This window comes from Pinus tabuliformis, chromosome 2_2 (genome assembly GCF_031772625.1).
Source record: "Pinus tabuliformis cultivar Carrire ecotype Pingquan chromosome 2_2, CPIR1, whole genome shotgun sequence".
In the NCBI taxonomy this organism is placed as follows: Eukaryota; Viridiplantae; Streptophyta; class Pinopsida; order Pinales; family Pinaceae; genus Pinus; species Pinus tabuliformis.
Window position 1 is genome coordinate 656,121,490 of NC_142300.1, and position 72,089 is coordinate 656,193,578.

Consider the following 72,089-nt stretch of genomic DNA (forward strand, 5'->3'; position numbering starts at 1 on the left):
TATCCAAAACAATTTCATCAAGCAAAGAATCATTGCATTATAAAATACAATCTATAAACATTTTGGGAAAGTTTTGCTAAAACATGCTTAAAAGCAGCATATTTAATATTAATATTTAACAATAATATGGACAATAACACATTTTGATAAATTAAATAACATATTATCAAGCCTAAAAAATGTCACTAACTGAAAACTACAAAGCATGCAACTAATGGAAGTGACCACTCAAGGCCACCACATGACAATTAATCTATTAAGACCAAGATTAATGGGGACAAAGATCTATAAAGGACAAAGGGAAACCTATTTTAACTTTATTGTTTTATTAGCCTGGTTCAAGATGAACATTTCAAGATATCATGAAGAACATAATTAGTTTTATTGCATTAAGAAAACCCAAGCACATTCTATAACTTAGCAAGAAAGAGATGTATAACACCCATCTCAGCAACACGACACATGACATTAAGTTACTTTACTATATATAATTTAAACTCCTATCATAAAATCACAAATTTAGCATGAATGGATTGTTTAAAATCCATTTTTATAAAAACAAAATATAATTTTTCTTATAGAAAAATATACCAAAAACTAAATATATTTTTCTAGAAAAAAAAATACTAAAACTAAATATATATTTAAAAAAAAACTAAAACATAACCAAACTAGAATTTGAATTTGACATTCTTGGTCACTTTTGGAAACATATGGTGGAATGTAATCTCTTTATCCTCATCTTTAGCTTTTTCCTAAAAAATAAAAGCATACAAAAGTGGGAAAGAGCCATAAAGCATGGGGAAGCTTTTTCCTAAGCACAAAAGCATCTAAAAAGTGGAAAATTCCTTTTTTATATGAGGAAACATTATTCACCCAAAAGATTTTTCCCAAGTTGAACTAATGAGGAATTTTGGAAATCTTCATAGCCTCCACTTTCCTATATATTAGAGGCTTGGCCATTGAAAAAATGATGGGAATTTTGTATTGTCACGCTCTTGAGATCTGTCTTGAGAGGGAGAGTTTTGGAGCTATGAGTTGGGGGAGGTGATGTTGCAACTATATCTGATTGTTGTAACTTTCCTCCAACTCCTTTATTCATATAGATCAGTTGTTCTTCCTTCCATATGTTTCTATTCATTCTTTACTTCTTCTATTTAACTAATGTATGCATGGGTTTTTGGTTTATATTTATTTATTCAATAATATTTATATGTTTTTTATAGTTTTGATTATTAAGATATTATGTTGTGAAGGTTGCTTTATTCTCTCTCTTATGTGTAGGACCAAGCTTTGGAGCTAGCTAGGAGCGCTTCTTGGCTATACGAAAAACTTCAAGAATACCTGCATGCGAGGACTCACAAGAATTCATTCTCTTTTTCTTAATCTATACTCTACATCTTGATCTACTAAGAATCCTAAGCCTTAGAACAACCTTTCTCTTAATTGGTTTGTCCTAGGTTTCTGAGATAAACTGAGAGGGTTTTGTTTTCATCTAACCATGCATTAAATCCTACAGCAAAATGATATTTAGAAAATTTAATATATTTCACTATGTAAATGAACTTAGTAAAATGAACCCATAGAGGTGGTCATAAATGCAAAATAAAAGTAAAACTCTAAACAAGAAGCCAAAAGTGGATTTAACCATGGATGAAAAATTGGGAGTAGAATTGGATGTTAAACTAGCCATCAAAACAATATGCAAACAATGACACAAAAAGGTTTTTAAAGTAAAATTAAAAAAGGGTGCAACAATAGACACAAAGAAGGGAACAAAATAGGGCATATGAAAGGATACCGAATTGGGTGCAAACAAGGATGCAAAAATGGACACCAAAATGAGGATGCAAAGAATGGTGTAAAATTAGGATGAAAAAAGGATGTAAGAAAAGACACAAAACAAGATGCAAAATGGGACTAAAAAATGGTGAAACCAAGGATGTCAAAGATGATGCATAACTAGATGAAAATTCCAACTAAAATCTAGGTGCAAAATGAGATGCAAATGTGGACACAAAATGTGGCACAAAAAAGGATGCAAATTTGGAAGCCAAAAAGGATGAAAAACTAGATACCAAAAAGGATGCAAATTTGGACATAAAAAATGGTGCAAAATTGGACACAAAAGAAGAAAAAATGGTGCAAAAATGGGCATAAAAATGGCTCAATTTTGGATGCAACATTGGATGTAAAATGATGCAACAAATCATTCAAAACTTGGTGCAAAAACAAATGCAAAAGTAGACGAAAAAATGGCTCAAAAGTGAACGTAACAATAGACACAAAATGCGATGCAAAGGTGGATGCAATATATGGTTCAACATAGGATGCAAATTTAGATGCTCAAAAGGATGAAAAATTGGATGCAAGAAATGGTGTTAAAAATGATGCTAAATTGGATGCAACAAATGATGCAAAATTAAATGCAAAATATGGTGCAAAATAGGATGCAAAAAAGGGAGATAAATAAAATGCAAAAGTGGATGCAAAAAATGGTGCAAAAATGCATGCAAAATTTGGCACTAAATCAGATTCAACATATGGTGCAAAATTGGATGGAAAAGATGGTGTAAAAAAAGGCAGAAAAATTGGCACAAAAATAGATGTAAAAATAAGTACAAAATTAGAAGCAAAAGATGGAATAAGACCAGATGCAAAAATTGGCACAAATTGGATGTAAAAAAAGGCGCTAAATAAGATGTCAAAGATGGTGTAAAAATCGATGCAAATTATGACACAAAAATAGAAGCAAAGAATTCCACAAAAGAGGAAGCAAAAAATGATGCAAAAATAGATGCAAAAAAAGGCACAAAACTAGAAGCAAAACCTGTTGTAAAACCAAATGAAAATCTTGGTGCAAAATATGATGCAGAAAATGATGGAAAATTTGGCGTAAAAAAGGTGCAAAATTTGGTGCAAAAAAGGACGCTTTAAAAATTGTACAATAGAGCCAGATTTAGCGCCAGGTTGCTCATCCCAATTGAGAAAAAAATGCACTAGAATCTGGTGCTAAATCTGGCGCAAATTGCCTGTTTTGTTGTAGTGAACCAGGGAAGCTCAGGGATCAACCTTAACATGGTGCCTCACCCACAACCACAATGGCATATGAAAACCCTTGTCCTTTGACATAGTTTGCATATGGATTTTTCTCATAAACCACTTTAGTAGAGGGGCTGACAGCTAGTTTGATAGCTTCAAGAATTGTAGTTCCTAAATAACAAAAAAAAGATTAAAAAGGTCAATTGAATAATTGACTGTTAATGTGATAGTGGATAATAAATGATGGTTGACCTAACATAAATGTAATGGAACTCACCTACGGTTATGTTTCCACTTAATCCTTGTCATTCCATTGTCCATCCACCACACTGATATCCCAGATTATTAGGATGGGTCCCTGCAACAAGAACCTTGGAAGCATTCTTCTCCAAAGGGAGCAAAGGCTTGTTGGCTGACTTCCCATTTTTCAACAATACCAAATATTTCCTAGCAGCTTCTCTTGCCAACCCCCTGTGCTCCTGTTATTTTAAAAATGAGTGTTTTGTGTCATAAAAACAAAGCACTGCAACACAAGCTCCAATCTCCCAATAACGTTGTCCATATGAAATATATTTAATTAAATTTCCATTCATTATTACATATCTAGATCATCCTCATAATAGCTTCTGTTAACGTTAGAATAACCAAAAAATATTGGAAAATAAAATTCCACAAAACATCAGAAGCAAAAAAACATGTGGTCTTTTGCATGGAAGATATGGGAAAATCCTGCAACCTATTTATGACAAACACCATGTATAACCCCATGGGTATTTAATAATTCACCAAAATAATATTTCAATGAACAAAAAAAATAGCATACGCTTAAGAGTTCACCTTTCTTCCAAATTGGCTGGCTAGGCTCAGATTGCCCAAAGGATGCTCAAATATCTCAATATTCTTCTAACTGCATCATTTATTCTAGTGATGGGGATCAAAGCACTCTGCACTTGCGAAGACAAATCATTAATAAATTCTTTGAAATTATAGGGAACCATCACCTATAAAACAAATTTCCTTTAGAAAAGGTCACATGGGCATGAACATTATTTAATCAAGGCTATTGAAAATTGGAACATTGTCTAGTGTTAGAGAGAAATGCATTACCATGTCAATCCCTGCACTCACACCACTGAAAATTGACAAAGATTAATTAGCACCATGTGGGCTAGTTATTCTGTTAATACCTTGCCAATTTGAAATAACAAAGCTTTGTGACCAATGCAAGAAGGCGTCATTTTAAACTAACCGGTTGTATGTTCTACATAATATAAATTTTTCAAAAAACTTGAATAAATTGTACCTAAGTATTTAGCAAACTTGTAGTGTGCCACGAAAACAAATTCAACCCCTTTTTATCTATGTTGTTGCGGTGAGGGAGAAAGGGATAGCAATGAAAATAATAAATGATATTAACATGTAAAAATTGTAGAGGAATTCATTGAAATTAATTTGAAAATTAATTCCTGTTCAGATCACTGAAACAAATGAAATCATCGTGAATCATGCAAATGTTGAAGATGAGGATTTGAAAGGAATGATAAGGATGAAAGAGCAGAGCAACAGAGAAGAAAAAATAGAAATGGTGACCCACTCTGATTGCGACTTTTAGTTCATTCTTTTCTAGATGTTGTTGGAAATACACAACAATACGGAGGGGGAAAGAAATCAGTGTCACTTAGTTTTAACCTTTTTTCACTTAATAAAATCTCATTATATAATTAGGTGTCAACATAATGCATGAAAATCAAAACTTGAAGAAAAAACACTTGAATGCTTTTCAAATGGTCTTTAATTTATCACAACCACTGTGAAAACACCAATCCTTTGTATGGACCAACTTACAAAAAAATGCAGGCTCCAACTTGTCATGAAAATGAGAATATCAATCCTCAATAAGCACCAATTTACATCTGTTAACTTTGTTTTTTATAGTTGAGAACATTTCTCTTTTGCAATTCAATTCAATCTAGCACTCTCATGTTCATTGTTCAATTGTCAAAATTTAGGCTTATAGTCTAGTTAAAATTAACGAAGTTCTTATCCTTCATGATGTGCTTTTTGGAGACCATTTTCAGGTGCTTCCTCATCTCTGCATCAAAATCATGTAATGTCAGAGTATTTGTGGACATTGCATGGCTTAAGAACACCACATCTCAAAAGAGGATCACAAAAAACATTGTTGAAAAGTTCACTGACCATTTGAAAGAGACCCAACATTTGGTGGAGGAGGAGAATGTTACCCAAGAAAAAACAAAAGTTCAGTAGCCACATGTTAAACAACAAAAACATAATAGTCTTACTGGTGCAGAACATGGAACATGGAACAGATGACTTTCAAACATGACGTGGAGATATGGGTTTGCACTATAGAATTTGCTTGCCTTTTGATTGGATCGGATTGGACATGGCACACAATTTCCACGGTTTAATCATATAACGGATTCTTTAAAAGTGTGGAGGAAAAAATCCATTTGGCCTAGTTGACGGTGGAAATGTAGAAATTCAGATTCAATTTATTCATTTGTTTTAACTTAATTGATCAACCTGCATATTGTGATGTGACAAGAAACCTATCAACACCAATATAACACTATGTTTTAGACTCCATTCATAATAATATTGCATTTTCAAGGAGGACGTTGAACATTCTATGGTAAACTACCAGGAAAAGCTCAATGCCCTTGATTTTAATAAACAATATTGCAACATTTTAAAAGCAAGATTAAATTGTAGAGGAAGTCATATCATGTGGAGCCAAACAAAGGGATAATGATTCAAAAGAAAATTCATGATAGCTACATTAACAAAATATAGCATTTCAGGACACCAGCTTTCATGCCCAAAATAGTATCTAACAACTTATTTGTATTTTGTAAGTGGTGTGCATCTTATGGTGGAGATAAGACACACCCAATTCAAGACTTTAATTTTTTCAAAATATAGTTTAAAACCAGGCCATGTCAAAGTTGCACTACTTAGAAAACCTGCAACTAGATAGTTGGTCTACAATCCATTTCTCAACCATCTTCTGAGAATTTTAAATTAATTGTTCAACCTACATATTCTGATGTGACGAGAAACCTATCAACACCAATATAACACTACGTTTTAGACTCCATTCATAATAATATTGCATGTTCAGGGAGGACATTGAACATTCTATGGTAAACTACCAGGAAAATCTCAATGCCCTCGATTTTAATAAACAATATTGCAGCATTTTAAAAGCAAGATTAAATTGTAGAGGAAGTCATATCATGTGGAGCCAAACAAAGGGATAATGATTCAAAATAAAATTCATGATAACTGCATTAACAAAATCTAGCATTTCAGGACACCAACTTTCATGCCCAAATTAGTATCTAACAACTTATTTATATTTTGTAAGTGTTGTGCATCTTAGGGTGGAGATAAGACACACCCAATTCATGACTTTATTTTTTTCAAAACACAATTTAAAACCATGTTGTGTCAAAGTTGCACTACTAAAAAAACCTGTAGCTAGATAGCTGGTTTGCAATCCATTTCTCAACCATCTTCTGAGAATGAATTCCTTGATCAACTAAAACCTCATGACCAACTCCTAGTAAAACAACATGTGTCAAGTTTTTATAAGACCTCCAATGCCCAACAACCTTATCGTTCACAACCCATATACTCCTTCCTGTGTTAAAAAACTCATTGGTTCCATACCAATTCATTGTTCTCATCCATTCTATATTGCTGACAACTCCATCTTGGATATCATAATGGCCCTGATATGGCCATGATATAGAAAAACAGGAACCTCTTCTAGTACCTTCTCCACCTTCCATTTCACACTCTTCATTATATCATTTGCCATAATTCTTCGGACCCTGGGATTACAGGGTACCCACTCCACACCCTTTTTGGCATTCAGTGCCCCCTTCACTGATCTCTGGTTCAAGAAAGGTGCAAGGAAGTCCTTTCCATCAAGAGAGAAGTGGTAAGGAACACACCTCCTCAGTTGCAATGCCACTCGCATTCTGAATCCAGTCCAACAAATCTTTCCTAGCCTTGTAGGCCTCAAACCACTCTTGTTTATGCATGAATTCCAAAATCCGTTTTTCCATTTCCTCCACATGGGTTTTCTGGTTTCTGTCAATCAGCCCAAAATGGTATGCAACACTGGCATAGGTTTGCACCTAAATTTATGGGTCTGTCATCCCATTACCAATTAGAAGCCCACCAAGATGGAATGGAAGTTTTGAGCCACCATAACCAAATGAACCCAATTCTGCATTCTCCATTGAATTATTTTTAGATTTCATTAAAATACAATGACCCAAAGCAAGAACATACTTACCTGCATAGCTCTCACCCACCACAAACAAAAGGCGGTTACTGAATTCTAGAACTAAGCTGTAAAACTCCTCCAAAGCAGTATAGAGATGCTCTGCAACCTGGTTATGGTCGGTAGGGATGTCCTCGTCCTTCTCTACTATGTTGTAGCCTGAACCCACTAGACTATCAATGATTAAAACACCAAATTTATGGTTCCATGGTGAGAACTAAGCTGTAAAACTCCTCCAAAGCGGTATAGAGATGCTCTGCAACCTGGTTATGGTCGGTAGGGATGTCCTCGTCCTTCTTTGCTATGTTGTAGCCTGAACCCACTGGACTATCAATGAATAAAACACTGAATTTACGGTTCCATGGTGAGTCATTTTGATAGAGTTTGAGGTCTGACGAGATTCTCCAGGGCCCCAATTCGTAGAAATTACCATTCATGCTTGAGCAGCTCGGGCCCCTTGCAGCCATAGAATTATGGGTGTCTCTGCAATGGGCATATTGGGCTCTATTGCCTCATAAAATGCGTAGAACAATCTTGCTTCGGAGGATGCCTTCACATTTAAATACCCAGATCTCCATGGCAATGCTTCCTCTAGCTTTTGTCATCTCTAGATATTCTTCCACGCAGCGAAAATTGCATATTTGTAAGTTCTTTGCATTTGGCAGTACAAGGAAACTGGTTCTGTGGCGCAATAAAGACTGCTGCTTGGGAGGAGGATATATGCATTTTGGTAGCAGTCACGAAAATGTTTTCCTAATTATAACTATAACTATTTATCCAAGTACACAAAAATTTTTAATTGTCTAACATCTTATCGAATGCTCCAAACAAAGACATCATGGAAATTTAGGGAATTGGTTTCAATGAAGAACGCCTTACGGCATAATTATCTAATTCACATAATTTCATCTATTAGTTAGAATATGGCCACAAACTAAAATTGATAACTATAATGTTCAACAACACTTCATCTCGAGTATAGTTGTCATATGTATATCACAAATGAATGGAAATGATTGGGAATTTGAATCTTTTTCAGATTATGTGTACTATCATATGTTTAAATTTATTTATTTTTTTATAGCAAAGTACTATAATTTTTGGTAGTATTATGGTTTTTATTTTATTGTCCTTGCCACAGGTAGGTGCATAAAGCATTCTATAATGTGTTGACCTTTATTAGTTTTAGCTCTCACTAAACATATAAATGCCCATTTGCAATGTTAACATTATAAAAAAATAATTTAATTTTATTATTTTAATTCTATTTTTTTTAGCTTACGCTTGGTTAACTCGCTTGAGGTGTTATTTTGTAATGATTATTCATTGGAATGAGGTTGTACTATTGAATCTAGCATTGTACCATTTGCAGGTTGTGGTCTTTAATTAAGCTATTGAGTTCTTATGCTTGGCTACGTTTATTGTACGACAACAACTTCTTGGGATACACCCTTTTGTACATTCATAAATATTAAAGGATTTTCATCTTTCGTAAAGATATTATAGTAGATGGACATAGTGATGTGGACAAAGGCAAGAATTTCATTGAACAAATCTAGTTAGTGCATCAAAGGGTACATGAACATCTAGAGAAAATCCAAGCCAAGTATAAATCAAGACATGATAAGCATCGAGTTGATCATGATTTCCAAGTGGGAGATCAAGTTTGGTTGTACATTAGCAAATGAAATATTGCAAGGTGAACGTAAAAATCTCAAACCAATCAGATATGGTCCTTTCAAAATCTTGGAGAAGTTGGTAGCAATGCTTTCCAATTAGATTTTCCACTTTACGTGGAAATTTATTTTGGTGTGAATGTGGAAAACTTGAGATTGTATGAGCCTCCTATGATCATTGATCAACAGGAGAATGTTCAGATTCCATCTATAGAATAATTTTCTCCTGAATATTTGAATGAGATGCAAGAAGACTCTATTCTTGATAGGAGAATAAGGACTTCACATAGGAGCAATGTGGAGTATCTTCTTATGGGGCTTAAAGTTACAATCCAAGTAAAGCAAAGTGGATATAGATTCGAAAAGTCACAGAGTTGTACTCTCACTTACTTTTTGAGTAAAAACAAAATTTTGGTAGTCAAAAAGCTTCCAGTGGGGAGGAGTGATCCAAGGGATCTAAAAAATGCTCAATAATAAAAATTGTTCAAATTCTCTTAAAACCAGCACCAAATTGTAGAGCTTGTCCTTCTAATTCAAACGACGCTTGAATCACCTCAATTCAACACCTTATGAGAAAGTTATCACATTTTGAAGTTTTAGGCAAACAGGAAAGTCAAAGTTGCAAGTAGACCATGCAGGTACGAATGTTGACATGGAAATTCAGGTGGAAATCCATAGGTTGATGCGGTGATGACATCCTCTATTTATTGGGGTCTATGGACGGCAGGTGGACCAATCATGTGAGGGCATGTGGAAGTTGAATTGGCAGTATGTATTGGTGAGGTGGTCCAATCATAGGCCAACATGTGGGCCAATTAGAGGGCACCACATGGCCCTATGAGAGGCGACCAAGTGGCCCTGGAGTTGGTTCCAAAAATTTGTTAAGTTAGGCTTTACACAAATCGAACACTCGACCTAATAATTGTGAATCAGGTGCCCTAACAATGCACAAAGGGTGGTTCTTATTAACAAAGGTATCGATGTATATTTATGGTTGAATGGTCTAGCGTTTGGGAGAAAGGGCATGCCAGCAGGTGCACCCGACTAGCCTATCCATGGTTTATGTTTGTTACGGGACTAACGAGGTATAGTGTGGGGGTTGGGTACGTAGCACACCACCCACGTCCATGGCCTATGGCCATGTGACATGAAATAAAACTACTAGGGGGATATAAGTGGGGGCTACAACCCATTTACAAATAAATTTGTTATATAATAAAAACACTACATCAATAGCATTGAAACCGCCAGTTGAAACCTACGACATGCGAGCCAAAATACAACATGCCATCGTTGGGCCAAGGGCCCATTTTGTTTAATCCTTTATAGGAATGAGGGATAATGAGGAGTAGTTTGCATATATATTTTTGTAAGGGGCATATTTTGCTTTATTTTTTACCTTTCTGAGCTCAAGAAGAGCCTAGATGGGGGTTTCGAAGCATTTTGAGCAGCATGGGAGTGTTATTTTTTTTTCAATTTGAATCTTAAAAATTGATGTAATGATCATTTGAGAATTTTAATGAAGCGGTCACCATTGGAAGTTGGACCTAGAGATGTAGCCCAAGATGGGTGAACTTCGTTATCAATTTTCTCTTATCTTATGCTATATTTTTGTCCTCTTATTATTGTAAAATTTCTGCAAATTAACTTATGTTTGTCTACTTTTGCAATTTTGATCCATTGCCTAAAAGGACATAAGCAAACTTCCACATTAACCAATGAAGCCTTCACTTTTAGTTTTGGATCCATCCTTAAGCAGAGGAGGCTAAAAATAAAGAATATTATCCACTGGATGATGAACTATTACAGATTCCTCAAGGATAGGCGGTTCAAAGATCTTGAGATTGTTAACATTAAGAACATCATGGATGTCGAGCTACGAAGAAAATTCCAAGCAATATGCATCTTCTCCAATGCACTCAAGAATAGTATAGGGGCCATATCAAGTTATGGTGTTGGCCCTTGAAGCATTGATTTTCTAACAAGAGCCTCACATGGTGTCCTAGCTAAAAATACATGGACGTTCGCTTCTTGTCATGCCTTTGTTTATCATATTCGTAGTGAGTGTAGCACTAAGAGATGGAGTGTATAAAATGTTGAGCTTATTTTCGTTCCTGTTGTTGATGGGAAGATCCATAAAGGGTGTTGAGTCAGTGGTATCTCAAAAGACACACTTGGCTAAAAACCCAAAACAGACCTCGAAAGGAAAGAAAATAGAGGAGTGCATGGCCTTATTGTAACTATGTTGAATAATGTGCAAATAGGAATCCCATTATTTGTTTCTAGCGAAGTTGTTATTATAAGAGTGACCCAAAGTGTGATTGACAACTTCAGTTTGTCTCTCCATTTGTGGGTGAAATGTGGTGGAGAAACAAAGTTGGCAACTAAGAAAATACTAGAGAGTATGCAAAAAAGTATTGAGAAAATGAGAGTCATGATCTGAAATAATACTAGTCAACAAACCAAAGTGTGGCCAAATATGCTGGAAGAAGAGATCTATAATCTGAGTAGTCAAGGTAGTCCTCTGATAAGGAAGAAAGATAACTATCTTGGAAAATCGACAAATCACTACCCAAATAACATCATTTTTGCGGAAAGTGGGAGGAAGAACACTCAAAAAGTCCATGGAAATGGATTCCCAAAGACAGGAGGGTATTGGTAAAGGTTGATATAGACCATTCTTACAATTTGATGGCTTGCTTCATGAACAAAGTGAACATGTTCAAATAAATTTTTTCACTTGCTTGGGTAAGGTAGACTAGTAGAAGTGGGGTTAGATATTGAGACATGTACTTCATAGAGGAGAAGGAGACAACCATCATATTATGGCACACGAAGTTGGTTAATATTATATAACTAACCATCATGAATGGTATAATCAAGAAAGGGAGTTTGGTTTATGACTGTAGGTTGTTGCATCATATGTAGCAAAACGCGCCCCTAGAATGTGTTAGACCTGAGTAGGTGGTCGGCTTAACAAATAAACCATTTAACAAAATGTTCCATCAGTTGAAATGATGTTTTTCTAGAATATGATGTCTTCTCTTTTACCTGAGTTTATGTGCTCATAGTTAGTCACATATGTTGCAGACATGTTAAATATGGTCTTCCCAATATTTACTGAATACCGAAATATCATAAACGTAAATGGCCACAAACTTACCAAATTGTGGTCTAAAAACATCATTAATGAATCTCATAAATGTATTCGATCATTAATGAATCTCGTAAATGTGTTTGATGCATTGGTCAACCCAAATGGCATGACCATCCTTTCAAATAGCCCATTTTTTTTTAAAGTTGTCTTCCATGTATCTGCTACATGCATGCATACTTGATGGTAGCATGTAGTCAAATCCATCTTTGTGAAGAAACAAGGCCCTTGTAAGTGGTCCAACAAATCCTCAATTCGAGGTAGTGGCTAGTGGTTTTTAATAGTGGCTTTATTAACGGCCCAGTAATCTATAACTAGGCACCATTAGGAATCATCCTTTTTGGGAATAATGAAAGCTAGAGATGCACATGGTGAGGATGAAGGTTGAATATGGCTGGATGTTAACAGTTGTTCAATTTGTCATTCTCACTTAGTTGCCACTCAAGGAGCTATGATACCAATTGATCTACATGCAAAGCTGAAAAATTGTATAGAAAATAATATAATTACAATGTAGCTTCGAGAAAAAGAATAACATAGAAGTTCTAGAAAATAATACCATAGTTTTATTATGAGAGAGAGATGAGCATTTTAGAAGTAATGCCAATATATCCTTATCAATTTAATTACAAAATATATGAGATAAAAATCAAATACATTATTAGATGAAGCAAATATATCGAGATGTTTCACTCTTTACTAGTTTTAGATGCTTCCTTCTTTTCAAGTTCCCCAAAGAGTGAGTTTTTTCTTGGTTACCCAATCAGTTAAATATGTCTGATCAATGTGTTTGTTTATAATTGATAAAATTAAACAGTTTTACCTCCCTTCAAAATAAATCCATTATTTGGCATTACAAAAATATTATTATTTGTAACATATATTGCATTTAAAAAAATAATTTTTTTTTATACAAAACTGTAAATTTTTATATTTGAATGGTTAAATTTAAAAAATTAAACAAAGTTAAAAAACATAGGATTCCAATACCAATATTTCAACTAGATTTTCAATTATTATCCTATTGAACATGAATTAATTAGTAAAATAAAATAATTCACTTGTTAATCTCTCATATCTATTTTATTAAATTTTTAGAATATTTCAAAATTTCCCATAAATATAAAGATGATCACATAACCTATAAATTAGGGATTAAAAAATCATCCTAACATGTTTCACGAATTGCTGGAATAGTTTTCAGGTTCTTAATTCTTTAACATCACCTACTTCCAATTTAATTTAAAACAAGAGTTCCCTTGCTTTAGTGTCCATAGGACATGTAAATTCAGGGGAATAAGGCAGAGGAAAAGAGAAGAATTCCATCGATAGAACGAGCAATGAGCAACCAGTGTTGTGGTCTTTTTTTTTTCCGAGACTTTCTTTCCGATCTTAAAAAAGAGTTGTTTTAATAAAAAATTATATAATATTATATTATATATATCTATATATATACCAAAATGAAAATCAGTTGTTGCAAATTTCCAAGTAAACACATACTTGGATCAAGCAGATATGGCCTCATTTGCACTTAACTTAAGCTACAAAGCTCTGTGCACTTGTGATGTTACATTGACATTGGCACAAGCTTTATTAAAAATTATCAACTTACAAATCTATGTGTACTTTTAATGTGTATGACATTGCACAAGCTTTATTAAACATTATTAAATAGTGAAAGGCAATAAAAATAAAAGCTTTTATATTATTTGCCCATTATCTATTTCAATTAAAAAAAATCAAAAGAAATATTTTTGTTATTCCACATGCTAAGGGATTAGGTTTAAACCTTTTTTCAGAAAGAAAAAGCTGTATATTGTTTATATTATAAATAGTGGAAAAAAAATATACATTATGGAGAAAATGACAATATTTCCGGCCAGAAGAGAAATAGATGGAGCTATACATCTAACGGAGTCATCTATTAGATTCATTGTCCGCATGTATGTTGATAGATCATAAATGAAGACTGTTAGAAACATATGATTCTAATGCAGAGAGGAAAAAAAGTCAAAAACATAATACCTGGTCATATGATAGAAATTAGTGAACGGGATCATGAAACATACCAGGATAGTTACGGATCTATATACCCTGCATAGAGAAAGGTTGAATAAAGTATGTGTTGGATTCTACAGTGATGTTCAGGTGCCACACACTGCATTGTGATTGCAAGCCTTTCTTTGAAAGCTCATCCGCCACCTCATTTTGAGAACGCTTGATATGAGAGATAGGAAAGAGTGAAGGCTTCCATAATGTTGAAATCCTGTGCAGCCATCCAGATAGATTGTCATTTTTTATAGACTGTTTTCCGGAAACATGCTCAATAATGATCTTGGAGTCCCCGAAGATTTGAATAGGGCCAGTATCCAAAAAAGAGCAGAAGATGAGAAGACCATGCAGAGCCATGGCCTCAGCTTTGTTGTTAGTCCCAAGGCCTCCATTCCAGTAGATAGAATAATGCTGGTCCTTTGCAATGCATAAGTAAAATCCACAGGCACATCGACCATCTTTTGCAGCTCCGTCAAAATGAGCCCGTGGGAAGATATGTTGAGGAAGGACGTCTGCATGAGCATGTGGCTTCAATTGCTGGGGGATATATGGGAGGATTGAGAGATAAAAGGGGATGATTTTGTCGAATAAGTGTTTGAAATCCTCCCTGCAATTTTGAAAGAATTTTTTGTTCCACTATTTCCAAACAAACCAGCAGACAATAAGTGGAATAGGCCGCTAGATGATTTTCTGGGCACCCCACCATTCGAAAGCATCCATAATGGAGGAATGAGGAATGACAGTAAATCCAAAGTGTGTAGCCAACTGCTTCCATAGGTTCAGTGTGAGAGGGCAGTTTAGAAACATATGCATATTGTCTTCTGTCTCAGATAGACAGATTGAGCAGATAGTTGGGCCGTGCTAGTTCCTTTTTTGTAGATTTGACCAAGTGAGATTTTTATTATGAAAAACTAACCAAGAAAAAAGTGTAATTTTTAAAGGACAATTGGATTTCCAGAAAGTATTTGGAAATATTTTCCGGGAAAACTCATGCTGATCTTCAATTAAGGAGAGATATATCTCTCTGACCAAAACATTGTCGAGAGTTGGCCATGATAACCCTTCCTATGATCATGAAACTACTTTTTTCATGCTCTATGAAAACTAATTTGGTTTGAGGTGGACCAAAACATTGTCGAGAGTTGGCCATGATAACCCTTCCTATGATCATGAAACTACTTTTTTCATGCTCTATGAAAACTAATTTGGTTTGAGGTGGAGAGCGAAGGTCTTAATGTTTGAATAATTGATTATGAAACTTACTTTGGTCGTGCTCCATGAAAATTACTTGGCTTAAGGTGGAGAGTTCATTTGTCTCGAGTGGTGTAAACTTTATTTTAATATATAAACTAAAATTATAATTATAATTTTTTATAATTAAGTTGATAATTGTGTTTATATTAAATTAGGTTCTAAGATTTTAATTTAATAATCAATAATAATTATTAGGTAGATGGTAGAGATTTAGCATCTTTGAAATATTATAAATAATAGTTGGGATAAAGGATTGAGATTTATTCAAAATTACTTATACTTTTTTATTCTTTTATTTAAAAACAAAAAACATGTCACAAGTGTCACATTTAATTAGATTAGATTTGTATTTATAGCATTGAACTTTATTTGCTTATTATTCTTTTACCATGTTTTCTTGTTTTATATATATATATATAGATATAGATATATATATATATAACTCATATATCAATTCTTAAAAATAATGAGAAAAAAAGAGAGGGAAATATTGACCTGAGTCTAATGGCCTTTTGCATTGCTATTCAGAAGAATAGCAGTGCAAATAAAATATCTAAAGAACTTGCTCTTCAGAGGAATGTTCGGGGAAAGGTACGCAATGACAATGAAATAAGGGAAGATAAAAAAATAATGGTCTTCCAACCATATCGTTTATCAAGCATAGTGGATGACCAATTCCTGATGTATAAAATCGTAAGTATTTCATTGAAGTTTAAAAAAAGAGCCGGAGAATGGATAGATGGATATTTTTATGATGGATCTATGCAACGCGGGAAAATTCTGGGGGATGAAAAAAAGATTTTTAGTTCCCTCAATTTAGAAGATATTTTGCTTCCAAAACATCGTAGAGAATTTCGAATCTTGAATCGGTTTGATCTGGAGAACGATCATGTAGGATTTTCCAATGGAAAAGACATACAAAATGATGAAGAACTCATGGGAAGAGACCAACATCTTAGCATAGATATCAATTCTTAATAATAATGAGAAAAAAGTTATAATTTAGTTGATTTTTATGATTATATACTCTGAGCAATGTAAGGTGTATTATGAAGTAAATTTTAGATGTTTACCATGTATTAATGTCTATTAATATTTACTAATCATCTAGTTTATATGAGTACACTAGTAATTAAGATAACTAAAATATCCATAAAACTATATCATTCTATTTAATTCACAATAAATGGATTTTACTTTATTTCAAATTTATTTTTAAAAATTATTAATATATTTTAAAAATTATTTATATGTAAATAGTTTTTATTTCAATTTTTTAAATCAGTGTACTCCTTATTTTTAAATAGCCTAAACTATATGATCTTAATATTCAAAATATTATATCAATTTTAGAAAAAAACTAAACCTTATTTAACCTTACTTTTAAATAACCTAAAATATATGATCTTAATATTCAAAATATTATATCAATTTTAGAAAAAACTAAAATAAAAATATATTATTCAATTTTAATAAATAAAATTAACAACAAAATTAATCATAACTCATTTTAAAAAATATTCTAATATTTTAAAAACAATCCAAAATCTAATATCCAAGAAATTTGATAACGATTTAAAATAATTTGAAAACCTAAACAATATTATTAAACAAATTGATATAAATATAGCAATATTATTAAATATATCAATATAAAGTTTATTCTTTTAATTCCAAACATAAAGGTAAAATAAAGATTTAAATGTGTTTTGACTATTATGAAGTTAGATTGTCAGAGGTACTCGATAGTTGAAATTTAAACGAATATAAATAAAAATATAGTTTAAATTAACATAAATGAAATATTTATGTTTATCACACTTATTGATTGGAAACGCGTCCGTTAAAAAAGTTTTCTCAAGAATTTATTTAATTTATTATAGATTGGAAAAGACTTTATTTAATTTATTATAGATTAGGGAAAAAAACTTGAATACAGAAAAATATATATATATATATATTAAAAATTAAATTATTTAAATAAATAAAAATTATTAATTTATTAAAAATAAATTTATTCTTATATATATCACATGATTTTAAATACTTGATCAATAAAAATGGAAATTTAATATATATATATATATATATATATATATATATATATATATATATTAAAAATTATATTATATTTATAAATAAATCAATTGCAGGAAATCATTTTTGAAGAATAGAAGGAAATTGTTCCAAAATGAAATCCCAAACTATAATATGGTCTAAATAATTATAATCATTCAACATAAACCAATGGAAAAAATGATAAAATTGAAATTTGTAAAAATTTAAAAAATATTTTTTTTCCCTTATTAACATAAAGGAAAAAAAGCTATTGCTCAAAAAAAATGAGTTATTATATAAATAATCATATATACCCAAAACAACACCCAATTCACTGATTTCCTAGACCATGGTATAGTCCTTAGCCACCCTACATTCATTTGTCAATTTTGGGATCCCGCCATTTATATTGAAATTAAATGTAAAAACGCATCCCAAAATTTAAATTGTTAAAAGATTTTAGTAAAACAATGTTTAAAAAACATATTTTTAACTAGATTATTTTTTAAGATTAAATAAAGAAAATTTTCAATAAAAGCATGAAATATGTAGATGACAACCCATTTATATATATGAGGTAATATTCAAATTCGCTAATAGTTTTCTTCACTTTTTATCTCTAACCAGACATGGTATTTTTGTTCAAAACAATAAAGAAAATTTTCAATAAAAGCATGAAATATGTAGATGACAACCCATTTATATATATGAGGTAATATTCAAATTCGCTAATAGTTTTCTTCACTTTTTATCTCTGACCAGACATGGTACTTTTGTTCTGTGTGTTTTGATTATGATACACTTAAGTGTAAATGTGAATAGTTTAAAAGGGTTAGCATAATGTAAGATTGTTCTTTGTATTGATTCAAAATATTTTAGTGGTATTGTTCTAAATTGTATGTAGAGCATATAAGATGGAAAAGATTTTATCAATATATTTAAAATGTGAATAATTGAAAGGGGTTAGCATAATGTAAGATTGTTCTTTGTATTAATTCAAAATATTTTAATGGTATTGTTCTAAATTGTATGTAGAGCATATAAGATGGAAAAGATTTTATCAATATATTTAAAGGGGTTAGTATAATGTAAAATTGTTCTTTGTATTGATTCAAAATATTTTAGTGGTATTGTTCTAAATTGTATTTAGAGAATATAAGATTGAAAAGATTTTATCAATATATTTAATTTTAACTTATTTGATATTGTTAAATTATATATATCTATATATATATATATATATAATATTTTAAATGATTTGTGGATATCTGAAATATTTGTAGTTAATTAAATGTTTTTTTGTCTTTAATGGTGTAATAAATGTTCATTGTCCATTGTATTTTAGCAAAGAGATGTGTATTTATTTTATTTTTCCTTATAGAAATGGAAAAAAAGTTTTTATTTTTTTTTACACCCAATAAAAATGGTATTATTGTTGCCTCATAATTTTATGATTGTCCTCTTTGATTGATTTCTATAGTATATTGCATCCATGATTTCTTGGTGTTGTTGAGCCTATTCTTCCAAGTACATATTGTGTGATTGTTGCTAAAAATATTTCAATTGATGTGTATGGTATGAAGTTGCGCCTCTAACAAAGATGTGGTATGTTGTCTATGCCAATATCTTGATTAAAAAAAATTAAGCTTCACCATGGTCATATTTAGCTTTGGGTGCAATTTTATAATTTGTAATATAATTTTTTTAGTTTTTCTTGATATTGTTTAATGGGATTAGCATGAAGATTCAAGGTCACTATTATTTCACTTTTGACATCTAGTCACAAAATTTCATTTAATTTTTGTGATTTGTTAAGTATTGGTCTATGTGTGACAACATTGTCATCTAAAATTTCTCCAATATAGCATATGGGTGAATAATTTTTCATTAAACCTAAATTTGTTGCATATTAACTAAGTTTTAGAACAATGCTTGTCAAACAAATAATTCAAAAGAATTAAAAATGAGGAAAGGAAACATAATTTTTTATAGTATAAAATGATTAGCCCAAATTTTATAGTATAAAATTATTCTACTTTAAAAAATTGTCAAAATTATATAAAGACTATATAAAATTATTAGAAATTTGAATATTTTTCAAAAAAATATAATTAAACATTTTATATTTTGTAATAAATAAAATTCCTCGAAATATCTAATTTATTAAATAAATTTTCATTATTAATATTTTCTCTACAAAATCTTAGTCACTTGATTTAAAGTATCGAAAATAGTTTCGTAAAAGACAAGCAAATAAAATATTTCCACTAAAATAATCTTTAAAATAATACATAGATTATCTTGCATAAAAAATTTTAAAATTATTAAAAAAAATTAAAATGTTAAAAAAAATAATTAAAATTTATTTTTAAATTCAAAAATATGATTTAAATAAAAAAAAAAAATTATAATTTTACCAAAAATTATATTATATTAATTCTAATAAAAACAACTAAAAATTCAACATTTCAACTCCACAAGATCGATATGTGCCATCCATAGCTTAAGCTGGGAAGACTTCGGAGCACATGTTTTGATCGTGGTTAAAGTTATCAATTCCAAGTACTATAGCCTTGTGATTTTGTTGTGATATCGTTTTCCAGAAATCTAATGTCCAATATGGTTAGTGTTTGAATTTTTTTTTAATAATAAAAATATGTTAGTGTTTGAATCGTTATTTTAATAATGAAAATAGATTGATAATATCAAAAACCTCTATTCACCCAATTTAATCAAAATCATGTTAAATTTTTATTTTTTTTCCCAAAAAAATAGCCCCTACTATTAATATCATGTGAGAGTATCTCTCAAGTGCATTTTATAAAGTCTATATTCACCAAATTTAATCAAAATCATGTTAAATTTCTATTTTTTTCCAAAAAAAAATTAGCCTCCTTAGAGAAGGCTATTAATATCATGTGGGAGTATCTCTCAAGTGCATTTTATCTGATTTGCAACGTACACCATTATAGTTGCACATCTATTACCATGACCGACATTGATTAGGGACCCCCATATTCGCGTAGCAATACTTGGAACATACAAAGTACAGTAGCTCGGGAGGGTGTTGCGTGTGAGAGCGGATTTGTTTATTTTACAGTATCTGTTCAGTGTCTTGGAGAATGTTGCATTGAGAATTCCAATTCAATCAGGATCCGTGAAAAACAATATAATATAATTCTTAAATTAATTCTAGCCTGCTACAAATCTATGCAACCCACCACCACAAATCTCCTTGGTTTTCATGTATTAACTATCAATGAATATCCCCACAAATACCCATTGAAAGAGAACGTTGCCCTCACCTCAGCAATAGCAATCACGACTTGCTTTTCATTTTATTCGTGAAAAGAGTATAAGGTGAAGTCGATTCCAGATTTCTAGAATATACAAGAATTTGATAGACATGGTAGTGGTAAAAAATTGACCGCGACCATATTCATCAGATTCCCAAATATTCCTGAAATCTACAATCAACATGAACATGCAGCAGAGACTAAATCCAAGAAGAAGAGAATCTAAATAAGGATGTCGGATGATGAGTGATAACTTACTCATTCAAACCTCATGTCGTTAGGGCATTGGCACATATACAATGTGTATATCCTATTGTACTTGTACATGCCTAAAACTTCCAACACTTTCGTTGCAAAGAATATGAGCATGGGATACAGGTTATGATAGGTTTCCTCTCTCTTGAGTGAAAAAGAATATATATATATATATATATGGGGGATCGCCTCGCCTACATATTAACCATGATTGGAATTTGAAAGTAGAGAATGGGCGTTCAAGGTTTTAGAGTTGGCAGACAAAAGGTGAAAGAATACTATGGAAACCCAGCCTACATATTAACCATGATTGGAATTTGAAAGTAGAGAATGGGCGTTCATGGCAGTTTTAGAGTTGGCAGAAAAAAGGTGAAAGAATACTATGGGAACCCATAAACAAAAAATGGCATAAAATAAAGCAGGATTCTCCAAGTCCTGAAATCCAAACTGAATATCCGCAATGAAATGCAGACAAACAATTAACCATCAGCAACATGTTAAAAGAATAGGAAAGTACAATAAAGCCAAAATTGAGAAGATGATTGATTTGTTTCTTTCTACCAACCAAATCCCGTGTACAGAGAACCAGGTCTGGAATCCTGATACTTCCATATCCTCGTGCAGCTCTATATGTATTTCAAATTTTGAAGAAAATGATGGGCTGGTGTTTTCGCTGACATTTCCATATGACCTTCATAGGGGCCCATTTAAAAAGCGAGTGAGGCTTAGTTAGATAGCGTTTTGTGTGCGGAAACACTTCACATTTATCCATCTGTGTTTAAGGATATTTCGATTCTTCTGCTTTAGTAAAATGCTAAACTCTGAGATGGATCATGGGCCCTTAGCCAACAACGTGTATGCTCATGCTTTATTAAACAGATCGGTAATATATGTGTGGTCTTGCCACCAAGAAAATCTAAATGAGTACTAAGTACAGAAATGAGACTTAAAAGATTTCAGTTTGGGCAATAAATGCCATTACTTGAGACCTTGAACCAGCAAGGAAAGCTAGCATCAAGGCTGTTTATTTTTAATCTTTAAAACCAGTCTTTATAATGGGGGCGAGTGCAGAAAACATCCTCCTGCTTTGAGAGTTTTTAGTGCATTCTGTGTTACCAATCTATCACCGAATTTACATTTGCCCAGTTTTCAGCACACTTATGTATCGTCTGAGTCCACATCAAAGCCTAAATAAAATTCTTGAGATTTAGGGCTGCTGTAGTAGAAATGCACCATTGTGAAGTCTGACAACTTGTCCTGGGACACAAATCAAAGCACGTGGAATTATGTTTACAGCCGGCCAGAACGTCAACATTTCATAGCCACCTCTATTCCTCTTGGGCTAAAAAGAAAATGGTCCATAATTGAGGAAATATCTGATTTCAAATCTTACGAATAATTTGAATTCCTGCTTCGCACACATATTCATGATGATGTTCGTATCTGATATATGGTTTGAATTCTTGCTAGGCAAACAGATTCACGAGGCATTAGGTGTAGCCCACGAGGGGTACACACAATCAACAATCCTCTCTTGGGATCAATTGGATGAAACTGTCTGGTAGGGTTAGCTCACTAGGTCATGAGCTATGTAACCTTGTCTTTGTTGCAATATTTCTTAGGCAGGGATGTTTCCAATAGTTTTTGTTATTGCAGTTGGAGGATTGTATAGATTTATTTTTACTCTTTCTTATTATAATGGGGGATTACATAGATATAACTTGGATGCCAAAAGATCAATGAGTTTAGAAGCCATTAAGATTTGACTTATTACTCTTTTTGTTTTGTTAATGAAATTTTAATGTTCAGTAATAGACTGAAGATCAACTTTGTAAAATTTAAGCAAATTTATTGTTATAATGATTTGTTACAAGTATGTTGGTCAATATTTGTACAAGCCCATATAAACTCCACAATGAAATTTGTGCAACTTTATTCATGAGAAATCACGTATTTATACATTCATAATTTTGAGACAGTTATGTCTAGGTGGTAGAAAAATTGAATCTACAATTAATTACAAATAAATATTTACATTTACAATCCTTATGGGAGAAAACAACTAATTACAACTAAATATTTACATTTACAATTTTGAAGGATTAGTTAACATTACCCCTTAATCCGAAGGGACATTTGACATGCCAAGTAACATTTTGAACTTTTCAAACTTTTCACATCCCAGTACCTTTGTAAATACGTCTTTGATGTACTCTGAAGTAGGACAATGTGTCAAATAAATAACTTTGGCCTCTACATAATGTCAAATCAAGTGATATTTGGTGTTAATGTGCTTGCTTCAATCATGATACTTGGGATTCTTGTCTAACTCAATTGTACAAGAGTTATCAATACGTAATGGAGTTGAATCCTTTTGTTTCTCCTGTAAGTCTTCAAGTATTTTGCGAAGCAAAATGATTTCTTTTGTAGCTTCAGTTGCTGCAACATATTCGGTTTCGGTGGTAGAATCAGCAGGAACAAATTTTTTGCGTGATCTCCAACTCATGGTTGTTGATCCAAGAATAATCAAATAACCAGAAGTAGAGACTTCATTCTCCTTATCTCCATCAAATTTTGAATCTGAATAACCGGTGAGATGGAAATCTGCAACTTTGGAATATTTGATGTCATATGTTCAAGTGCTTTTCAAATAATTGAGCACTCACTTTGCTGCATTCAAATGACCTTCACATGGCTTAGAAAGTATCCCTACAACAAAATCTATGTCAGGTGGAGTAGTAGTTATAAATTCAAACTTCCAACAAGTTTATTGTACTACGTTGGATCTTCAAACATACTTCCTTGAGTGGAAGTAAGCTTCAAATATTTTTCCATTGGAGTAGCGACAGGATTACAATCCTGCATCCCAAATATGTCCAATAGTTGTCCAATATAATTTTTTGCACCCCACCCCGTGCCACCCCGGTAACCTGCCAGCCCACCTAGGTGGCCGTTCGAGGGAGCAGAGGGCGGGAGGCGGGGATGGGGGATGGGGAAGAGAGGGGGAGCGAGGGGGAGGGGTAGGTGGCAGAGGGGGGAGGGGGAGGCGGAGGAGGGAGAGGGTCGAGGGGGAGGGAGGGGTAGGAAGGAGGGGTGGGTGAGGGAAGGCGAGGGGACGAGGGAGGAGGGAGCGAGAGGGGTAAGGGCAGGGCAAGGGAGGAGGACCAGGTAGAGGGGTAAGGGGGCGATGAACGAGGGGGGAGGGGGAAGGGTGAGGGCCGGGTAGGGGGGTTTAGAGGGGGGCTGGGTAGGAGGGAAGGGATGGGGGAGGGCGGCGACGAGGGGGGAGGGGGGAGGGAGGGCCGGGTAGGGGGATGGAAGGGGAAGGGGGGTGCGGTTAGAGGGGGGAGGGGGAGCTCGACGGGACGGGTGGGAACCGGGTATGGGGGTAGAGAGCTGGGTTGGGGGGTCCAAGTAGGGGAGGTGGAGTAGGGGTGAGGGGGCTATGGGGGGTAGGAAGGTGGGGTGGGATAGGGGTTGAGGGGTGGAAGGTGGGTTAGGGGGATGGAGTGGGATGGGGGTTGAGGGGTGAGGGGGGAAGGGGTGGCTAAGTTTGGGGAGGGGGCGGCTAAGTTTGGGGAGGGGGTCGAAAGGGTGTGCGGAGGGAGTTGGTGGCCGGCCGATTGCAGGATGGCGGTGCCCTGGGCCCACCATGCTCATGGCGGAAATATTGGTTAATTTGGTTGACAAAAAATCTTAAGTTTAGAAAAAAAAAAATCTACTTCGTTAAACTAATTTAATATGAGAATTTTCAAGGAAAAAAATTTAACTGACCTTTCAATTGTGAGAATTCTTTGTTGAATATGTTGTTGATACCAATGTAGCTGCTCCACAAATTCGCTCCAAGTCTTTCAATGAACCTCAGAAAACCTTGATGTAATGTGAGTAATAGTGATAATGGAATATATAGGTGAAATTATGGAGATGTTTTACCATACGGTGAATGCGGGATTAATCAGTTTTAATAAATTTTAACATGTTAATTTTTTTATGGCGATGAATGAAAATATGATAAAGCGAACAATATGGAATTGTTTTACAACGGGGTGAATGTGGGATTAATGAGTTTCAGAATGTATTATAAAAATTTAAAAAAACATTCAATTGTTTAGTAAATATTATATACTTTGACTATTAAAATAATTTACGTAGAAGTTGTAGTTGACAATTTTAACTTTAATGATTTATTTCATAAAAAAATTTAGTTTACATTTTTCATTAAATTGCAGAATAAAATAATGAAGTGAAATAAATCTCACAAACTTTTAGGAGGGAAATATTTTTGCGAAATTTTTTGGGAGGAAAATTTTTGGAGGGAAATATTTTCGCGAAATTTTTTGTGGGGGGGAATTTTTGGAGGGAAAATTTCATTCTCTAAGCTATATAATATCTTTAGGAGACTCTCCATTTATATCATTCAACATCTTCTATTTGAAAGGTCCTGATAGTGAAGTTTTGATTTATACAGCATCAACATCTTCTTCATGTAACAACTCTATTCATATGGATGAATATAGCGGGAATTCTTCCACTATGAATAGAAAGTCAATTCTTCCACTTAGTCCTGATCCTAAGGACTATGAGAGCAACACTAATGAAAGAGGGGATGGATAATTTCAAATAAATAAAGAGTCACAGATTCCACTATGTCTGAATTCGAAGGACTATGAAAGCAGTAGTGATGATGAGCTTGATGACAAATTTCAAAAGAATGGAGTCTCACGCTGTCCACTTAGTCCTAATTCTATGGACTATGAAAGCAGCAATGATGAAGAGCATGATGGTGAAGTTCAAAAGAATGGAGTGTCACGGTGTCCACTTAGTCCTAATTCTAAGGACTATGAGAGCAACAATGTTGAAGAGCATGATGACAAATTTCAAAAGAATGGATTGTCACGGTGTCCACTTAGTCCTAATTCTAAGGACTATGAGAGTAGTAGTGATGAAGTGCGTGGTAACGAATTTGAAAATAATGGAGTGTTAAAGTGTCCACTTAGTCCTAATTCTAAGAACTATGAGAGCAGCAACGATGAAGTGCATGATGATGAATTTCAAAAGTATGGAGTGTCACGGTGTCCAGTTAGTCCTAATTCTAAGGACTATGAGAGCAGCTTTGATGAAAAGCGGGATGATGAATTTCAAAAGTATGGAGTGCCACGATATCCAGTTAGTCCTAATTCTAAGGATTATGACAGCAGCAGTGATGAAGAGCGGGATGATGAATTTCAAAGGAGTGGAGTGTCACGGTGTCCACTTAGTCCTAATTCTAAGAACTATGAGAGCAACAATGATGAAGAGCGTGATGATGAATTTCAAAAGAATGGAGTGTCACAATGTCCTCTTAGTCCTAATTCTAAGGACTATGAGAGCAACAATGATGAAGGACAGGATGATGCACTTAGTCCTAATTCTAATGAGTATAAAGGTAGCAGTGATGAAGGACAGGATGATACACTTAGTCCTAATTCTATGGACTATGAGAGCAACACAAAAAATGCACATGAGGAAGAATATCCAATAAACATCGAGTCAAATTTTCCATTGAGTCTGAATTCTTTGGACTATGACAGTAGCATTGAAGAAGGGGAAGATGAAGAATATCCTCCAAGTCAGTATTTGAAAAGCACAGTTGATCATAGTGTGGATAACATTCCTCTTAATGATGATGAAAATCCTTATACAAATGATGATCTAATGATGGATATGTTGCAAAGAAATATTGTATCAAGGAGTAGGAGCAGACCTTTTCGTATCAATGCAAGATGTTCTAGTTATACAAGGGGTAGAGCAGAATATCTGACAAGAAGAAGTTCTATCAGTGCACTCATTTCAAGTGAAAGTTGCCAAAAAGATTGCTTGAAACATATGGATTTCAAATTTGCATTAGAGAGCAAGAAGAGATATTTGTCAATGAATAAAAGCATGCAAAATTCATATTTAGTTGGGTGCATGCAATCTACATTGTCAGGTTATGATTATCATATTAAGACTTTATTTATCTGTAGAAAAGCTTTCAAAATGTTTCATTCGATTGGGAATTTTTGTCTCTCGAGAATTAAAGAAAATTTGGAAAAGGATCCCACATTTTATTCTGAAGTACGTCATAAAAGACAATTTGGGCCATTATCAAATACTGCAATGTCATGGATGAAAGATTTCTTTTCAAAGCATGGAGAGTGTATGCCAAATAGAGAGACAATACATATTCCAGATAATTTTTAAAGACGTGAAATCTACAACTTATACAAAGAATATGCAGAAGGTGCTAAGGGACATGGCCAGTTTGTCACATATCAATATTTTGTGAAGATATGGAAGAAATAATTCAACAATGTCTGTATTCCTAAGAAGACAAGGATGGGGATTTGCAGTACATGTGCTTCTCTTAAATAAAAAAGGGACAAATGTGAAGGGTCAGAAAGAGGTAGGCATTCATAACTTTAACTTTTAAAATTGTATATTCATCAAGTATGAAATTTTTTTTCTTAATGTCTTTCTTTTATGTTGTGTAGATTCAATTGTCAAAGAACTTCAGGAGCATCGCAAACAACAAACAAATGAAAGGAAAAAGTTGTACAAGCATCAAAATAAGTGTTATGATAATCCAAATAAATATTTGGGTTTGATAATTGATGGTATGGACCAAAAGAAAACACTTTTACCACATTTTGTTCGCACACCCAAAAATTTACAGGAGGAAAATTTTATTCAGTATCACTTGGTTGGTTGTATGGTCTTCAATGGGAAAATGTTGCCAAAGGTGTACTTCACAGCTCCAAATATTCATAATGATGCAAATATGACCATAACCATAATTCATGATGAGCTTTCTCATTGGTCTGGTAATATTCCTGAAGTTTTGTATCTACAATTGGACAACACTTGCCATGAAAACAAAAATCAAGTTGCTTTTGGATATCTAAACATGCTTGTTGAATTGAGAATTTTTCAGAAGGTAAAGGTTGGTTTCCTTCTTGTTGGGCACACTCATGACCATATTGATCAGATGTTCAGTCATTTTTCAGTCACATTGAGGAGGAAGGAAGCTGGGAGCTTGCCATCATTAATTGAATGTATTAAGAAATCATACATGCCAAAGCCTACTTTTGATGTGTTGGAAGAAACTGTTGACATGCAAAGGTTTATTATGGGATCATATGGTGAGGGGAAATGCATTGAAGAACTTAATGACATTAGCTTCCAACATCAATTTCGTATCAAAACAATTGATGGGAAAACACTAATATGGGGAAAGAAGTATTCAACTACTACAGAATGGGCACCATCATTAGGTTTGCAATTTTTGAAGTTCATTCCAGATCATCCAATATTTGCATCAAAAATATTGTTATTACAATCAGTTGGTGAAGTTCATAATGCACGCAAACAAAATAGAGATATAAATTATTCTGATTGCCTAGAAGAAATTAAAAAATGCATTAGATATACATATGAGTACTTTGATATTGCTGATTCAGTTTGGTGGGAGTCATTTTTCAATAATCAAAGGGATATCATTTCAATAAGAACAAATGAAGATATACCTTTGAAAAATCCATTTATTTGGCCACAAAATGTGTCGAATGCACATGAGGAAATAAACATTGTTGAACAGCAACAATCTCAAGGTATTATTAATTCTTCACAAGCAAAGGAAAGAGAGATGTATATTGGTTCCAGAAGATCTCGTGCACAACGTGAAGCCATGGAAGACCTTTACAGGGGTTTAGTACAGGATATTAAGGAGGGTTGCATGATCACAGTGCTAGCAGATGGAGATCCCAATGGTTATCCATTCTGGGTTGCTAAAGTTATAAAGGTCTTTATAGAAAATGAGGATGTTACAAGTGTTGAAGTACATTGGTATGCCACAAATACACACCCATTCAATGGTGTGTATAAGCCAGAGATGGTAGTTGACAAAAAAAAATGGCGAAAAGAGAAAAAGAAAGGGTACGAATATAAATCGTCAATGCATAGACATATTGAAATTGGAGGATGTTGACATACTTGTTTATGACTTCAATTTAACAAAGAGAGGAACTCTTCGCTTCAAGACGATAGAGATTCTGAAAAGGTTGTTACCAGAAGGAACAGTGTTGAGATGGGAGTCTGCTGAAACCAGTTGTAGATCTTGAAGAATTTTGAATCCTAAAATGATGGGCATGCATGTGGACTCAGATGGGGCACTAGTTGATGAAAGAGAAGAATACGGAACATCTTCGTCAACATCCAGACACTCATCTAAAGATGTGAATTCTGATGGTGTGAAAGAAAATATGAGTGATTTTGAATAAGTGTTTAAGATAGTTTATCTAACTGATGTATGCATCGTATCTTGAAATAAAAAATTTTATTTCCATATGGTGTTAAATGAGAATTTATGAGTCATTTTTATGTTGTTGGATCATTTTTCTAGCATTTTTTTTTTAAATTTTGAAGATTGACCCTAAAAAAAATCATCGTTCCAGTATAATCACTTTTTCGTTTTCAAGCTATATTTTGCATGAAAATTTTGTTTTCACTGCCATTTTTAAAACATGTTCAAAATTGTCCCTAAAAAAAAAACCATCATTCCAGTATACACACTTGTCGTTTTTAGCACTGTTTTTGATGTTTTTTGGCATTTTTTGGCCAGATTTCCCATTTTGAGTTTATAATTCCCGTTTCGAAGTTCAGATTGTTTACATTTCTTTGGAGGAGAAAGCGGTTGTGGATGTACGTTCCGTTGTTGAAACTAGTGGTTGGACATGGATGTATTGTATGACTGGAACTTATACATCTTAATATAACAAGAGCTAGCACGTTTCATGCATATGTTGTATTGTATTTCAACTATTTGTTTACTCTAAATGATATATGTATTTATTTTCTTACGCATGCATGTATATCTAATTCTGTGTATGTATGTATGAATCTTTCTGAAATGTGTTGTTGGTTTAACCATCACTTTGGATTTCTAGCTAACTTGCCTTCCATGTTGTGATGCATCTTTGCTCATGTGTTCCCTTCTTAACTTTTTGCTATCACAAGTTTCAAAGGGGCACACTCATCTCAACCCCTATGTGTTAGAACCTCTCATGCACCTTCCTTGGATTATTGCATATGTCACACCCTTTCTACCAATAGAGTTATCTTACTTGCCTCTGTGCGAAATTGCAGTTAAGGCATTACCATACGACCCACTACTGGGACTCCTATACTAAATGGTTTGAGGTCTAATTGGGACTTCTTATTGGGGAGATCCCCTGACATGTTCGCAAGTCCAGCACCGTCAACATAACCATGATGATAGAAGTATAAGTATGAGATTAACATTCTAGATCCTTCGTTAACCATGGTTGTCTTTTTGATTAGTAACTATGGAATATGGAAAATCTAAATGCTTTAACTTGATGGATTGACTTGATAGAAGTGATATTATGTTCATAATATTTGAAGTGTGATGTCACACCTGTCAGTTGACACTATCATGTGACTCTAACCCTTGATGAAAGATTGATGTCATGATGTGATGATGTAGTAGCTGATGTGAGCATGTTATGACCATGATGGGTATATGTTTGACTTTATGATCTAATAGATCTGTTGATGCATTTTAGATAGGTTGATGGCATGAATGAAGATGATTGAAGTGGATTCCCATTCAAATCCCTTCTCCTACTGTCATTTTCATTATATGTATATTTTGTATTGTTGAAATATGGTTTATGGGCATGAATGGACAGATATCTGACATTGATGATCTACAACAAAGTTTTGATCTGTGGAAAGAGATTTTTCCCTTGCTCTAAGCCTCAGTCGCATGGAAGCAGTATTACAGGTGCGACTATAGGCTCCCATTCGCATGGATACAATCTCAAAAGTGAGTCCAAGGCCCAGAGATGAGTTTTGGGTTGATTCGACCATAGTCCCTCACATAGCATCTTGAAGAGTGCGGTTGTGGGTCCCAGTCACACAGAGGAAGGCATATGGATGAAACTATGCCTGCAAAACACAGAAAAATGAAGTCTTGTGCATGAAATTAGATGTTCACCTGAAGGTTGTCAGTACTTAAAATGTGTTGGAGATATCATAAATATCTGAAAGAAGGAAAAGCATCAATGTTTTCCATAATATGAAAATGAAGACTGAACTTATGTTTGTAGGTGACCAGGACATACATATAGATATGTCATTATGTTTGAAGTTTGTGCTACAAGTGTTTAGCATGATTTGGATGATTGATATAAATGAGCATTGTTTGCATTTTTGACATGATGCCTGACAATGACTAGAACTTTGACTTGGTGATTGAGATATGTTTTGGATTGTAGATCTCTATACGATAGCAAATTTGGATTTGACCTGATGTCTAATGATTTTATTTGATGATTGTTGATTTGTTTTGATATCAATCCTATGTGGGCATAGTTACTTTCGATGACTTATGTGGGTATTCAGAAAATTGGTTTGGTATTGGCCTCCTTATTCCTTGCACAATTGACCTTTGCGATTCAGTATGAAGATGGAACTTGCATAAATGACTTGTATTATGATTATGATAATGACTTGATGAATTTTGGATTGGTATTGCATGATTGATGAAAAACTTGTTGGCATGATAATAAATGAAGTCAATACTTGATATGAGGTCTACTTGTCACCTGGTTAAAAGAATTGATATTGTGATATTGATGACTTTGATAACAGTTTTGATATGGCTTCTAAATTTTGATGAGCTTATGGTACAATATTGATTTATGAAAAGCTAAGCAACTTCGTTTGGTAAAGTGTTATGTTTGCAGAGAGCATTGCATGAGGCAAGCTCCCCATTCTAGATATGTCATCATTTAGAGTTATCTAGCGAAGCTAGGATGATGTGCTGATCCAAACCTCTACTTCAGAATTGTTCCAAGTTGTGATTTTGATTTTGGTTCTATATATTGATGATCTACTCTTGATAGAAAATGAGCCTATGATGATCAAAGTAAGAGGGAGATGGCTTATGAAGCTCGAAATAATGGATAAAGGCATGATGAATCGGTTTCTGAAATTTGAAAAAGAAAATCCATATTTTGAAGCTATTGAAGAAGTATTGGTAAGTGGAAATGCAAATCCTTTAACACTATGATTTGAAGTTCAAGATGTTGTTGAACTTGACATGGCATCCGACAGTTGATTGAAGCATTGATTTTCTATTTTTGAACATCCATCCATATATATGATGTGCATATAACCTAAATGAGTTCATGATTGTGCTACTTCATTCACATTCAGTTACCACAGAGCATCCTTTGAGATATCTACATAAGATGATCAATTCTTGATCTAAGATATTCTTTATATGATATGTGAATGCATGAATGTGTTTTTGATATTTGAGATTATTGTTGATGATCACATTTGGATGCTTCTTTAGTATGAGATTTTCTATGATATATTGGATGACAAGCCCATAGCATGACCGAGGTTGAGTACAATGTTGCTAGCATGGCTAGCTGTGAGGCAGGATGAAGAAGCTCCTTAGAGAGTTTTCTAAGCATGATCTAGATATGACATGGATACAATGTGATGACAAAGAATCCCATATATATAGTTGGGACTGAGATACTTCCATATATTGAGATAGTGTAGTTGTTCAAGACAAGCTTAGGCTTGTGATTGACACCTCCTTGAGAGGGGGGATGATTATGGTACCCTTTTATGATTTATATGATTATTTATGATCTATCATGATATTTTCTCTAATGTTCTGTATGAATAGGAAACAACTGCTATTGAGACAAGCAAATACAAAATTTGAGTATGATGAGAGAAGAGTTGATCAAGGACACTAAGCCAACTCTTCCTCTCTATCTGAGCTCCCAAAGTGAGGAATTGAGATAGAGGGCTCCTCGGGTTGAGGGAACTCTAGAAAATAGGATATGATCCCTATCTGTTACCCATAGGGTTGGAGATGTTTCTCCCATATCTTCATAGAGTCAAAGAATGTTTCTACCATGACTGTTCTTTGCAAAGTATACCCCAGTTGGTATCATACCCACAAATAAGGCTTGTCGGGAATACTGCTCCCCATTTGGCCAATGGGTTGAGTGTTAAAAATCGCAACAAGAAATGTTAAAAATAGAAGTGCTAAAAATAGCACTACTATAAATAGCAGTTCAGGTACCAGTGCTGGATTGAGCAACAAGGAATGAAAAATAGCAGTTCAAGATGGATTCCAATTTTAGTCAGTCCCTGGACTAAAATAGGAAGTACATTTCGAATTTGAACTTAACAACTATTTGAAAATAAATTAATTAATTCACCATGAGTTAATTAGTTGTGAAAAATCAAACATGAAACCTATGTGAGGACATGCAACAGTTTCTATATTAATTGAGGAATTTATCCATCAGTTAAAGAGATAAGGATGAGTTCTAATTAGTTGGCTCAGTTAACTGAGTCAATTCCAATTAGATTGATTTAAACAATTTGTTTAAATTAATGTGAGTTCAGTTAGTTAATGCTTGCATGCATGTAACTGTTGTTCTTCCGATAACTGAATATGCTCTCATGAATAACTCATGCATGTCAGTTCAGAAAGAGACCCAGTTGAGATCAGAGGAGAGACAATGTACTATCAGTTGGATGGATTTTTCCTATAAAGTAAACTCATCCATGGAGAAGGATTTATCTCCTTCAGGACTACGCAATTGGATCAGAGGTTAGTGAGTGTGTGAAGAAGCCAATTCACACAAGTAACAGCACTGGACCCCAAGGAAAATTGCACAAAGAAATAGGAGGCTTGGAGGGTAGAGGAGAAGGTTTGAGAGAGGCCTTTGACTGTCTATGAGTGGCAGAGGGATTGTGGAGAGAACAGGATAGCTTGTGAGTTGATTATTTTTCTAATCCGGACTATATTTCCACTTGTATGATAAGACAGAGTTTGCGTTTTAGGCTGAGGCTTTTCCCAGGTTATTCCTTCTATGTTATGTGTGATTGCTTCTCATTCTTAGTTATATCTGTTCTTGGTTGATACTACTCATATGTGATTAAGCTTCTGCAAAGTTTATGGTAGAATTAGATCATGTATTGTGTTTTAGTATATTGCATAATTTGTTGATCTACAGTGGTAATTTCTACATGGTATCAGAGCAAAGGTGATCAAAGTAGAGAACAGTATATGAAGAAGAGAATTCGAAGTAAAAAAAAAATGGCCCGCAAGTTTTCAGAGCAGATATGAAAATTTTTGTGCAAAATTTTTAGAAACAAATAGTAGATATGGATTCCTTGCAGAAGAAGACCCAAATTCAAAAAAAAAAAATCGGTTGAATCGGAGTTCAAATGAGGTTGATATCACTGATTCAAAATTAGCTCTTTTCTAGAAAATTTCATGACGGTGGGAAAGATGAAACAGATTGGTGTGCTATCCAAGAACCTGTATGCACTTGAGGTACAAGATGCATGCAAAGCCTTGAGGAGAAAGGAAAAGGTTAGAAACTTGGTGGTTGAGAGCGACAGTAAATTACCTCTCAACATGCAACGCCAGAAGAAGTTTCAGACAATTGTGGAGGAGCCACAATTGGTGAAGCAGCTTCAGGAGGTTGTGGAGCAGCCACAACTAGAGAACCTGAGAGGAGATCGAGTAGAGACATCTACTCATGTAGAGACCTCTAGTAAGGGGAAATTTCGAGTTAGTGGGCAAACGGATCACATGCATCCATACCTCCAGGTTGGAGGTGGGGTGATGTGGAGTGATCATCCCAAGAAGGCTGGAATAGGGGTATGATCCTTGAGGTACCCAACCTCTTTGATTCGACTTTGCTACAAGAGCCCCGATGAGGAGTAGTAAGACTGGTTGATTGGGTAGAGACAGATGCGGATGGAACGACAGAGAGAGCTACAGTGTAGGAGTCCCAAGAAAGTGTAGAGCTAGCAGGCCACAACAATGCGAGAGGCACATGAGTGTTGCACCAGTGTAGGATGGCATAGAGAGGTGTGAAATGGTGTGAGATGCATGGAGTGTTGCAGTAGATCAGAGGTCAAATAGGGAGCACTTATTAGCGACAAATAGAGCTTTAGCATCAGAGTATGTTTCTAGCCTAACAAAGAGGTCAGTTGGGAGTTTTTTTTTGTTTCTAGAGTTGCGGGAGCGTCCACACTTGGGAGAAGTGTTGCATGTAGAACATTCCAAAGGTACAGGATCGGGTTCGAGTTGAATGCCTTTCTTGTTAAGAGTGAGTGTTAAAAATGACAACGAGAAATGATAAAAATAGAAGTGTTAAAAATAGCATTGCTATAAATAGTAGTTTAGGTAGCAGTGTTGGATTAAGCAAGGAATGAAAAATGGAAGTGCTAAAAATAACATTGCTATTTTTAGCAGTTCAGGATGGATTCCAATTTTAGTCAGTCCCTAGACTAAAATATGAAGTAAAATTCGAATTTGAACTTAACATCTGTTTGAAAATAAATTAATTAATTCACCATGAGTTAATTAGTTGTGAAAAATCAAACATGAAGTCTATGTGAGGACATGCAACAGTTTCTCTATTAATTGAGGAATTTATCCATCAGTTAAAGAGATAAGGATGAGTTATAATTTGAGTTTCAATTAGTTGGCTTAGTTAACTTATTCAAGTCCAGTTAGATTGATTTAAACACTTTGTTTAAATTAATGTGAGTTCAGTTAGTTAATGCTGGCATGCATGTAACTGTTGTTCTTCAGATAACTGAATATGCTCTCATGAATAACTCATGCATGTTAGTTCAGAAAGAGACCCAATTGAGATAAGAGGAGGGACAGTGTACTATCCGTTGGATGGATTTTTCCTATAAAGGAAACTCATCCATGGAGAAGGATTTATCTCCTTCAGGACTATGCAGTTGGATCATAGGTCAGTGAGTGTGTGAAGAGGCCAATTCACACAAGTGACAGCACTGGACCCCAAGGAAAATTGCACAAATAAATAGGAGGCTTGGAGGGTAGAGGAGAAGGTTTGAGAGAGGCCTTTGATTGTCTATGAGTAGTAGAGGGATTGTAGAGAGAACAGGATAACTTGTGAGCTGATTCTTTTTGTAATCTAGAGTATATTTCCACTTGTATGATAATACAGAGTTGGGGTTTTAGGTTGAGCATTTCCCCGGGTTATTTCTTTTGTGTTATGTGTGATTTCTTCTCATTCTCAGTTATATCTATTCTTGGTTGATATTTCTCATATGTGATTAAGCTTTCGGAAATTTTATGGTATAAGTAGATCTTGTATCATGTTTTAGAATATTGCATAATCTGTTGATCTACAATGGGAATTTCTACATTGAGAGTGTACATGGGGTGTACAAACCTAGTCGATTATGATGCAAGTGTTATACCACATGACTATTCAAGTTAATTGATGGGAATATCAGTAGGAAATGGGATGGGTTGAGATAACCCTATGCGGTTCCGGGTTGAGATTGAGCTCCTTCATGTTGTCCCACGGTCGAGATGTGATCCCCGGTGTATTTGTATATCCTATTTATTAATATGGGGTTGTAGATGTATAGCTCCCCCATGATATTTCAAGTTGAGATTTAGATCCCTGATATGCTTCAAGGTTGAGATATTCTCCCTTGATGGTATGCTCTCTGATGATGATATAGATCACAGATTCAGCTCCCCTGCAATGAAATTTTTTTCTTCGTTTAGACTCGAGAATGTTCAGCATATGAGCAAGAACAATCAAGAGATAAGCGGAATAAGCAAGGGATAGATCCAAATGTACATTGATGATTTTTGATGATGATATACTTGAGATGGTCATGGAATGAAGACTACATGACATAGATGATCAATCAAAATATGTGATGACACTTGAATGGCATATTTATCTATGAACATATATTGGCAGGTGGAATTCTCCATAGTTGAGAGGGAGTGTTAAAATTATGCAACTGTGGACAAATTACACTTTGGATAGCTCGTATGATGAAGATAATAATTTCAATAGCTTCCTCGTTTCGAGAGGACCAAAATTGACCTAAATATCATCACATTTGGACAAGAAGAAGTTGGTTTTTGAATTTATGTTCTGACTCATGTATATTGGATCAAGTCAACCCTATGCATATATACAATTGGACAAGTCAGCCTCAACATCAAGTGGACGTTAATGGAAGCCTATAAATAGAAGAGACCTCAAGCTCATTTGGACACATTGATCAACCCATCTTCTCTTCTCCTCTATTGTCTTGGTTTGCATAGGTCTAACGAAGAAAGGTCGCAAAAAGGTCTGAAACTACAAGGTTGAAGCTCGCAAGAATATTGAGTCTTTTTTTTCAGTTGTTGGTTCATAACTAAGCATTCTCAGCCTCATATGCACACACAGAATGTTCAAGGGTGCATATGGGCAGCCTCATATGCTCTCACATAAGCCTGAAGGTAGCGTCCAGGGTTTCTGAAGTAGATCAGAGAGTTTGGTCCTCAGACACTCACACAATGAGGTCAAGGTTGCAAATGGGAAGTTCCAGTCACTCACATAGTAGATGGAAGGGAGCGGCTGGGTGTTTTGAGTAATTCAGTGTATTTTTGTCACCATCTGCACACATACAGTATTCCAGGGAGCATCTGGGTCAGCCATAGATGCTCGCAAACAGTGATTAAGGGAGCAACCAGGAAGTTTCATTCACTCACAATCTGCCTTGCTGGGAGCATCCAGAGTGTTGATTTAGGGTTTGACAATTGCCTTCAGTTGGCTTCGAAGTCTGCTGGATAAATGGTTTCTCTTTTTTGTTCTGTAGTTCTGCAATTTGCTCTTGTTTTGTAAATCTTTGCTACAAGTTTATGTATTGGGATCACTTTACTCTCTATTGAATCATTTAATGATGATCTAAGAAGAAAAATAATTTGGAAGGGTTTTCCCCATAGTGGGTTTTGCCCTGGTCTCAGAGCAATCCTAGAGTCTTTGTGTGTGCATGATTTTCTTCTATTGTTCCTTTATGTTCTGTTGTATTGATGATAGTGATGTTGTTCTTTCTACATAGTTGCATGTGATGATGAATAATGATTTAAATCTAAATAATGTAATGATGATATGGGGTTAACTTAATGTGTTAATGAATAAATGAAATTATCTAATAAAATAATAATATAGCTTTACAAAAAAAATAACACTCTCTTGTAATAAACAAGTCATCCACATAAAGAATTAGAATGAGTGGATCATCACCAACCATAACGAAATAGAGGTTTGTGATGAGCCTCAGTATTGCAGTAAAAATGTTGCAACTCCTAGGGCTACCAGCTTTACTTTATCAACTCGGGGTTTCGTACAAACTTGGAGGTGATAGTGCTATATACACAACAGATGCATCATTATATTCATGTCACTTCTCAACTAGGCCACTTGACCATTAGGATTCCAAACAATTCCTCTATTAGACTAGAGGGACTCTGACTACTCATTGTGGAATGTAAAGCTAGTTCTAGTGTAGGAAAGAAAATTCTTGTCAATTCAGGGAATGAAAGCTGCTAACTTGTAAATGCTATGAAATGACATAAATCATCTAGCTATGAAATGACACAAATTGTTTGTAGAAAGGAAACTATGTTAACCTTGCACTTGATCATGACCGCTTGAAAATAGGATGTTATTCTATCATTTCAAAATCCAAACATGCATGCATTAATTATCTCATTAACACTAGCAAAACAGGTAAAATTTCTAATTGCTAAATTCAGAAATATAAAAGTTAATGTTATATGATCTTGCAGGAGGTAAAGGAATGAAATGGCTAGTCTAGGTGGCACTTTTGTTCACGGAGTCCAATCTGAGGGATTAACCTACTCCTACACTAGGCTCTACTACCATTTTAGGTCAAAATAGGGTGAAAACATGAAACTATAGGTTTGCTATAGGAAACTCCTACAAGATGTCCTAAACTCTACGGGATGTCTTGTACTACTACAGTAAATTGACTGAGAGGTTTTGGAGGACAAGAATGGTGAGATGAAGTGTTGGAAGGGTGCCTGACAATTATGCAAGGTGTGGGGAAGGTGAACAACACACAAGGCCAAGCCCAACACTCCAAGAAGGTCAGATTTGCCTAAGACATATTGCTTACAGTGGTTAGAAAAAAGAGGCTCAGAATATGGCTAGGATGCATCAACAGAAGGTGGAGGAGGCCTAGGTGGATTTGGTTGGAGGTGTCCCTTCCTGCAGATCAAAAATCCTTGCAATAAAACCTCTCTCTCTTTTCATTTACAAATTATTACATGTCAACATGGAAAAGATGAGTTGAATTTAGAAAATCTGATCTAATTATTGTTAAAGACTAGATCTTTCGAATGGACTACCTTCTAAGCTACATAAATCTTGAGAACTAAACTAAAAACTGCAAATATTTCCAAGGAATCATAAATAGTTATCTAGCTAACAATGGAACTTAACCTAGGCAATGAATAAAGGACAAACTATGTTTTTGGGTTGTGAGAGTGGGGTCCCCTAATCATGATCCCATAAGGGAGATGGAGTAGGGGTCACTGTCACGAGATTTTATGATATATTTTCCTTCACTAGACTGCAACACTAATCTACTCTTTAAGCTAATGAAAGCATTGATAAGCAACAACTTGATCAACTTTCTAAGCTAAACAGAAAATAGAAATAAACTTCAACCATAAATCAACATTCTAAGCTAAGAGTATAGATACAAAAGAGAGGAAATTATGTTGTTAGGGTTGGGCCCTAACCCAAGAGATTCAACCCTCTTAGTCAACTCAGTGCTGGATCAAAATAGAATTTCTCATTATAATAAAAATGCCAAATACATCATAACAATAATAGTCTGATGTGCTTCAACATAATGGCCTCATGGCTAAAACAAAACATTGAATCCTAATGAGCCCCTTAGCTTTCTTATTTATACAAAACTGGAGCTACCAACAGCTCCCTATAAAATAGGGATACTTGGCTTCCTAACTCAAGAATAACTCTTTCTTGACTGGCTCTAGCATAGTTTCCAATGAACTCAACTTTCTTGGCTACCAATGACACCGAGCTGATGAGATAGAGTGGGAGAATCTTCACACAATATTCCACTGATTTGAGGATTTAAGGAGGGAGACCACTTCCTATAATCTCTCCTACTTGTCTACTATGAGTCCAAGCACTCAAGTCAACTCAAAACTGCTCCAATTTCCTGCATTTAACACACGTTAGGCCATAGGATATAGTAACTCACTTTTACTCTTCTCACTAAGAGAAATATAATAAAATCTGTAAATAAATGTTAGAAAATACTATTTAATAAGTTGGAGAGTGGCATTGTGACCCATATATTTTACCTATTGATGGGCCTCATCATCAACCCCCTAATGAAACTCTTTCTCATCCTTTGAGAAACCTAGTCATCTATATCCATATCCTTCATATCCCTAGTGGCCTCCCTGACTTCCCAAGCTTATGTGGATGGTGTCTCTTCCTGTGGATAGAACCCTGTATTTTTCTCTATCTCTTCCCACAACTTTCTTTCTTCTTATTCCTTCCTACCTTCCAGCAAACCTATCAGTAAAGGTGGACTAAAGTTAAGTCCAATCCAATTGATCTTCAGTCTTTGTATGGCCTTTTTATACAGGGGTGTTCTCTCATATGCATTCCTCAATCTCTCAAGAGAGTGATACTCTCTGATCCTGAGACTTTGTGGTGGTTTATTCCATCTCCTTTGGCATGCTTATTGGCTCTCAGTCCCCAACAGACTGAGAGTGTCCTCAAAATGGTATATGGCTTGTTTTTGGGTAGCTAGGTGTATTGGTGCAAGTTGAGCATCATTGGAAATGATGTCGTGGTTACTAATTACAGCCTTTGAATTTATTTGCTCTGCCCTGATGTAGAGGGGTTCCTTTTCCTCTTTTTATAATATTCTCTTCACCTCCTCAATCTTTGTTTCCTCATGAATCATCCATGGTGCGAGTGCCATCATCTGCAAGTCTCCCAAATATGCATTGGGGTCCCAAAGATTTAGGTCTGTTATGGAAAGGTTGTGCAGGTAGAACTCAGATACTTTGGCCTTGCCTTTAAGGGTACTCTTGTCACACCAATCGATGAATTGCATGTAATCCTAGAATGGCATGGTCCCATGTTGTGCTAATGTCTTAATTTGTAATTGCATCCATTGGTTCTTCAGGTAAAGTGCATAGGATTTGGATGGCACTTTGCATTGAAGTGCTTCCATAGATAGGTTGGCCATGGTGGCCAATTGGGTCTCTTTTTCTCGCAATTTCCTCCTCAGACATGTGTTTTCTGCCTGCAACTCTATTCTCATGGTTTGTTCTTTATCTCTCAATTCACTCAATTCCTTGCCCATCTCTAGGAGTTTTTCTTTCGTAAGGCCCACATCTTCTACTTTATTTGTTTTAGCAACCTGCATGCTTCGATGTGTCCATCCTCTTTCTCTTTCAAGTTTGAAGAAGAGAGGGATTGCAAATTTCTATGGGATCACTCTACCTCCAATGAAATTGAAGTAGGATCTCAAATTGGGTTGTGGACTAGGCTCCTATATCTCTGTAAGATCTCCCTCAACTGTCTTTTGAGAAGTTACCCCCTCATGTGCTTATGGTGTTTCTTGTTTTCCTCTTTCTACTCTTGATGCTCTTCCTGTAGCATTTTTTCCCTTTCTTATAGCACAACCAGTGTTTCCTGTATCACTATTTTGGGATCTTGTAGTAAACCTTTTCCTTTTTGTTCAAGTGTGATAGGTTCCTTCGGCTGATTAGGTGAGGTTGACCTGGTGATAGGATTTTTGACATAGGTAATGGTGGCCTTTGGGGTTTATCCTACTAATGTGACTTTCTAAACCTTCATTCCCATGGATTATAGCTAAACTTGTTTATTTGGTGTTTCTTTAATTACAATAGGAGTTTTTGTGGGGTTTTGTGGCTTCCCCTACTTAATCCTAGTGATTCTTCTTGTTTTGAAATAGAGGGGAGCTTGTAACTAACTTTTCTTTGTGGACTTGATGGGTTTTCTTGAAGCCGCCAAGGCAGCAGTTGCCTCCTTTTCAACGGGTTTAGGATACATCCTTCCTTGATCTGGGGATGTCTCCTCCTCTCTAAGTAGTGGTATTCTCAAGGCTAGTCCCTTCTTGCTGCTCCTCCTTTCCTTCTCTCTTTTCTTCTTCCTCTATTTTTTCTGTCTCTACCTCTTCTTCTTCTTCTGCTCCTTCTTCTTTTGTTTTGTCTGTCTCTACCTCTTCTTCTACTTCCTCCTCTCCTTCCTCTCCTTCTCCTTCTTCTTCTTCAGCACTTAAGGTTAGGTTCTCACCAAGTGCAAGGACTTTGGTTTCAAGGAAGGTTTCTATGTCCATATCACTGAATGTGGACTAGAGGATAGGGACTCTTGATCTACTCAAGTTATCCTCTACTATTAGCTTGATGAGACCATGGTGTGCTAATCGTTGTTGCTTTCCCTCTTTCACCTTCTGGCTCATGTCTATGATTGATTGTAGGAGAAAATAGGGCACACTTAGTCTTGGTTTATGGGAAATCTGGCTTGAAATCTCAATTCATTCAACAAAATAAATTGGCAACCGTAAACTATACTCAGACTCCCTTCACAAGAAATTAATTTAAGGATGTGGTAGGCTACCTCATCCTAGGGATAGGGAAGACTCACCCTTCTAACCCCATTCTTGTCTTCAATTTGTCTCTGTTATATACCTAGGGGGGATAATATGGGGTACCAAGAGAGGTACCCAAGGTAATAATGTAATAATGGGATGGGCCATAGTAATAAATAAGGTGGTTAACCCACATCATGTAAGGGACCACAAGTAGTTAATAATAATGTAATGGGCCCATGGTATTAGTTGATGGTATGAGGGAACCATGGTAATGACCCATGGTATTGTATGTATGAGGCCTATATAGAGGCTAGAGACTCCACTTGGGAGAGAGTGAAGGATTATTGTATGAACAGGCATATGGCTTGTGGAATGTTCTTCTTCCTTAAGGAGTGAATGTATGGTGTTGCCCTACCATAAGGGTTTGATCAATAAAGAATCATTTCATATTATTTCTGGGTATATTTGCATTATCTTATATTTTTACATCAGATCTATAGTATTTCCGAGTTAGATCTACAACAATTGGTATCAGAGCTCTTTCTTGGGCACAAAAGTGGAGATTTTTTTTTTTTTTTTTGCAGGGTTTCGGGGGCGGCGACTTTGCAGGTCAGATCTGTACATTTTGGTGCAAGATCTGTAAAATATAATTACAGATCTGGATTCTTTGTGCAAAAATAGTCGAATTCAAAAAAAAAATCAGTTGAATCGGAGTCCGGATGAAGGAGATATCACTGATCTAAAAATCAGTGGGGTTGCAGACAATTTTCAGGGCAGCGATTTTGCGGCGCAGATCTAGACATCTTGGCACTAGATCTGCAAAATCTAATTGTATATCTGGAATCTTTGTGAAAAAACACATGATTTCAAAAAAAAATTCAGTCGAATCGGAGTCCGGATGAGGGAGATATCGCTGAATTAAAATCAGCTCTTTTTGCAGAAATTTTGGGTGACGGCGGGAGAGTAGCAGCGCAGATCTGTAATTCCAGTGTCTGAATCAGGATTTCTATCACGTGGGCAGATGCAGAATGGTTGCTCCATTTCCAAAAACAGGTTATAATAGAGATTCTGAGCAATATTGACGAAACTGTGACAATTACAAATTTTCTCCAAGTAAGTGAATTTTTTCTTCATGGCGACTCTATATTTTACAGGAAAAGATGATGGTCCTACTATTGAAGAATGCATACAAAGATACAAGTCCACATATGGGACATTTTGGAAGTTTCAAATGCTGTCTAATATGAGAGGTGAGGCTCAAAAATGGAATTTATTACTTGACTACGAGCGGTTGAACAAAATTTCAGATGCAGAATTTGAAAAAGTCTTTTTGGACAAATGGTCTCGAGCTAGGAAAAAGGAGAATGAGACATATAAAGGGTTAATTCCTACTGGTATATCCTTATTGCAGATTCATGGATTGATTCAGAAAGAGAAGATCATTGTTTCTATCAATCCTAGTTGTAAACATAATTTTATCAGTGTTAATTTGGCAAAAAAATTGCAAGTCCCAGCAAAACAAATTGAACATACACAGGTTGATGATAAGGATGTTCAAATTTATAAGAATTTGAAGCTTTCTATGGATAAGTATGTGTTTCATGGTGATTTTTGTGCTTCAGATATGAATAACATGGATGTTGTTTTGGGATACCCTTGGATGGAATTAATGGGTAATATCAATATTAATGTGCAAAAGAAATTCCTGAAGCTCTGGTATAAAAAGAAGAAAATTACATTACAGGATATTTCCATTAATAAACAGGTAGAGTCCAAGGAGGCTGAAGCAGAAGATGTTCCAGGGAATGACATATCAGATGATGAGCAGTTGATGGTCGACAATCAAACACAAACAGAGGCTGAAGACGAAAAGGTAATAGGTGCTGACACATCTGAGGAGGGCTCAGTGGTTGAAATCATATTGAAAAAGAAGACACCACAACAGGCACCACAGCAGGGTGAAGTAAAGAAAAAGTCGTCGTGGGTTAAAACTTCAACATATCATCACCCACATCACCCCAAAAGACAACCATCAAGATAGCAACCAATTAGCCACATGGACAACAACCCCCGCACGACAGATCGAGAGGAGCAAAGATCCACCTACTACACATCCACACAGAAGAGCTACCACAGTCAACTTCCATCTCAAGCGAGCGACGCACCAGCGAGATCGAGGGTTCACCTTTCTCTTGGATGGCTAGATGCACGTGCATGGTACCAATGGACTACTCTTTTGAGTAGATCTTATTATTTGTGTTCTTCTCATGTTTCGGGGACGAAACATGCTTAGGGGGGTGGAATGTTATATACCTAGGGGGGATAATATGGGGTACCAAGGGAGGTACCCAAGGTAATAATGTAATAATGGGATGGGCCATAGTAATAAATAAGGTGGTTAACCCACATCATGTAAGGGACCACAAGTAGTTAATAATAATGTAATGGGCCCATGGTATTAGTTGATGGTATGAGGGAACCATGGTAATGACCCATGGTATTGTATGTATGAGGCCTATATAGAGGCTAGAGACTCCACTTAGGAGAGAGTGAAGGATTCATTATTACCTTGGGTACCTCCCTTGGTACCCCATATTATCCCCCCTAGGTATATAACATTGGGTACCTCCCTTGGTACCCCATATTATCCCCCCTAGGTATATAACAGTCTCTCATCATTTGTGAAGAAATTTTTCTTAGCAAAGGTGTTGTTGGCCTTGTCTTCCTTTGTCCATTGGACCACTAGAGGAAGTTTTGTCACTCTGTTGATCATCTCAGGATTGATGGTAATGGAAAACCCTCTCACCACAATGGTAGAACTTGTTCTTGCTTGAGGGTTTAGTGCCATGGAAAACTCATAAGTTATATCATCATCATATCCCTTGAGCAACTCAAAGAAGCCTAACCAGTGATGCCTCCTGAAGATGTCTACCATAGGGGGATGAAGGTGAATTCTTGATGTATCTATGGGCTCTCTCCTATTGAATCCTCCTCCCATTTTCTTCTATGGTTTTAGTTAAGTGCAGGAGGTTTTCTAGGATAGATTCAGTATGAATTTCAGGGTAGCTGAGAGCTAAAATTTTTAGTTGATGACTGCAATTACTACAACTCCTTATAGCTACACAAAAAAAAATTACTTTTATAGCCCCAAACTCTTTTTAATTCCCAAGCTGACTGTAATTACTAAGATAGTGCAGAGTGTATCAGTTATGCAAACCATGAATAGAGGAGAAATAGGCCACTTACTTCTCATTGTAATGTCTAGGATTATGACAATTGAGGACCAAGCTAACCTTAGGCACACCCTTGCAAACTTCCAGTGGAATTTCAATGTTTCTTGTAGCTTCCTGTAGGCTTTTTTACTTCTTGTAGTTGCCTCATGTAGGATGGCCAAATTAGGGTTCGACTTTTTTTATGGCTTCCCAAGCTGGTCCCTATCTCCTTGATTTTGAAATGAGCAAAAAGTGCATGAAATTTTGGGGTTTTATGCTATTTATGGTCAAGGCTCAGAGAATTGTGATGGCTAGCAGTTGTACGAGATTTCCTCATTTGGATCATTGGCCCACTGTTGGTGATCATTCTCTTGATCCTTGTAATCATCACCCACTCTCTCTTAACTGATTTGGCCACCCTTTTAACTATTTCCCACTTATGTGACATCCTTACATGGCATGCTGGCTAAAAGATCACTTTTTTATCATGAGCTGAGGGTGGTCAAGTTAATTTCTACCTCAATAGAGGTTTTCAACCTGCCTGCCTTCCCTAGGCACCTCAAGGGAGGTTTTCACCCAGGGATCTTTTATTTTTTTTTTTTTTTTCTTTTTTCCACTTTTGGGCTGCCTCAAGGAGGTTTTCAACCCAAGAGTTGGCCTCAAATTCCTCATGGAGGTTTTCATCCAGGCCTCTTGTTGTATTTTTTCTTTTTTTCTTTTTTCACAAATAAAAACAAATTTCAAAAACTATGTGACTTGGAAGCTAGGACACTTCTAATCACATTTACCTCCTTGCTAATGATGTTGATGAACTCTTCCTTGGACAGCGGTCTTTTGTAAGCCTTCAATCTGTATCCATTGACAAGCAAGGTAATATCTTCCTCATAAATGGTTCTGATTTGAACAGTTCCATTATCATGGCACTTCTCTATCAGGTATGGGCTTAACCACCTTGTCATGACTTTTCCTTTCAAGTCCTTGAACCTAGAGTCATATAGCAGAGCCCAATCCCCTTATTGAAAAACCGTGTCCTTGATGTTCTTGTCGTGCTATTTCCAGGAAAACTAGTGTCTTTTTTATCTGCTAGTCCTACTAAGATGGGTAGCAATCCTAGAAACAAACAATTCAAAGCGCTTCAAGATTTCCTTTATGTATGATAGATAAGAGAGAAGTAGAGAGCACCAACCTCTATCTTCCGCTTGGCTCCTTGCTTTTTTCCTCTCTCCCTTGATAGAACTTTCCACTCTTCTCCTACTTGTCCCGCTTTAGAGAATACCTGTAGAGGCAAAGCAACAAAACACCATCAAAGCATAGAGATCTATAATACCATAAACAATGCAGAATCAGAAATACATTAACCGTACAATTGCATTCACAAATAGAAAGATTCACAAATACACATGTATATGGAGGAAAACTCAAAGAACTTTATTGATAGTAGAAGTAGAAGAGAGGATTACAACCCAGCTGTCTGATCCAGCATCATCCTCCCAGCATGAAAGCCATCTTCACCTCATGAGAAGCAATATCAACCAACAATACAATGTCTCAAAGAGAAACCAACAACACTTCCTTACAAATTACAAAATTCCAGCCTCTAGATCTCTTAGCTGAGGGATCCATTTATAGATATTTGCAGAGGGGTGAGTCAGCTTCTCGGTTTTTTATTAGTGTCATTTCACTGATAGTTCTTGGTTCCACTTGGACATTTCATGATCTCTTACTCATCCCTGGGCGAATTCAGAGAGGCAAGTGTCATATGAGAAGTTTCTAGAAGATTCTCTGGGTTTCCACTTAGCAAACTATCTCTGCCATTTGTCTACTCTTGCCCATCGCACCCCACAGAAGGCTCTTTCAGTATGCATCACACCTGGCCAGTGTAATATCCAGTATGCATCGCACCCTTAGCATGGAGCAGTCTGTATGGTCCAATTTTGGCCAATTTTGAGTGGTTTTTCAGGTGGAACTTCTAGGAAATTATGTAATTAGTTGACCATGATCCTTTAGGGTGTGAAACAACACTTTTAGGGGTTTAAGAGCCCTTGGTTTGTCGACATATGTGATTGGGGTTGCAATGCCCAAATATGTCTATAACAGTTGCCCCCTAAAGCATGAGGTCGTAAATCTTCTGATGTCTGGTGAAATGCTTTATCATGAGGATTTGAGGTTTTTCAAACTGGAAGGTGACTTGTATAAAATACAATACAATACATTATCTTCATATTATTTTCATGATCTAGCTGAGGTGGGCATTCCCATGCTCGGCTTTATAAATTAATTTTCATGTACATAGGATAGATAGTCGTCCATTGTTGCAGACTGGTGATTCTTGTAGAGTCATCATCCCTTAGCTTGGATGATCATCTGTGCAACTATGGTGTGCATTTGATGTCTTTATTTTCTCGAATATATTGCAGCCTGGATGGATGAAACTAGATTTGGGGTCTTCAAACTCGTTCAATCTTCACCCGATATACAAGTCAATCCATGTGAAAATATGTTCCGAAGTCGAACATGGAAAGACATCGCCTGATTATCAGCCAATGATGTAAGTTGTTAACAAGCGCGAGAGGAATCACCGATAATGATAATGATCCTCAAGGTACTATTGTACAATTCACGTGGTGTGAATATAGGATTTGATGTCGAACACCACGCAAAATATTTCTGTCAAAGGCCATTGATGTAAACCTGTCGCCAGAAGTGAGAAACTTGCCATTGAGGCATGCAAGCTTCAAAGTACTGAAAGGGTTGTTCCTAAGTCAACTTCTTGGATAATGAACTGATGTTGACAAGAAGTGACCCGTCATAGGAGGGCCTTAATGAATCCCACATCTACGACACAAAATGAAGCAAATGATTTTCTAGAGGTGAAAACAATTTGATGATACAAGGTTCAGGAATGGCAGTCATGAAAAATGGAGAGTGAAGGTATTGCAGTGGATGAGGTGTCAGTTGGGTTGGTGAATTCTCTGAATGACTTCTCTTGAACATATTGGCAACACTGAGATGGATTGGTAGCGTTAACCCAAAAAATGGATGGTACGGAGGACCAATGGTGATGTGACTAGTGAACAGAATAACCCAACCCAACTCAATCATGGTGATGGAGTGAAAGTGTCATGTTCAAGAGCGACCTGCTACCAATGAAGTTCTTCAAGTTTTCTTCCCTTTTTCCCCAATCATTGCTGACTAGTACCTCTTTATTTTTGTCAAGCTTGAGGAGGATAACATATGCTTGTTCTATAATTTTCCCTTCGGGAAAACCTGTCGCTATGTTTTAGCAAGCCTAGCAACAGTGAAACTCGCTCTTGTCCGGATGGACAAGTTTGTCACTATTGTTTTAACGAGTTTAATGATAAAGATAACTCGGTCCTTTTCATGTTTAGAGAGTTTGAAAAGAGATGGAAAGGAAACTCCAGTAGTCCTTTTTCGTGGCATAATCCCTTAAGTCCAAAAAAGTATAAAATAATATGAAAGGGATGACTTTTCGATAGCTTTAGCGAGCCGGAAAAGACAAGTGCTCGATCTTTTTGTGGAATAGTCCCTCAGGTCCAAAAAGATTAAAATGTAGAGGAGGGATGGCGCTTCCCCTTACTTTAACAAGCTGCAAAGGCCAATAGCTCATCAATCTTTTCATATTTTATGAGTCTAAAAAGAGCTTAAAAGAGACTCTTTTTTTAGGAACGAGTGATGCTTTCAGGTAGCAACTGGTTCCAGGTAAGTTTGGAACTTCTCAAACACAGCAGTGTAACGAGGGTGGCTAATAGAATCACTCGTCACAGCTATTCCTCAAAAGGATAAAAAATCAAGTGGAGGCATATGGTTGGCCAAAAGAGTGGAGGTGACGGTAAGAACACAACCAAGGCTCAAAAGGCTGATAGCAATGCAATCACAAAGGTTATTTACCGAGGGTGGATTCATTTTTTAATGAGCGTTAATCTTTAGAAACTATGCTCAGTGGCAGGTTTATTTTTTAACGAGCTTGAACCCTGTGGTAACATTGCTCATGATAATAGTCAGAGATGCTCAATTTACCATTAACACTATATTCTTTCAACGGTCGTACAACCTATTCAATTACTCCATCAAATTGATTAGAAATGCAAATACATGCTTGAAAAACGAGTTAGAAACTAACATTTTACTTGAATTACGTGAATAGTAACATAAAAGCAGTTTTACCTCTCATTTTTACCATTTCATTCAAATTTGGGATTGTTGGAGCTTTGGAGGTGTTTTCCCCCTCGAATTTCATTAGCTGATTTCAGGAGATCCAGTGGACTATTCTCTGCGTTGTCTGGACCAGGTAGGAGCTAACCCTGAGCTCTTCAATTGCATTCCTTCCTTTTCTGATTTAGAGCAAGCTTTCCCTTTCTTCTGGGCCCCAGGGGTTTGAAGAGTTCATTCTCTCCCCATTGCACTTATTCTGCATCGAAAAGTGTGATGCATACTGAGCTGGCCATTGGCCAGTCAGTATGCATCTCACCTTGTACACAGCCAAGGTGCGATGGGCGCAGAAGGGAAAGTTTGTGCAGTGTTTTCTCATGAAATTTTTGCCTGTTTTTGCCCAAATCAGGATCCTAATTCATCTTTTGTTTGTGTTTCAGAGATTCATTGGATCAAGATGGTCATTACATGGCGTGAATGCGAGCATGAAGAAGAGGACATGATTGCCTTACATGATCCGGGTATGGTTACTGCATTGTGAAACTGTGGCTTGCTCAAATTCTTCCGCATATCCAGCATGAGGCAACAAATCAATTTGTTGCAATATCTTCTCGATGCATGGGATCCGACCAACCAGGTGTTCCAGATTAGAGGCAAATCCATTCCTTTGATAGTTGAGGATATCTACTTTTTGACTGGGCTATCGAGGCGTGGTGCCCCTCTCTCACTATCAGGATCTGCCCGTGGGGGTGAATCCGTGAGGGATTATATTCACCAGTTTTGTAGAGATGGATCTCAGCCGAGCAGGGATGGCAAGATCAGTATTCGAGATGTCATTGATCGGTCCTTGAGGACTATTTTATTCACCTTTGCTAGATTGGCTAGTAGTGTGGCTCTTCATTTGGCCAACAGATCTTATATGCAATACGCCCTAGAATTCCTGGAACCAAAGGTATTCAACTGGTGTGAGGTAGTACTTCCGGTTATAAAAGAACAACTTTCCAAGGTGAAGAATGGAAGATCCAAGAACTTTGGTTACGGTTCTATTCTAACTGCTTTCGCCTTGGAGAGAATTCCACTGATGTAGCCATAGTACATTTCACTAGGATTGCCAACACCGAGGGAACCACGGATGCAGAGATGGGTTGATCTCATGGCCAGACATGCTGGTCAGTCACAGATTTCATTCTCTGATGCCTTCTTTGGGTGGTTCGACCATCAGGAGATGGTCTTTGCAGAGGATCCATACGTTGGGATGGATTTCCGAGGCAACCCGGATTTGGCGTTACTAGTTGGCAAGCAGTGGGGTGTTATAGGTAAAAAGATCTGACTATATCTTTGTTTATTGCTTTTATAATGTTCTTATGTTATTTAAATGTTATCAAGACTAATCAAACTCATATATGTGTGCAGATGTTGGGCCAGTGTGACCAACAGCCCGCCCAAGGGAAGCAGCTGTCGTTCCAGCAAGAGAGGCTGTAGGGAGGGCCGTCCTTCGTGATCTAGACATAGCGGAGACCCTTGCAATGTTGCAGGATCAGATTGAGGGCCTTACCCTTGGTATTCAGGATGTGAGGACTGATGAGTTACCTCTGAGATTACAACGCCATACTACTGGTGTGCCGAGTCGATGGACTAGGCTCTTACGTATGATCGCACAGGCAGTGACTTGCTATCACCAGCACCATTAGTCTAGGGTGCTTTTCTGCATTTTTGAGTTTTTGGGTCGTATGACTGATTTTGTCCTGGACACAGAACATCTTGTAAAAACTATAAACAGCTATATATATTTTTGATTTTCGGAGTTTTATTTTGGTTAAGTTATGTGATCCTGATGCAAATGTTAATTGAAATGCTTTTTCCTTTATAAATGCTGCAAATGTCTATCTAACACATAATTTTCTAATGAATCAGTTAATGTGTTTAAGTTTCTAGAAATGTGTTGATATTGAATAGAATCAAACCACCTTTCCAAAATCCTGACCCTTAGGAACATATGATGGATAGCTGGATTCCAAATGGAATAGATGCCAGTAAGTTGTAGGATGACGAGTTGCGAATCTAGCCTGACAACAAGTCAGTGTATACCATGTGCGATGGCATCAGAGAGAAGATCCATCAATGGGCTTGACTCAGCGATGTTGTTCGTTGATCTACCAATACATATCCCTCTGAAACTCACTAACTTGCCGCTTGGATCAAAGATGGCCCAGGCTGCAGAAGATAGATTCTGCGTACTACGACTAGCTCCGTCGGCGTATCCAATGAATGATTCCAACAGGTCCAACATCTGCAACAAATGCAAAGTGGATTACCTAACCAAAATGATAACTCTTGACGAAAACAAAAATGTAACAAAAGCATATAAAGAGATTACTACACTTAATCAAGCATAGTAACGCTTAAGATACAACCCGTTCCGGGGTTGCGACAGTGGAATCCCATCATAATCTACTAGCTCGTAGGCTCCTTTTGCTAATACTCTTTTAACAATGTAGGGGCCCATCCATAATGGTTCGAACTTACCTGCTCCCAATTTATCGAAGTCTTGATCGTAAAGCAAGACCAGGTCACCTTTTGAGAAGACACGGGGTTTGAGATTTTTGTCAAATTGCGCCTTGACCCGTTTCTTATGAGCTTCGTTAGCCAAAGCAACATCACGACAGGTTTCATCCAATTGGATTAGTTCCAAGAAACAAGCCTCTTCCTCCAAAGTTCCGGGAACTAGATCGATTGCGAGCTTGAGAGATGAAATTTCGCACTGAATCGGTAAGACCGCTTCCAAGCCATACACCAACTGAAAGGGTGTGAATATGGTCGCATTTCTCACCAATGTCCTATATGCCCACAAGGCTGAGTACAATATTAAGTGCCAATTCCGTTTGTGGACTCCAATCATCCTTTGCAGCATATGCTTCAGGACTTTGTTGATGGCCTCAACTTGTCTGTTAGGTTACGGATAATATGGAGTAGAACTATCATGGGACAATCCTAATTTGGCAACCAATTGAACCATCATGTGATTGTGAAAATGTGATCCATGATCTGTGACTATAGCTTGTGGAACACCAAATCTAGAGACTACATGATTGAAAAAGAAAACAACAACCGTTTCGATGCTGTTGTTTAATGTAAGCATCGCCTCGGCCAATTTTGTAAAATAGTCGACTGCGACTATGATATAACCATGCCCCCCGGCCGAGGCAGGGTTACATGTCATGAAATCTATGCCCCATTTGGAAAATGGCCCAAAAACAACTACTGGATGCAGCGGTGCGGGTAGTAGTCTGGTTTTGCGGTCGAAGATTTGACAAGCATGGCAACTTCTGACCGCGATTATGCAATCTTTGAACACAGTAGGCCAGAAGTAACCTACTCGTAAGATCTTTTGTGACATAGCATAACTAGATTGATGCCCCCCACACGCACTTGAATGACAATCATTTAGGACTTTTTCGGCCTCCTCATGCGTGAGGCACCTTTGCAGTACTGTATCAACACCACAATGGTAAAGTGTATCACCGACAATCATGTAGTCTTTGGCTTGGTATCAAGTACGTCGTTGTTCGGAGTGAGAGGTATTAGGCCTAAAGGTTTGGGTTTCGAGATAGATCAGTATATCTCCATACCACGGATCGCTTGACGATATCAGAAACAGAGATTCGTCCACGATTGATGCTTTAGATGTTGAATCGTTGGACGACGATGGGAGGTCGCATAGTAACTCCGCAAAAACTAGAGATTTCTTTGATTTGGATTTTGCAAGTTCCAGATCAAACTCTAGAAAAATGGCTATCCATTTTGAATATTTGCCCCCTAGTAATTGATGCGACACAAGTAGGTCATAGGGTTGCAATCTGAAAAAATGGTAGTTTTGCGAAAGAGGATATAGTGTCAAAATCTCTGTACTGCTTGAACAACTGTTATAGCTAGCTTTTCAACATAGGAGTACTTCCTTTTTGTATCATTTAAGTTTCAGCTTAAATAATAGACTGGATGTTCAATTCTGTCATCTTCTTGTACTAAAACCATTGTGATGGTTGTATCTGCTGCCGCAAGATACAGGTTAAAGTCCTTTTGATAGTCAGGAGCGTACATTAATGATGCTTTTATTAGGGAATCCTTTAAAGCGTCAAAGTAAGCTTGCGCAACCTGATCCCAGTTGAAGGGCACTTCTTTTTTCAAAAGACGTGTATAACCTTGAGTGAGTTCGGCATAATTTGCAATGAACCTCCTTAGAAAGTTTGCTTTCCCTTGGAGTTTCTAAATTTGAAACAAGTTTGAAGGTGGAGGCATGTCGATGATTGCCTGAACCTTACATGGGTTGAGTTGAATCCCATCCTTAGAAACCACGAAACCAAGTAAATGACCAGAACCGACACAAAACACACACTTGTGTGGATTGAGTCATATGTTGTAGTGTCGGCAACACAGAAATATAACCCTCAAATGTTGCGGATGGTCAGTCCACTTTCGCGAATGAGCCAGTAGATCATCGAGATATGGTTGAACGATGTGTTTGATGTCGTGGAAGGCGTAATTCATTTCCCTATGAAAATTTCCCCCTGCGTTCTTTAAACCGAAAGGTAGTTTACGGCACGCGAATGTGCCCCGTGGATATATAAATGCAGTCTTCGACTGGTCCTATGGGCGGATGTTTATTTGATTGTATCCAGAAAATCCATCCATGAATGGAAAGATTTCACATCTGGCTCATTCATCAATTATCTGGTCGATGAAGGGTGTAGGGTAGTTGTCCTTTGGACAAGCTTGATTTACATCCTTGTAATCAACTCACACTCTAATCGTTCCTTGATTTTTCATGACAGGAACAATATTCGATACCCAATCAGTTAGAGGAACAAGGTAAATGAAACCAGCATGTAAAAGTTTTTCAACTTCTGCCTTGATGGTAGCGGCTTTCTTCAAGTGAACCTGTCAAAGCTGTTGTCGTACTGGTTTGACCTTTGGATACATCTTTATTTCGTGTTCAACAATGCTCGAGTCAAAGCATGGCATTTCTTCATATGACCATGCAAAGACATCTCTGAATTTGCGAAAGAGAGCGGAGTATATTTCCAGTTCTGAAGAAAAGAAAGATTTGCTGACATGAATATTCTCTACAACATTAGGTTTGGTCGAGATATTTATGGCAATAGTTTCTTCAATATTAGGCAGATTTCGCTCGGAATCCACCATATTTATAGTATTTGATAGAAAATCAAAAACTGAAGGATGATCAAGGTCGTTGGAATAATCTTCGTCATTATCTTGAATATGGGAACGATGGTGGTAATATTCCCATGGTGCCTCTCCTATCATCATTGACTGAATGATTCCTTCATCTGTAGAATGTATACGTGACCAAGGATCTGAAGAGGTGCCATATTCTAGAGACCTATCTATCCAAACACTTGATGAGTGTTGATTTGGGTTTGCTGCCTAGGCCAAGAAAATTGATTGCTACAAAATCTCTATGGGCCTTGGAGGCAATACCTGGTGATGATCCATGCGAACAAAATTTTCTTACTTCTTCTCAATCTTTGCTGATGTAGAAGATACCATATTATAGGTTTCCACTGTGGCCACTGCCGCCAAATTACTCAGAGGCGGGAGGGAAAAAGTACCCATTAAGGCAGGGTCTTTTAGGAGGCCTACTCGGACAATTTGAAGCGATTGAGAGCTTCCATGGATCATTGGAATGCTTCTCGTAGCTTGTGAACTGTTGGGGAAAAAGGTTAGTTGGTCAACGATTGTAATTGCACCTTGGAAGGGAAATGTAATCTTTCTAAAATATGTTGACACAACAGCAGCCATAGCATAAATCCAAGGCCTTCCCAATAGGATATTGTAATCGAGGTTTCCATCGATAACTTCGACTTCAATTTCTATTGTCTTGGCCCCCCAGTTCAACTTGCAAGTTACTTAATATTCCATATGGCATGTATGTTCTTCCATAGAACGCTTTTAATGTCATTGATGATCGCGACAAGGGTGGTGAGCCTAAAGTTTTCTAGCAGCTCATTGACATTATACAGGTAGATGCGCCCTCATCAATGATTATTCGATCAACAATTTTGTTGAAGGCTTTTACCTGCATAAAGAAAGCGAGTTGGGCCGGTAACTGAGGTTCATATCCTTTGTGGTTAAAGGCCACAAGATTGGAATCCGTTGGGTCAATCCCACCTATTGTTGATAATAAATCTTGCTTTTGGGAGGGGCAATTCTGCAGTACTTCAATTGTCGACATAGCGGATGGCAATTGAGCCAGATCCTCTACTATATTATAATTTTGTGCTGCTCAAGCATGAGGATTAAATGTCGATTTATGTACTACTCCCTTTGGTGACTTTATTGTTAGTTCAGGAATGATGGGTGGCACAACTTCTGACGAAGTCGTTGTCGAACTACTAGGTTGATCTGTAGCCTTGTTATTGTTCAACATCTGTGGATTCCTGTAATCTTTATTCCTTGTCGATATCAAAGCATCATTTTGCTACTTCGAGACGGATAACATAAGCACTTGGGATGGAGAAGCATTATTGATAGCAACCAAATTAGTTTCTGGGTTTGGAAACGGATCAGTCAATACTGCTGAGGTGCTCGAAGTTTTTAAAAATTTCTTGACCTCAGCTCGATGTGGACAATCTTTTGTATAATGGTCCTCATTGCATATGAAACATGGCTGATTAGGTTTCTTTTTCCCAGCAGGGTTTTTAGAAGATTTTTTAGGAGGTGAATCTTCCTATTTCTTCTTTTTGTTTTTCCCTTTCTTCTTGCCCCCTGGTTGCTTCGGTTCTTTGCCTTTGTCGGATGACATGGCATTAACCTCCGAGGCAAGAAGTTTGTCATTTGCTTTTTTACTAGAAACTGCAAGGGCTTTACCAGTTTGAGCCTTTGCGGTTTGCATACTTGAGGTACCAATCACGCCATCGCCGGCATGAGAGTCCCTGTTTGATTTAGGAGGGGGAGGAACGAAAAATTCCGGTCTAGGAGCGTCAGGAATTTTGTCATAGAGTATGCCAGACTGAGTATAGATCAAGTCTAAATATTGTGCACGAGCAATGACTTGCTCTTCAGTGACAACTCCTCCTTTCGCCACATCTTCTGTAATAGAAGGTAATAATGACTTAATAAACCACTCAGCTAGAAGCTGATCAGGAACATACATCTTTACCATTCAACGACGACGTCACCACTCATGAATATGATCAAATATGTGAGTGGCTATTGTCTGTTTAAAGTTGGTAAGGAGTTATGTTCTCATTTTGTACCTTATGGGTAACTGAAAGTGGGTTAAAAAGGTAGTGGCAAGGGCGCTGAAGTTATCAAATGAAGCTCTAGGCAATTCAATGTACCATTTCACTGCCGGACCAGTTAGCGTTCGCTAAAAAAGGTGAAGCCTAATCGAATCATCATTGAGGGTGTTGGATGAACACCATAAATGAAAGGTCATTACGTGATTCGATGGATCTTCACCTGGATTTCCATTGAATTTAGGAATATTTGAGGGAAGTTTATGAGGAATCGCTGGCCACCAAGGGGCGTAAGCAATTGGATCATTCGTTAACCGATTCAAATCTGGTAATTCTAGAGTTGCTACAAAGGGAAACTGTTGATTTAGGTTTGGCGAAGCGTACCCAGGATAAGATGGGATCGCTTGAGCAATGAGTCTTTGCATACCAGCATATTGTATCTGATGCAGATAACTTTAATAAGGTTGATGGGCATAACCATTATAGTATGGTTGCTGATAACCGCTTTGAAAATGCAGTTGTCCATTACCTAAAGCACCTTGTTGCTTAGGTCCTCAGTAAACTTGCTGGAGTTGGGGTTGTTGATATTGCACCAACCATGGTTGTTGGACCATTTTCTGTTGCCCAATACTGGATGATTGACCAAGAGTTTGAGCCTGAGTCGCTCCAGTTAAGGAAGCACTAAACTGAGATTGTGGCAGAGTCATAGAGACAAGAGGCTGTTGTACTGCAACCTAAGAAATTTGAGGTTGACATACAAGGTTGTGCTTGTACTTGCAACACAGACACAATAGTGGGCGTAGTGGTAATATTCGACACAGGGTGTGTTGGTTGTATTGAATATACAACCCGTGGTTGTTGAGGCAGTATTGGTATCCAACCACCAGATGTAATTCCAGTTTGACCTAAATTTTGTTGTGAGCTCTTATATGGTTGTTCACCAGGAGGAAATAATGAAAAAACATACTGCCCCCCGTATGGTGGCAATCCATTGCTCAAAGGATAGATGGGTCTTTGAAGACTGGGCTACCCAAATTGAAACTACTATGTAGGATCAATTTGCTAAGCTTCAACATAAGAAATGCCAGATAGGATCCCGAAGGAACCAATGGGAATAGACCATGTTGTCGAAACAGTCCCTGGGTGGACTCCATCTAGTGATTGAAAACTAGTTGGGACAGATGGTATACCAGCGAACATCATAGGAGTGGTAGTAGGAGGTTCTGCTACGACTGTATCGGATGACACAGTCCTAGATGTTGACGTTTTTTTAGACATATTCAGTCTATCCAAAAGATTTCCTAGCGATTCGACAGGAACTTGTGATGAAGGATGATTGAAAGAACTAACTTCAGGAGTAGAAGGATATAAGTGGATCCCAGTTCCAAAATGTAATGGAGTACTGGATGGAAGATCCTCTACAACTTCTTCTATAGCAATCAATCCAAGTGGAAGAGGTAGACCATCAGGTCCGTAGAATATTTCTGGGGCCAAAGAAGGTATAGTTTCTGCAGCAACAGATACTGGAGGGGTGACACCTTCTGAATTCTGGAACTCAACTCCCAGATGTTCAAGTGAATGAACTTTAGTTTATAGATTAGCTCTAGATGAAGCTATTTCAGGTATCGAGGCATCTACCATTACACTAGGATTAGTTCTAATGTCCTCTTGTAACCACAGAACATCTTCTGTGAAGGCAGATTTACTAGAAATGATCGGAGTAACTGTAGTCTCTGATGCTGTTGAAACACAAGTTTCAAATAAACTAGGAGAGGTGGACTCAGTTAAACGAGACCGTTTCGCCGGGAATGGTTTTGTTTCCAGAGTCAGAGACGGTTGACTTGCTAGCCTCCACCAACGATGAGGTTTTGATTGACTTTCTTCCATGATTACGGATTACTTGATCAACTCAAAATTAAAAAGGGGAAAATGTTCTTCCGAATAAAATAAATTTTATGACACTTTGACACAACTTTGCTTTTTCAATTTTTAAGAGTCAGGAAAAAGCTAAAGGTGACTCTAGTCCCCTTCGATTTTTAATGAGCCTGAAGTGACAAGTGCTCAGATGGACCTTTTCTTTTACAGAGTTGAAAAGGAATGAAAGTGACTACTCTAGAAATATAGACAGAGGGATTACCAAACCAATCACAAAATTGAAATATACACCTTGGTGGTAAATTAAAGAGAAATTACCAATGATTTTACATATGGCAGTCAATCTTCCCAAATGTTGTGTTTAGTGTATTGCGATTGATAGGGTGGCAGACATAACTTCCTAAGGATAAAGGATATCAGCCTATTGTGGTCTCCCAATATATACTCGACGGTACAGGGAACACAAGTTCGTACTAGCACTTGTCATATCAAAGAGGAGGAATCACCCAACCTTCAATGAAAACGATAGTTACCAGGCTTTACGACGCTGAAATACGTCTCTAGCCTAGACTTCTAGATGTTGTGCATTAGGTTCCAAAGTGTTTTTATGTTCATTGAGGTTTATTTTAGAGTTGATCTTTTTTAAGAAGTTTGTGTTGAGTCCCAAACCTGCATCTTCCCTATACACCTTTTTAGCCTTTTTTTCCAGTTACTTGAACCACCAAGCTGTCAAATCATTGCATACTAGTTTTAAAAGAGCTTATAAAATGGTTTCCTAACTATGTCTTGTGACTGTTGTTTGATTTAGATTTTTGCTCAGTCAGCTACGAATCTTGTCAGTTTCCGTAGCTAGCTCAACTTTCCGCAGCCATTTTCTTGAAGTCTATGTTACAGGTGTCTACTGGAGAATCTGGCCACATGGGCAAGCTGCAAATGATGTTTACATGGAACGTGTCCCCTTGGATCAGCCGAATCACTCACAAAAGGCCATGGTCAAGGATAGTCAAAGCGGTGGTCAAGCTAAGAGTTTTGCGGTGGCAGGACTCTGTTTTTCACCACATGAAGACTTGCGTGGAAAATTCCTCAATCTTAGGAGGTGTGCTAACACCTGTGGACTGTTCTGTGAACCCAAATCCAATAGCCACCACTCCTTGGATTTAATTGTCACGGCTACCATATTGCTAGATCTCTGGACGTGGTTATTCACGTGTCTGTTTAGCAGTGCAGAATTTAGGAAGTAGTTATAGCATCCTCAGTTATAAATAACGCGTTATCATATGCTTGTTAGTTAGCTTGATATATGTAATTTTGATTGTTTTACGAGCCCACTGTGCCGTGCTCTATCTTTATCTTATGACTTCATTTTAATATATGAGAAGACAATGTTCTTAAGTTCCATTTTGTGACTGATTGTTGATTGGCCGTGGTTGCAAAGGGCCCCTGTACACCAAGGCTCTGTAACTACTATATAGTTTCTTGATTTTCTCCATTATGTTACTGTTTCCATAATCGTTTGCTTGTATATATTACACTATTACTGATATTCATGTTAACTGTTGTCCATACTTTATTTTATGCTTTCTCATGATTGTTAACTGATCAGTGTTTTTCTTTCAGGTTCTTGTACACAGATCGGGAAATTTTACATAGCTTTTGAATGACTAATGACATGAAATCATCTTGTCCTTCTGCTGATTTATTTTCTGAGTTCTAATTCCAGCATTGTTATTTCTTTCAGTTTTGTTTTGTTCATTTACTTTTATGCAAGTTAGAAATCAGATTACTCAATTTGTTTATGATTACCTCCTATAGCCAGAGCGAGACTACTGGTGAGGGGTCAGAATATGAGTTGAAGTGATATGATTTAATTTATTTTTCTGCAAGTTAGTGATTAGATTACTCATGTCATTTTCAGTTGCCTCCTATAGCTAGAGCGAGACTACTGGTGAGGGATTGAAGTATGAATGCGTAGTTTGATCTTAGTTTCATTTTATGCAATTTAGATATTAAATTACTCAATTTGTTTATGATTACCTCCTATAGCCAGAGCGAGACTACTGGTGATGGGTCAGAATATGAGTTAAAGTAGTATGATCTAGTTTATTTTACTTACAGTTTTTGAATTGCTTTAAGTTCATTTTTTTTTCTCTTTTTTATACAGCAACAAGGAAACTAGGCTTCATTGTCACTAGCTCACTATTTGGTACATTTTTATTTTCTCTTAGTAATTGATTTCATCATTGCAAGTTTTGAAACATTTTTTAGAACTTTGAAGTTTGGAAATCATTGTAGCGATCACCACTACATCCGTATTTGACTTTTTATTTTTTCATCTCACATTAGGGAATCAACAAAAGATAAACCCAAAACAAACCTTAAAAAATCACAAACAATAAAGAATTAAGAAATCGGTTATCTTGCGTATACAGTGCACTTCACTTCAGCAGTTTATGACTCCCGGATTGACAATTTATATAGAAATTTAGGACACACTAAATTGACCAAACATTTTGGCGTCGTTGCCGGGGAAGTGAAACTAGGTAGCCAATTTCTTGAAAAAAAACAAGAAAATTTCAAGGAAGGTAAAAATTGATAACTTCTCAAATTATGCTCTCCTCTTGCGCCTAGTGTGATCTGGAGGACCAGAAAAGAGAGTTATTGGTTTAGTAATTTCTTAAGTATGCTCTCTTCTTGCACCTAGAGTGACCGGGAAGATCAGAAAGAGAATTATTAGCCTGACTTGAAGAAAAATAAAAAAAAATGACATGCATAGAGCAAGAGATTCTAGGGGAAGGTTTTTAGCTAGGGCCAAGAGTTTGATTTTTACAACTCCATCTACTTCAAGGAATAAAGAAGAAACACCTCCATCATCTCCAACTCACACTCCTAGCCTAAGGATTCCTGGAATTCAAGAGGCAGTAGCTAAATTAGGAGACTCTCCCACACCATCCACCGAATCTGAGTTAGGAAAAGACCCTTTCTTTACTTCTACAGGAAAACACATTGTAATTGAGGAAGTAGAATCATCTGAAGAGGAAGAGGGAGAAATTCCTCCTCGTTCGCCATTAGTAGAAGAACCAGAGGATTCTGAAGTCTCTGAGGAAACTATCATGACAGAGGAAGTAGTAAATGGATTTGGAGGAGGTAGAGGTAGAGGTAGAGGAGGAGGAGGAAACAATGGAGGAGGTAGAGGTAACAATGGGGGAAATAGGGATGGAGATAACTCATTTGGATTTCCTATAGTTGATGAGGAATCTCGAACAACAATGAAAAACATCTCACCCTTTTTCCTCCCAAACTTTCATGGGTTGCGAAGTGAGGATCCGGAAACATTTCTATTTAAGTTTGAAGGTGTGTGTCGAACTTATGATTATATGGAAGACTCTCAAAAACTCAAATTGTTTCCTTCAACATTGAAGGGAGCTGCTTTAAAATGGTTCATGGGATTAGTCACTCAATCTATTAGGACTTGGAATGATATGAAACAAACATTTTTGGATAGATACCTGGACCATTGTATGCCCACCAATCACAAGGATGAGGTATTCAAAATGGTGCAAAAAGAAGATGAAAACTTGGAGGATTTACTTGAAAGATTTCAATAAAATCTGAAAAGAGCAAAAATGAATAACTTAGATGAGGAAACCTTGAAAGCCCTTCTATTAAAAGCCATTACAGATGAATGGACAGATATTTTGAACATGATGGGAAAAGGAGATATATCTAACTTCCACTTCATGATATAGCAGAGCTATGTGTCCATCTCTCAAGGGGAAAATCTAAAACTGGGAAAGGGCCTAGAGAACCTTCTCTCATTAGAGCAAACAAATCTGCAACTGGATTAGTAAGTAGGGCTGAGATTGGCAACACGCTTGATGAGTTCAAAACTGATATTTTAGGAGGTCTTAGTGAGCAACTATACACCCTCAAGATACAAAACAAGCAGAAAGCAAAAGCTGAAGCTTTAACCATCTTTTGTCCGAAGTGTAGGAAGAAACATGCTCTAAGGGAATGTCCCTTGGATGCAAAAGTTGTAGAAATATGTGTGATTTGTTCAGAAAACCATGAGACCAAGGATTTTCCTTCAATTCCTGGGCTCAAAGCTGTCTTTCAAGAAGATCCAAATTCAATTGAGTCTCTCTGTTTTGTTTCAAGGAGACCCTGGCAGGGGAAACAAAATCAAGGGTTTAACAACCCTATGAACTTTCAACCCCCATCAAATTGGAACCCTTAGCAACAACCTTGGTCCCAACCTCAAAATCCATTTCAATCATGGGTACAAGGTATGCAAAATCCTTATGGGAGATTTGCTCAATTCTATCAATATCCTCCATCTTTTCAAAATCAACAAGCTCCACAACTTCCAAATCAAAATCCACAACTTTCATTTCCATTTTCACAACAACAACAACCTTCTCAACAAAATCCAAATTCCTAACTCTTGCTTCCGTTCCAACGGAAGACAAATCAACTACCTTCCCAGCCATTGCCAAACCCCAATAATAAAAACCCTCAAAATTCTTACATGGTAGAAGGACAACAATTTCCTACCTATATGATTGTTCCTCTCAATGATGTACAACTCAGATCTGATATAGTTTTAGACAAGCCTTCTATAGATGCTCAAAAGCAAAGCATTTCTGAGGAAGATTCTCTTGAAGCCAATAAAGGTTCTGAAGCATCTCTTCAAAACCCAAGCACTCAAAAAGAAAAAGAAAAAGAGTCAACCCCCACAACTCCTATAGTTGAGCAACCTGCATCGTCATCTACACCTCCTTTTCCTGAAAGATTACAAATTGACAAAGGGGTGGAAAAACAAATCTTGTTGGGTGACTATGACTTTCTAGATGAATTAAAGAATGTTTGTATCAAGATTCCCTTATTACAAGCCATTAGAGAAATTCCTATTCTAGCAAAAACAATAAAGGAGTTGAGTCTCAAAAGACCAGGAAGGAAACCAAGAGATACAAGAAGAATCTAGCTGGTAGGAAAAATTGCAGATATCATGATGGGAAAAATTACCATGCAAAAGTATGTAGATCCCAGTAGTCCAATTGTCAAAATACATATCAATGGGGTAGAAATTCCAAATACTTTGATTGATTTAGGGACTGCTATCAACATTATGAGTAGACAAACTATGGAACAACTAAAACTTCCTAATCTTCTTTTTACACCTACTTTACTGCAACTTGCAGATCGATCAATTATCAAATCAGATGGTGTATTAGAAGACATTTCGGTCTCCTTATATTCTTGGGAATATCTAGTAGATTTCATGATTTTAACTCCCAAGAGTAATCTAGGAGGGCACCCACTCATCTTAGAAAGACCTTGGCTAGCCACAGCTGATGCTTTTATCAATTGTAGATATGGGGATATGTATATTTCTGATGGTAATTCGACAAAGAAATTCAATTTGTATCCTCCAGCAAAAGCAATTACAGAAGTAGGAGATAATGAATGGGTCGATGATGAGGACACTATACAACCTGTCTTTACCATTTCTGAAATTAGTGAAAACAGTCAAATTCTGAACACATTAGAAAATTTGAAACATCTTCAGAATATGAACACACACAATTTCAGTTAGATTCTGACATTGAGTATTTATCATCTAGACAAATGTCTCTTTACTCTATGGAAGAGTTTGGTAGTTCCGCCATTGAGATCTTTCCAGGTAAAACATTGAATATCAACAGAAACTTGGAAAAATCACAACAGGGAGAAATAACCAAAATTTTGCAAAAACATTCTATTACATTTGCATGGGAGTATACTGATAAGAAAGGTATTGACCCTAAGACTTGCATTCATCACATCTACATTGAGGAAAACAGTAGACCAATCAGACAACCTCAGAGAATGATGAATCCAAATCTTAGGGAGATAGTGAAAGAAGAGCTCCAAAAACTACGCAATGTAAACTTCATTTATCCAATTTCAGATAGCTGATGGGTTTCTCCTTTGGTTATAGTACCTAAAAAGAATGGTAAATGGAGGGTATGCATTGATTACAAGGAATTGAATAAAGCAACTTTGAAAGATCACTTTCCTTTACCCTTTATCGATCAGGTATTAGATACTCTAGCAGGTATTGGCCTTCACTCTTCAAAGATACAAAAGAATATGTCAGAAGGTGTGACAGCTGCCAAAGAGTAGGGAAACCGACTCTTTCAAATGAAATGCCATTACAACCACAGGTACTCATCGAACCCTTTGAAAAATGGGCTTTAGATTTCATTGGACCCATTAATCTACGATCTAAACAGAAGAAGTATATATTGGTATGCACTGATTATGTCACTAAATGGGTAGAAGCCAAAGCATTACTTTCTGCTACTGAAAATTCAGTTGTGACTTTTCTTTATGAGGATATTTTTACTTGCTTTGGTGTCCCAAGAGAAATTGTGACAGATCAGGGAAGTCAATTTACATCCAACATGATGGAGAAGCTGATGGAGGAATACAAAATCAAGCACAGAAAATCTACTCCTTACCATCCGCAAGAAAATGGCCAAGTGGAGTCTACAAAAAAATTTATTGAGAGCATCATCACCAAAACTGTTCATCTACATAGAAGAGTTGGGTAGAAATGATTCCTGAAGTCTTATGGGCCTACAGAACTACATGGAGGAACACAACAGGACATTCTCCCTATGAACTTGTTTACGGAAAAGAAGTCCTGCTCCCCATTGAGTTTCAAGTCAAAATTTTCAAGATGGCAGTTTAGTTGGGGATGGATCTATCAGAAGCCCAAAAGCACAGAATGGAGTAGCTGAATGAGCTAGATGAGATTAGACAAGAAGCAATCCTTAGAACTGATCTAGTTCAACATCAAAGAGCTAAGTGGCATGACAGATACGTCAAAGAGGAAAAGTTTCAAGAGGGAGATTGGGCATTACTATTTGATTCCAAGTTTAAAGACTTCAAAGGTAAATTTCAGACCCATTGGCTTAGGCCAGTAAGAATCAAGACCATTGATGAATTTCAAACTCCTCTTATTGTGAATGGCCACAGATTGAAATTTTATCATAAGCCACTCTCAAAAGAGGAATTTGTCAAAATGTTTCAAGAAAAATCTGCAATAAGGCTAGTGAAGAAGAATCCTTCTTCCCCACCAGCCTAGCTTTTGTTCCTTTCTATTCTTAAAAAAAAATAAAAATTGTATAAGCCTAAAAACCAATCACTGATTGGCAGTATTATACAGAAAATGTAGAGTGAAAATCAGGGACACCTGACACTCTATATTTTCCAAAAAAATCTCTCCTTCTTTTTCCATCTTCACTTCACTTCATTGCCATTCCACTCCATTTCCATTTCATTTTCATTTCACTCCACTCCACTTCATCTCACTCCATCTCATCCATTTCATTCCACTTCATCAATAAATGTCTCTTTCATGACCATTTCCATTCAGTGAGTTATTGTCTAACTATATTTGTTCAGCCAAGTGGGTGTTGTGTCAGTTTCCACAGTTGGAATTAGTTTCCGCAGCCAGAAGCAGTTTCCGCAGCCACCACTCCGTTTTTCAAATTCACAGTCAAAATGTTAGTACAATAATCATAAAAATGCAGGTGTGACTAAGCATATTCTATGAAGACATGGAACATCTACAGACACCAATAAGGAACAGTTGAGTAAAGGCTAATGGACAACAAAATGATAAGGATTCCAAGGTATGTGCAAAAATTTCTTTCAAATAGCAATTAAAGGCACAATTCTACATAGTTATTAAACCTTAAAGCTCAACTATGTGCAATGATTATCATGATAGCTCCATTACCCATTACCATTATATGACATTATTCCATAAACCATGCATTTATTCCCTAACGGTCTCATGATTAAATTTTGGGTTTAACTCATAGATGACTGCACTTTGATACTCCACTCGTAATCATGAGATGTGACCTATCTCATTACGGCTCCTCTCCACTGCATTTTTCGCAGCCATTCCATAAACGTGTAACCTCTCGTACGCAGCCGTTCAATTCAAAATTCTGATTTCACTCCACTACTCTGCCATTCTGCTAAAGCCACCTCATTCACATACGTCTGCACTTCATTTTGTGAACTCACCTCGGCTGCTCATCCTCTGTTTCCGCTTGCAGTTCTTGAACACTTCTGTTCCATGTTATCTATCTTCCAGTTGTAGCCACTGCGTTTTTGCCATAAACCCTGCAACCCAACCATCTTACCTCTGCTAAACCCTCACACGCAGTTGAATTTCAGTTGAATTTCAAAACAAAGGAAAGGATGGGACGATTAATAAGGGCAGAACCGGAAGGACCTAAGTATTTAGAAGGTTACCCGCAAGTAAAAGATTTGTTGAACGCAAAATGGCTACGCTTCATTCAAAATTTTAAGGGCCATAATAAGGAGTTAATGAAAACCTTTGCACGCTCTTTCGACGGCCAGATGGTGGAAATTGGAAACTTAAAGCTCACGGTCACAGAAGCATTAGTAGCAGCTGCTACAGACTTGCCCCGGGAAGGTGAGCGTTGGTTTAAAATCAAAAATGTGGACGAGTAGGCATGGAGAATCATGTTACGTAACCCAGGTATGGACGTTACTGTATTTACAAAAGGAATTCATGTTCATGTATTGAAAGAAGAATGGGCCAGCTTACTGTTAATTATCCAAAATTTTATTACTTGCGAAGGACGCTTTGGAGCAATGTACATGTATCATGCTAGGTTATTGATGAACTTCTTAGAGATTCAAACTCTTAATCTGCCTTATTTCTTACTACTGAGTTTGAAAAAGATGAGTACCACAGTCCAAAAGAACATTGGAAATATAGAACATCATTTATATCATCATGGACTTGTAAGGATTCTCATTGAAGACCAACTGAAGAAAAACAAAGATACCTAGGAACGGTTCTTAGTAAGAAATTACTTTCAAGAGCCATCTGAGGCACCTGAGAGCAGTACACCAAAGACACCGAGAAAGAGTAGGAGAAAAGAAAAGAGTGCCATAATCCAAGGCTCTCCTATTATCAAAACTAAAGAAGTTGGTCAAAAAGAAAAGGAGGAAAGAACTAAGGACAGAAAACAGAGAAAATTGAAAGGCAAAAGAAACATAGAAGAAGTCTACCAATCACCAGAGCCATCTATAGAGGAAGACTATCAAACATTGTCTGAGAGACTAGTGCATCTTCAAAAACAAGCTGCTACAGCCAAGAAGAAGGAAAAAGGAAAACAGAGCATGGAAGAAGGGAGTACTAGCCCACAGTATTTAAGAAGAAGCAGAAGGCTTAGAGGAAAAGGGGGAAAAACACAAGTAAAAAGACCCCACTTCATCGACTTGGGTGGGGAAACACCCGAGAAACCTCCAGCTGGCCATAGTCCACCTCATTCTCAGCCAAATATTGAAACTAGTCCTCTAGATGTTGATGTAAGTCCCTCTCGGCCGGAATTAGAAAGCAGTCCTCCTCCTCAACAAGACTTTGAAGTCAGTCCAAGAAAAACACCCGAAATAGATCCAAGTCAGTAGGAGGTGTATGATTACCTCGAATCTTTAGAAAAGACAGCTGCAGGCTCGAGTACATCGTCCACTCTGCCCCACATGACACAAGATGCACAAGTCCAATCCTTAAAACAAGAAGTGTTTGAGTTAGAGGTTCTAAACAGACATATTAAACAAGAAAATGAAGCACTAAAGGAGCATAGCAAAGTGGACAAAATCATTCATGATAATACTATGCTACATTTGGGTCTATGGCAGAAGAAGAACAAGAAACTAAAGAAAAAGTGCAGAAAGTTGAGCAGGGAATTAATCAATCTCAAGTTCAGATGTTTGATAAGGAAACCCAGGATGGTGGTAGCACCAAGAAAGAAAAGAAGAGGACTGGATGTACTAGCAGAGGCTTCAGAACATATGGACTAAAGGGGAATGACTAAAATTTTGGTTGCATGAGGACATGCAACACCTTCATAGTGGGGATATGTTGAGTCCCAAACCTGCATCTTCCCTATACACCTTTTTAGCCTTTTTTTTCCAGTTACTTGAACCACCAAGCTATCAAATCATTGCATACTAGTTTAGAAAGAGCTTATAAAATGGATTCCTAACTATGTCTTGTGACTGCTATTTGATTTAGATTTTTTCTCAGTCAGCTGCGGAATCTTGTTAGTTTCCGCAGCCAGCTCAACTTTCTGCAACCATTTTGTTGAAGTCTATGTTACAGGTGTCTACTAGAGAATCTGGCCACATGGGCAAGCTGTAAATGATGTGTACATGGAACGTGTCCCCTTGGATCAGCCAAATCACTCACAAAAGGCCATGGTCAAGGATAGTCAAAGCGGTGGTCAAGCTAAGAGTTTTGCGGTGGCAGGAATCTGTTTTTCACCACGTGAAGACTTACATGGAAAATTCCTCAATCTTAGGAGGTGAGCTAACACTTGTGGACTGTTCCGTGAACCCAAATCCAATAGCCACCACTCCTTGGATTTAATTGTCACAGCTACCATATTGCTAGATCTCCGGACATGGTTATTCACATGTCTGTTTAGCAGCGCAGAATTTAGGAAGTAGTTATAGCATCCTCAGTTATAAATAATGCGTTATCATACGCTTGTTAGTTAGCTTGATATATGTAATTTTGACTGTTTTACGAGCCCACTGTGTCGTGCTCTATCTTTATCTTATGACTGCATTTTAATATATGAGAAGACAGTGTTCTTAAGTTCCATTTTGTGACTGATTGCTGATTGGCCGAGGTTGCAGAGGGCCCCTGTACACCAAGGCTCTGTAACTACTGTATAGTTTCTTGCTTTTCTCCATTATGTTACTGTTTCCATAATCGTTTGCTTGTATATATTACACTATTTCTGATATTCATGTTAACTGTTGTCCATACTTTCTTTTATGCTTTCTCATGATTGTTAACTGATCAGTGTTTTTCTTTCAGGTTCTTGTAGACAGCCCGGGAAATTTTACATAGCTTTTGAATGACTAATGACATGAAATCATCTTGTCCTTCTGCTGATTTATTTTCTGAGTTCTAATTCCAGCATTGTTATTTCTTTCAGTTTTGTTTTGTTCATTTACTTTTATGCAAGTTAGAAATCAGATTACTCAATTTGTTTATGATTACCTCCTATAGCCAGAGCGAGACTACTGGTGAGGTGAAGTGATATGATTTAGTTTATTTTTCTGCAAGTTAGTGATTAGATTACTCATGTCATTTTCAGTTGTCTCCTATAGCCAGAGCGAGACTACTCGTGAGGGATTGAAGTATGAATGAGTAGTTTGATCTTAGTTTCATTTTATGCAATTTAGATATCAGATTACTCAATTTGTTTATGATTACCTCCTATAGCCAGAGCGAGACTACTGGTGAGGGGTCAGAATATGAGTTGAAGTAGTATGATCTAGTTTACTTTACTTACAGTTTTTGAATTGCTTTAAGTTCAATTTTTTTCTCTTTTTTATACAGAAGCAAAGATACTGGGCTTCATTGTCACTAGCTCACTGTTTGGTACATTTTTATTTTCTCTTAGTAATTGATTTCATCATTGAAAGTTTTGAAACCTTTTTGAGAACTTTGAAGTTTGGAAATCATGGTAGCAGTCACCACTGCATCCATATTTGACTTTTTATTTTGTCATCTCACATTAGGGAATCAAAAAAATATAAACCCAAAACAAACCTAAAAAAATCACAAACGACAAAGAACTAGGAAATCGGTTATCTTGCATATACAGTGCACTTCACTTCAGCAGTTTATAACTCCCGGATTGACAATTTATATAGCAATTTAGGACACACTAAATTGACCAAACAGTTTGCATTTCAAGTTTCACCACGTGATGTAGATGTAAAATTCCTAAATATGCAATCTAAAATGATAAACAATCGTTTGTTTTCTTTTAGCAATGAAAATCCTAGCTACTAAGGAAAGAAGAGTACGATTTTTTCAACAGAGAGAAAAGAGCACACACTAAATGCACTTTTCCTAAATCATTTTCCGCATGCAGTCTAAATGAAAATGCACATGCATGTATTTGTTTTTCTATTTCCTTAATGTGAGAATGCCAAAAAGGAAAACTAGGTACAGATCTGAACTATTTTCTTCAAAGTGACACTTCAACAATTTCTTTTCAAAATGAAAGGAAGACTAAGATGACACTTTCAATTTCGAACGGAAAACTGCTTTTGACACTTCAAATACTGACAAGTCAAATCAATTACAATGGCAAAAGTACAATTGACTATCTAGAAGAGGAAGACTTTACGACACTCTTATTTTCGACTCACAATGATAGTTGCGACACTTTTGAATCAAAAAATGACAGTTCGATTAAGCTACTTTTGACAAAGGAGGACTGTAAATGATGAAAAATACATTAAAAAATTCACAATTCCTGATCAATGGAGGTTGAATAATGTAAGGGAAGAAGGCTTCTACAATGATATACTGATCATAAGCAGCAAAACTATTGAATAGAGCTGAAAAACAATGAAGAAAAAACCAAATTCTAGAGAAGGAAATAGTATCATTCAGTCACCGCACCTGTCCTTAAGGGAAATAGGGATGCATCTCACCTGCAACACACGGGAGGTGCGATGCATCCAGACTGCCAGTTAGAGAAGTGCGATGGACCAGGGAACGAAACTGAGCATGGTTTTCACTCACAATTTGCAGCGAAGTTCAGTGATTTAGGCTAAGCTATGATAGACATTAACAACAAAGTATAGGGGTATGTTATTATGAGGTTAATGAGCTACCACCAGGGCACTTAGGATGTTTTCAAGTCAGATGTTCAGTTCATAAACCAACCCGGAGATTGACTGAAGCAGCATTGATCTACTTTGCAGTTGCATAACAAAAGCAGTTCGAAGGTTATATGGCTTAACTTCAGGCTCCATCTGTAGCTTATAAAGCAAAGAACAGTAACAAACA

General features: G+C 36.5%; 1 pseudogene; it reads right to left on the bottom strand.

The window, feature by feature from the left end:
- Nucleotides 1–6,530: 6,530 nt before the first annotated feature.
- LOC149194327 (serine carboxypeptidase-like 50 pseudogene) lies at nucleotides 6,531–46,834 on the bottom strand (annotated as a pseudogene).
- Nucleotides 46,835–72,089: the final 25,255 nt, after the last annotated feature.